This window comes from Schistocerca serialis, chromosome 6, assembly GCF_023864345.2.
Source record: "Schistocerca serialis cubense isolate TAMUIC-IGC-003099 chromosome 6, iqSchSeri2.2, whole genome shotgun sequence".
Lineage (NCBI taxonomy): Eukaryota > Metazoa > Arthropoda > Insecta > Orthoptera > Acrididae > Schistocerca > Schistocerca serialis.
The window spans coordinates 772,586,132-772,658,220 of NC_064643.1; positions in this window are offsets into that span (position 1 = coordinate 772,586,132).

Genomic DNA, 72,089 nt, shown 5'->3' on the forward strand with positions numbered 1-72,089 from the left:
AGAACACATAGTACTCGTATTTCATAGCGACGCAATTTCCGTGTAAGTTCGTCAATGTTTGGGAGTGAGGGATGCAGTAAGGAAGGATTAGTGGATCGGAAATGAGATTGTCGTATCCCAAAAAAAAGTCCTGTCGTTTCCATAGAAACGTTACTTGATTTAGAAGGAGAAGTCATAGAACCCATAGTAATTCATAGCGACGCAATTTCCGTGTGAATTCGTCAATGTGTGGGAGTGAAGGATGCAGTAAAGAAGGATTAGTGGATCGGAAATGTGATTGTCGTATCCCAAAAGAAAATCCTGTCGTTTCCATAGAAACGTTACTCGATTTAGAAGGAAATGTCTTAGAACACATAGTATTTCATAGCGACGCAATTTCCGTGTGAATTCGTCAATGTTTGGGAGTGAGGGATGCAGTAAAGAAGGATTAGTGGATCGGAAATGAGATTGTCGTATCCCAAAAAAAAGTCCAGTCGTTTCCATAGAAACGTTACTTGATTTAGAAGGAGAAGTCATAGAACCCATAGTAATTCATAGCGACGCAATTTCCGTGTGACTTCGTCAATGTGTGGGAGTGAGGGATGCAGTAAAGAAGGATTAGTGGATCGGAAATGTGATTGTAGTATCCCAAAAGAAAATCCTGTCGTTTCCATAGAAACGTTACTCGATTAACAAGGAAATGTCTTAGAACACATAGTACTCGTATTTCATAGCGACGCAATTTCCGTGTGAATTCGTCAATGTGTGGGAGTGAGGGATGCAGTAAAGGAGGATTAGTGGATCGGAAGTGAGATTGTCGTATCCCAAAAGAAAATCCTGTCGTTTCCATAGAAACGTTACTCGATTTAGAGAGAAATGTCTTAGAACACATAGTATTTCATAGCGACGCAATTTCCGTGTGAATTCGTCAATGTTTGGGAGTGAGGGATGCAGTAAAGAAGGATTAGTGGATCGGAAATGAGATTGTCGTATCCCAAAAAGAAGTCCTGTCGTTTCCATAGAAACGTTACTTGATTTAGAAGGAGAAGTCATAGAATCCATAGTAATTCATAGCGACGCAATTTCCGTGTGAATTCGTGAATGTGTGGGAGTGAGGGATGTAGTAAAAAAGGATTAGTGGATCGGAATTGTGATTGTCGAATCCCAAAAGAAAATCCTGTCGTTTCCATAGAAACGTTACTCGATTTAGAACGAAATGTCTTAGAACACATAGTACTCGTATTTCATAGCGACGCAATTTCCGTGTGAATTCGTCAATGTGTGGGAGTGAGGGATGCAGTAAAGAAGGGTTAGTGGATGGGAAATGTGATTGTCGTATCCCAAAAGAAAATCCTGTCGTTTCCATAGAAACGTTACTCGATTTAGAAGGAAATGTCTTCTAACACATAGTACTCGTATTTCATAGCGACGGAATTTCCGTGTGAATTCGTCAATGTTTGGGAGTGAGGGATGCAGTAAAGAAGGATTAGTGGATCGGAAATGTGATTGTCGTAACCCAAAAGAAAATCCTGTCGTTTCCATAGAAACGTTACTCGATTTAGAAGGAAATGTCTTAGAACACATAGTACTCGTATTTCATAGCGACGCAATTTCCGTGTGAATTCGTCAATGTTTGGGAGTGAGGGATGCAGTAAAGAAGGATTAGTGGATCGGAAATGTGATTGTCGTATCCCAAAAGAAAATCCTGTCGTTTCCATAGAAACGTTACTCGATTTAGAAGGAAATGTCTTAGAACACATAGTACTCGTATTTCATAGCGACGCAATTTCCGTGTGAATTCGTCAATGTGTGGGAGTGAGGGATGCAGTAAAGAAGGATTAGTGGATCGGAAATGTGATTGTCGTATCCCAAAAGAAAATCCTGTCGTTTCCATAGAAACGTTACTCGATTTACAAGGAAATGTCTTAGAACACATAGTACTCGTATTTCATAGCGACGCAATTTCCGTGTGAATTCGTCAATGTGTGGGAGTGAGGGATGCAGTAAAGAAGGGTTAGTGGATCGGAAATGTGATTGTCGTATCCCAAAAGAAAATCCTGTCGTTTCCCTAGAAACGTTACTCGATTTAGAAGGAAATGTCTTAGAACACATAGTACTCGTATTTCACAGCGACGCAATTTCCGTGTGAATTCGTCAATGTTTGGGAGTGAGGGATGCAGTAAAGAAGGTTTAGTGGATCGGAAATGTGATTGTCGTATCCCAAAAGAAAATCCTGTCGTTTCCATAGAAACGTTACTCGATTTAGAAGGAAATGTCTTAGAACACATAGTACTCGTATTTCATAGCGACGCAATTTCCGTGTGAATTCGTCAATGTTTGGGAGTGAGGGATGCAGTAAAGAAGGATTAGTGGATCGGAAATGTGATTGTCGTATCCCAAAAGAAAATCCTGTCGTTTCCATAGAAACGTTACTCGATTTGGAAGGAAATGTCTTAGAACACATAGTACTCGTATTTCATAGCGACGCAATTTCCGTGTGAATTCGTCAATGTGTGGGAGTGAGGGATGCAGTAAAGAAGGATTAGTGGATCGGAAATGAGATTGTCGTATCCCAAAAGAAAATCCTGTCGTTTCCATAGAAACGTTACTCGATTTAGAAGGAAATGTCTTAGAACACATAGTACTCGTATTTCATAGCGACGCAATTTCCGTGTGAATTCGTCAATGTGTGGGAGTGAGGGATGCAGTAAAGAAGGATTAGTGGATCGGAAATGAGATTGTCGTATCCCAAAAGAAAATCCTGTCGTTTCCATAGAAACGTTACTCGATTTAGAAGGAAATGTCTTAGAACACATAGTACTCGTATTTCATAGCGACGCTATTTCCGTGTGAATTCGTCAATGTGTGGGAGTGAGGGATGCAGTAAAGAAGGATTAGTGGATCAGAAATGAGATTGTCATATCCCAAAAGAAAATCCTGACGTTTCCATAGAAACGTTACTCGATTTAGAAGGAAATGTCTTAGAACACATAGTACTCGTATTTCATAGCGACGCAATTTCCGTGTGAGTTCGTCAATGTGTGGGAGTGAGGGATGCAGTAAAGAAGGATTAGTGGATCGGAAATGACATTGTCGAATCCGAAAAGAAAATCCTGTCGTTTCCATAGAAACGTTACTCGATTTAGAAGGAGAAGTCATAGAACCCATAGTAATTCATAGCGACGCAATTTCCGTGTGAATTCGTCAATGTTTGGGAGTGAGGGATGGAGTAAAGAAGGATTAGTGGATCGGAATTGTGATTGTTGTATCCCAAAAGAAAATCCTGTCGTTTCCATAGAAACGTTACTAGATTTAGAAGGAAATGTCTTAGAACACATAGTATTTCATAGCGACGCAATTTCTGTGTGAATTCGTCAATGTTTGGGAGTGAGGGATGCAGTAAAGAAGGATTAGTGGATCGGAAATGAGATTGTCGTATCCCAAAAGAAAATCCTGTCGTTTCCATAGAAACGTTACTCGATTTAGAAGGAAATGTCTTAGAACACATAGTACTCGTATTTCATAGCAACGGAATTTCCGTGTGAATTCGTCAATGTTTGGGAGTGAGGGATGCAGTAAAGAAGGATTAGTGGATCGGAAATGTGATTGTCGTAACCCAAAAGAAAATCCTGTCGTTTCCATAGAAACGTTACTCGATTTAGAAGGAAATGTCTTAGAACACATAGTACTCGTATTTCATAGCGACGCAATTTCCGTGTGAATTCGTCAATGTTTGGGAGTGAGGGATGAAGTAAAGAAGGATTAGTGGATCGGAAATGTGATTGTCGTATCCCAAAAGAAAATCCTGTCGTTTCCATAGAAACGTTACTCGATTTAGAAGGAAATGTCTTAGAACACATAGTACTCGTATTTCATAGCGACGCAATTTCCGTGTGAATTCGTCAATGTGTGGGAGTGAGGGATGCAGTAAAGAAGGATTAGTGGATCGGAAATGAGATTGTCGTATCCCAAAAGAAAATCCTGTCGTTTCCATAGAAACGTTACTCGATTTAGAAGGAAATGTCTTAGAACACATAGTACTCGTATTTCATAGCGACGCAATTTCCGTGTGAATTCGTCAATGTGTGGGAGTGAGGGATGCAGTAAAGAAGGGTTAGTGGATGGGAAATGTGATTGTCGTATCCCAAAAGAAAATCCTGTCGTTTCCATAGAAACGTTACTCGATTTAGAAGGAAATGTCTTCTAACACATAGTACTCGTATTTCATAGCGACGGAATTTCCGTGTGAATTCGTCAATGTTTGGGAGTGAGGGATGCAGTAAAGAAGGATTAGTGGATCGGAAATGTGATTGTCGTAACCCAAAAGAAAATCCTGTCGTTTCCATAGAAACGTTACTCGATTTAGAAGGAAATGTCTTAGAACACATAGTACTCGTATTTCATAGCGACGCAATTTCCGTGTGAATTCGTCAATGTTTGGGAGTGAGGGATGCAGTAAAGAAGGATTAGTGGATCGGAAATGTGATTGTCGTATCCCAAAAGAAAATCCTGTCGTTTCCATAGAAACGTTACTCGATTTAGAAGGAAATGTCTTAGAACACATAGTACTCGTATTTCATAGCGACGCAATTTCCGTGTGAATTCGTCAATGTGTGGGAGTGAGGGATGCAGTAAAGAAGGATTAGTGGATCGGAAATGTGATTGTCGTATCCCAAAAGAAAATCCTGTCGTTTCCATAGAAACGTTACTCGATTTACAAGGAAATGTCTTAGAACACATAGTACTCGTATTTCATAGCGACGCAATTTCCGTGTGAATTCGTCAATGTGTGGGAGTGAGGGATGCAGTAAAGAAGGGTTAGTGGATCGGAAATGTGATTGTCGTATCCCAAAAGAAAATCCTGTCGTTTCCCTAGAAACGTTACTCGATTTAGAAGGAAATGTCTTAGAACACATAGTACTCGTATTTCACAGCGACGCAATTTCCGTGTGAATTCGTCAATGTTTGGGAGTGAGGGATGCAGTAAAGAAGGTTTAGTGGATCGGAAATGTGATTGTCGTATCCCAAAAGAAAATCCTGTCGTTTCCATAGAAACGTTACTCGATTTAGAAGGAAATGTCTTAGAACACATAGTACTCGTATTTCATAGCGACGCAATTTCCGTGTGAATTCGTCAATGTTTGGGAGTGAGGGATGCAGTAAAGAAGGATTAGTGGATCGGAAATGTGATTGTCGTATCCCAAAAGAAAATCCTGTCGTTTCCATAGAAACGTTACTCGATTTGGAAGGAAATGTCTTAGAACACATAGTACTCGTATTTCATAGCGACGCAATTTCCGTGTGAATTCGTCAATGTGTGGGAGTGAGGGATGCAGTAAAGAAGGATTAGTGGATCGGAAATGAGATTGTCGTATCCCAAAAGAAAATCCTGTCGTTTCCATAGAAACGTTACTCGATTTAGAAGGAAATGTCTTAGAACACATAGTACTCGTATTTCATAGCGACGCAATTTCCGTGTGAATTCGTCAATGTGTGGGAGTGAGGGATGCAGTAAAGAAGGATTAGTGGATCGGAAATGAGATTGTCGTATCCCAAAAGAAAATCCTGTCGTTTCCATAGAAACGTTACTCGATTTAGAAGGAAATGTCTTAGAACACATAGTACTCGTATTTCATAGCGACGCTATTTCCGTGTGAATTCGTCAATGTGTGGGAGTGAGGGATGCAGTAAAGAAGGATTAGTGGATCAGAAATGAGATTGTCATATCCCAAAAGAAAATCCTGACGTTTCCATAGAAACGTTACTCGATTTAGAAGGAAATGTCTTAGAACACATAGTACTCGTATTTCATAGCGACGCAATTTCCGTGTGAGTTCGTCAATGTGTGGGAGTGAGGGATGCAGTAAAGAAGGATTAGTGGATCGGAAATGACATTGTCGAATCCGAAAAGAAAATCCTGTCGTTTCCATAGAAACGTTACTCGATTTAGAAGGAGAAGTCATAGAACCCATAGTAATTCATAGCGACGCAATTTCCGTGTGAATTCGTCAATGTTTGGGAGTGAGGGATGGAGTAAAGAAGGATTAGTGGATCGGAATTGTGATTGTTGTATCCCAAAAGAAAATCCTGTCGTTTCCATAGAAACGTTACTAGATTTAGAAGGAAATGTCTTAGAACACATAGTATTTCATAGCGACGCAATTTCTGTGTGAATTCGTCAATGTTTGGGAGTGAGGGATGCAGTAAAGAAGGATTAGTGGATCGGAAATGAGATTGTCGTATCCCAAAAGAAAATCCTGTCGTTTCCATAGAAACGTTACTCGATTTAGAAGGAAATGTCTTAGAACACATAGTACTCGTATTTCATAGCAACGGAATTTCCGTGTGAATTCGTCAATGTTTGGGAGTGAGGGATGCAGTAAAGAAGGATTAGTGGATCGGAAATGTGATTGTCGTAACCCAAAAGAAAATCCTGTCGTTTCCATAGAAACGTTACTCGATTTAGAAGGAAATGTCTTAGAACACATAGTACTCGTATTTCATAGCGACGCAATTTCCGTGTGAATTCGTCAATGTTTGGGAGTGAGGGATGAAGTAAAGAAGGATTAGTGGATCGGAAATGTGATTGTCGTATCCCAAAAGAAAATCCTGTCGTTTCCATAGAAACGTTACTCGATTTAGAAGGAAATGTCTTAGAACACATAGTACTCGTATTTCATAGCGACGCAATTTCCGTGTGAATTCGTCAATGTGTGGGAGTGAGGGATGCAGTAAAGAAGGATTAGTGGATCGGAAATGTGATTGTCGTATCCCAAAAGAAAATCCTGTCGTTTCCATAGAAACGTTACTCGATTTACAAGGAAATGTTTTAGAACACATAGTACTCGTATTTCATAGCGACGCAATTTCCGTGTGAATTCGTCAATGTGTGGGAGTGAGGGATGCAGTAAAGAAGGGTTAGTGGATCGGAAATGAGATTGTCGTATCCCAAAAGAAAATCCTGTCGTTTCCATAGAAACGTTACTCGATTTAGAAGGAAATGTCTTAGAACACATAGTACTCGTATTTCATAGCGACGGAATATCCGTGTGAATTCGTCAATGTTTGGGAGTGAGGGATGCAGTAAAGAAGGATTAGTGGATCGGAAATGTGACTGTCGTATCCCAAAAGAAAATCCTGTCGTTTCCATAGAAACGTTATTCGATTTAGAAGGAAATGTCTTAGAACACATAGTACTCGTATTTCATAGCGACACAATTTCCGTGTGAATTCGTCAATGTTTGGGAGTGAGGGATGCAGTAAAGAAGGATTAGTGGATCGGAAATGTGATTGTCGTATCCCAAAAGAAAATCCTGTCGTTTCCATAGAAACGTTACTCGATTTGGAAGGAAATGTCTTAGAACACATAGTACTCGTATTTCATAGCGACGCAATTTCCGTGTGAATTCGTCAATGTGTGGGAGTGAGGGATGCAGTAAAGAAGGATTAGTGGATCGGAAATGAGATTGTCGTATCCCAAAAGAAAATCCTGTCGTTTCCATAGAAACGTTACTCGATTTAGAAGGAAATGTCTTAGAACACATAGTACTCGTATTTCATAGCGACGCAATTTCCGTGTGAATTCGTCAATGTGTGGGAGTGAGGGATGCAGTAAAGAAGGATTAGTGGATCGGAAATGAGATTGTCGTATCCCAAAAGAAAATCCTGTCGTTTCCATAGAAACGTTACTCGATTTAGAAGGAAATGTCTTAGAACACATAGTACTCGTATTTCATAGCGACGCAATTTCCGTGTGAATTCGTCAATGTGTGGGAGTGAGGGATGCAGTAAAGAAGGATTAGTGGATCGGAAATGAGATTGTCGTATCCCAAAAGAAAATCCTGACGTTTCCATAGAAACGTTACTCGATTTAGAAGGAAATGTCTTAGAACACATTGTACTCGTATTTCATAGCGACGCAATTTCCGTGTGAGTTCGTCAATGTGTGGGAGTGAGGGATGCAGTAAAGAAGGATTAGTTGATGGGAAATGACATTGTCGAATCCGAAAAGAAAATCCTGTCGTTTCCATAGAAACGTTACTCGATTTAGAAGGAAATGTCTTAGAACACATAGTATTTCATAGCGACGCAATTTCTGTGTGAATTCGTCAATGTTTGGGAGTGAGGGATGCAGTAAAGAAGGATTAGTGGATCGGAAATGAGATTGTCGTATCCCAAAAGAAAATCCTGTCGTTTCCATAGAAACGTTACTCGATTTAGAAGGAAATGTCTTAGAACACATAGTACTCGTATTTCATAGCAACGGAATTTCCGTGTGAATTCGTCAATGTTTGGGAGTGAGGGATGCAGTAAAGAAGGATTAGTGGATCAGAAATGTGATTGTCGTATCCCAAAAGAAAATCCTGTCGTCTCCATAGAAACGTTACTCGATTTAGAAGGAAATGTCTTAGAACACATAGTACTCGTATTTCATAGCGACGCTATTTCCGTGTGCATTCGTCAATGTATGGGAGTGAGGGATGCAGTAAGGAAGGATTAGTGGATCGGAAATGAGATTGTCGTATCCCAAAGAAAAGTCCTGTCGTTTCCAAAGAAACGTTACTTGATTTAGAAGGAGAAGTCATAGAACCCATAGTAATTCATAGCGACGCAATTTCCGTGTGAATTCCTCAATGTGTGGGAGTGAAGGATGGAGTAAAGAAGGATTAGTGGATCGGAAATGTGATTGTCGTATCCCAAAAGAAAATCCTGTCGTTTCCATAGAAACGTTACTCGATTTAGAAGGAAATGTCTTAGAACACATAGTATTTCATAGCGACGCAATTTCCGTGTGAATTCGTCAATGTTTGGGAGTGAGGGATGCAGTAAAGAAGGATTAGTGGATCGGAAATGAGATTGTCGTATCCCAAAAAAAAGTCCAGTCGTTTCCATAGAAACGTTACTTGATTTAGAATGAAATGTCATAGAACCCATAGTAATTCATAGCGACGCAATTTCCGTGTGAATTCGTCAATGTGTGGGAGTGAGGGATGGAGTAAAGAAGGATTAGTGGATCGGAAATGTGATTGTCGTATCCCAAAAGAAAATCCTGTCGTTTCCATAGAAACGTTACTCGATTTAGAAGGAGAAGTCATAGAACCCGTAGTAAATCATGGCGACGCAATTTCCGTGTGAATTCGTCAATGATTTGGAGTGAGGGATGGAGTAAAGAAGGATTAGTGGATCGGAAAAGTGATTGTCGTATCCCAAAAGAAAATCCTGTCGTTTCCATAGAAACGTTACTCGATTTAGAAGGAAATTTCTTAGAACACATAGTATTTCATAGCGACGCAATTTCCGTGTGAATTCGTCAATGTTTGGGAGTGAGGGATGCAGTAAAGAAGGATTAGTGGATCGGAAATGAGATTGTCGTATCCCAACAGAAAATCCTGTCGTTTCCATAGGAACGTTACTCGATTTGGAAGGAAATGTCTTAGAACACATAGTACTCGTATTTCATAGCGACGGAATTTCCGTGTGAATTCGTCAATGTTTGGGAGTGAGGGATGGAGTAAAGAAGGATTAGTGGATCGGAAATGTGATTGTCGTATCCCAAAAGAAAATCCTGTCGTTTCCATAGAAACGTTACTCGATTTAGAAGGAAATGTCTTAGAACACATAGTACTCGTATTTCATAGCGACGCAATTTCCGTGTGAATTCGTCAATGTGTGGGAGTGAGGGATGCAGTAAAGAAGGAATAGTGGATCGGAAATGAAATTGTCGTATCCCAAAAGAAAATCCTGTCGTTTCCATAGAAACGTTACTCGATTTAGAAGGAAATGTCTTAGAACACATAGTACTCGTATTTCATAGCGACGGAATTTCCGTGTGAATTCGTCAATGTTTGGGAGTGAAGGATGCAGTAAGGAAGGATTAGTGGATCGGAAATGAGATTGTCGTATCCCAAAAAAAAGTCCTGTCGTTTCCATAGAAACGTTACTTGATTTAGAAGGAGAAGTCATAGAACCCATAGTAATTCATAGCGACGCAATTTCCGTGTGAATTCGTCAATGTGTGGGAGTGAAGGATGCAGTAAAGAAGGATTAGTGGATCGGAAATGTGATTGTCGTATCCCAAAAGAAAATCCTGTCGTTTCCATAGAAACGTTACTCGATTTAGAAGGAAATGTCTTAGAACACATAGTATTTCATAGCGACGCAATTTCCGTGTGAATTCGTCAATGTTTGGGACTGAGGGATGCAGTAAAGAAGGATTAGTGGATCGGAAATGAGATTGTCGTATCCCAAAAAAAAGTCCAGTCGTTTCCATAGAAACGTTACTTGATTTAGAAGGAGAAGTCATAGAACCCATAGTAATTAATAGCGACGCAATTTCCGTGTGACTTCGTCAATGTGTGGGAGTGAGGGATGCAGTAAAGAAGGATTAGTGGATCGGAAATGTGATTGTCGTATCCCAAAAGAAAATCCTGTCGTTTCCATAGAAACGTTACTCGATTTACAAGGAAATGTCTTAGAACACATAGTACTCGTATTTCATAGCGACGCAATTTCCGTGTGAATTCGTCAATGTGTGGGAGTGAGGGATGCAGTAAAGGAGGATTAGTGGATCGGAAATGAGATTGTCGTATCCCAAAAGAAAATCCTGTCGTTTCCATAGAAACGTTACTCGATTTAGAGAGAAATGTCTTAGAACACATAGTATTTCATAGCGACGCAATTTCCGTGTGAATTCGTCAATGTTTGGGAGTGAGGGATGCAGTAAAGAAGGATTAGTGGATCGGAAATGAGATTGTCGTATCCCAAAAAGAAGTCCTGTCGTTTCCATAGAAACGTTACTTGATTTAGAAGGAGAAGTCATAGAATCCATAGTAATTCATAGCGACGCAATTTCCGTGTGAATTCGTGAATGTGTGGGAGTGAGGGATGTAGTAAAGAAGGATTAGTGGATCGGAAATGTGATTGTCGAATCCCAGAAGAAAGTCCTGTCGTTTCCATAGAAACGTTACTGGATTTAGAACGAAATGTCTTAGAACACATAGTACTCGTATTTCATAGCGACGCAATTTCCGTGTGAATTCGTCAATGTGTGGGAGTGAGGGATGCAGTAAAGAAGGGTTAGTGGATCGGAAATGTGATTGTCGTATCCCAAAAGAAAATCCTGTCGTTTCCATAGAAACGTTACTCGATTTAGAAGGAAATGTCTTCTAACACATAGTACTCGTATTTCATAGCGACGGAATTTCCGTGTGAATTCGTCAATGTTTGGGAGTGAGGGATGCAGTAAAGAAGGATTAGTGGATCGGAAATGTGATTGTCGTAACCCAAAAGAAAATCCTGTCGTTTCCATAGAAACGTTACTCGATTTAGAAGGAAATGTCTTAGAACACATAGTACTCGTATTTCATAGCGACGCAATTTCCGTGTGAATTCGTCAATGTTTGGGGGTGAGGGATGCAGTAAAGAAGGATTAGTGGATCGGAAATGTGATTGTCGTATCCCAAAAGAAAATCCTGTCGTTTCCATAGAAACGTTACTCGATTTAGAAGGAAATGTCTTAGAACACATAGTACTCGTATTTCATAGCGACGCAATTTCCGTGTGAATTCGTCAATGTTTGGGAGTGAGGGATGCAGTAAAGAAGGATTAGTGGATCGGAAATGTGATTGTCGTATCCCAAAAGAAAATCCTGTTGTTTCCATAGAAACGTTACTCGATTTACAAGGAAATGTCTTAGAACACATAGTACTCGTATTTCATAGCGTCGCAATTTCCGTGTGAATTCGTCAATGTGTGGGAGTGAGGGATGCAGTAAAGAAGGGTTAGTGGATCGGAAATGTGATTGTCGTATCCCAAAAGAAAATCCTGTCGTTTCCATAGAAACGTTACTCGATTTAGAAGGAAATGTCTTAGAACACATAGTACTCGTATTTCATAGCGACGGAATATCAGTGTGAATTCGTCAATGTTTGGGAGTGAGGGATGCAGTAAAGAAGGATTAGTGGATCGGAAATGTGATTGTCGTATCCCAAAAGAAAATCCTGTCGTTTCCATAGAAACGTTACTCGATTTAGAAGGAAATGTCTTAGAACACATAGTACTCGTATTTCATAGCGACGCAATTTCCGTGTGAATTCGTCAATGTGTGGCAGTGAGGGATGCAGTAAAGAAGGATTAGTGGATCGAAAATGAGATTGTCGTATCCCAAAAGAAAATCCTGTCGTTTCCATAGAAACGTTACTCGATTTAGAAGGAAATGTCTTAGAACACATAGTACTCGTATTTCATAGCGACGCAATTTCCGTGTGAATTCGTCAATGTGTGGGAGTGAGGGATGCAGTAAAGAAGGATTAGTGGATCGGAAATGTGATTGTCGTATCCCAAAAGAAAATCCTGTTGTTTCCATTGAAACGTTACTCGATTTACAAGGAAATGTCTTAGAACACATAGTACTCGTATTTCATAGCGTCGCAATTTCCGTGTGAATTCGTCAATGTGTGGGAGTGAGGGATGCAGTAAAGAAGGGTTAGTGGATCGGTAATGTGATTGTCGTATCCCAAAAGAAAATCCTGTCGTTTCCATAGAAACGTTACTCGATTTAGAAGGAAATGTCTTAGAACACATAGTACTCGTATTTCATAGCGACGGAATATCCGTGTGAATTCGTCAATGTTTGGGAGTGAGGGATGCAGTAAAGAAGGATTAGTGGATCGGAAATGTGATTGTCGTATCCCAAAAGAAAATCCTGTCGTTTCCATAGAAACGTTACTCGATTTAGAAGGAAATGTCTTAGAACACATAGTACTCGTATTTCATAGCGACGCAATTTCCGTGTGAATTCGTCAATGTGTGGGAGTGAGGAATGCAGTAAAGGAGGATTAGTGGATCGGAAATGAGATTGTCGTATCCCAAAAGAAAATCCTGTCGTTTCCATAGAAACGTTACTCGATTTAGAAAGAAATGTCTTAGAACACATAGTATTTCATAGCGACGCAATTTCCGTGTGAATTCGTCAATGTTTGGGAGTGAGGGATGCAGTAAAGAAGGATTAGTGGATCAGAAATGAGATTGTCGTATCCCAAAAAAAAGTCCAGACGTTTCCATAGAAACGTTACTTGATTTAGAAGGAGAAGTCATAGAATCCATAGTAATTCATAGCGACGCAATTTCCGTGTGAATTCGTGAATGTGTGGGAGTGAGGGATGTAGTAAAGAAGGATTAGTGGAACGGAAATGTGATTGTCGAATCCCAAAAGAAAATCATGTCGTTTCCATAGAAACGTTACTCGATTTAGAAGGAAATGTCTTAGAACACATAGTACTCGTATTTCATAGCGACGGAAATTCCGTGTGAATTCGTCAATGTTTGGGAGTGAGGGATGGAGTAAAGAAGGATTAGTGGATCGGAAATGTGATTGTCGTATCCCAAAAGAAAATCCTGTCGTTTCCATAGAAACGTTACTCGATTTTGAAGGAAATGTCTTAGAACACATAGTATTTCATAGCGACGCAATTTCTGTGTGAATTCGTCAATGTTTGGGAGTGGGGGATGCAGTAAAGAAGGATTAGTGAATCGGAAATGTGATTGTCGTATCCCAAAAGAAAATCCTGTCGATTCCACAGAAACGTTACTCGATTTGGAAGGAAATGTCTTAGAACACAAAGTACTCGTATTTCATAGCGACGCAATTTCCGTGTGAATTCGTCAATGTGTGGGAGTGAGGGATGCAGTAAAGAAGGATTAGTGGATCGGAAATGAGATTGTCGTATCCCAAAAGAAAATCCTGTCGTTTCCATAGAAACGTTACTCGATTTAGAAGGAAATGTCTTAGAACACATAGTACTCGTATTTCATAGCGACGCAATTTCCGTGTGAATTCGTCAATGTGTGGGAGTGAGGGATGCAGTAAAGAAGGATTAGTGGATCGGAAATGAGATTGTCGTATCCCAAAAGAAAATCCTGTCGTTTCCATAGAAACGTTACTCGATTTAGAAGGAAATGTCTTAGAACACATAGTACTCGTATTTCATAGCGACGCAATTTCCGTGTGAATTCGTCAATGTGTGGGAGTGAGGGATGCAGTAAAGAAGGATTAGTGGATCGGAAATGAGATTGTCGTATCCCAAAAGAAAATCGTGACGTTTCCATAGAAACGTTACTCGATTTAGAAGGAAATGTCTTAGAACACATAGTACTCGTATTTCATAGCGACGCAATTTCCGTGTGAGTTTGTCAATGTGTGGGAGTGAGGGATGCAGTAAAGAAGGATTAGTGGATCGGAAATGACATTGTCGTATCCGAAAGGAAAATCCTGTCGTTTCCATAGAAACGTTACTCGATTTAGAAGGAGAAGTCATAGAACCCATAGTAATTCATAGCGACGCAATTTCCGTGTGAATTCGTCAATGTTTGGGAGTGAGGGATGGGGTAAAGAAGGATTAGTGGATCGGAAATGTCATTGTCGTATCCCAAAAGAAAATCCTGTCGTTTCCATAGAAACGTCACTCGATTTAGAAGGAAATGTCTTAGAACACATAGTATTTCATAGCGACGCAATTTCCGTGTGAATTCGTCAATGTGTGGGAGTGAGGAATGCAGTAAAGGAGGATTAGTGGATCGGAAATGAGATTGTCGTATCCCAAAAGAAAATCCTGTCGTTTCCATAGAAACGTTACTCGTTTTAGAAAGAAATGTCTTAGAACACATAGTATTTCATAGCGACGCAATTTCCGTGTGAATTCGTCAATGTTTGGGAGTGAGGGATGCAGTAAAGAAGGATTAGTGGATCGGAAATGAGATTGTCGTATCCCAAAAAAAAGTCCTGTCGTTTCCATAGAAACGTTACTTGATTTAGAAGGAGAAGTCATAGAATCCATAGTAATTCATAGCGACGCAATTTCCGTGTGAATTCGTGAATGTGTGGGAGTGAGGGATGTAGTAAAGAAGGATTAGTGGATCGGAAATGTGATTGTCGAATCCCAAAAGAAAATCCTGTCGTTTCCATAGAAACGTTACTCGATTTAGAACGAAATGTCTTAGAACACATAGTACTCGTATTTCATAGCGACGCAATTTCCGTGTGAATTCGTCAATGTGTGGGAGTGAGGGATGCAGTAAAGAAGGGTTAGTGGATCGGAAATGTGATTGTCGTATCCCAAAAGAAAATCCTGTCGTTTCCATAGAAACGTTACTCGATTTAGAAGGAAATGTCTTCTGACACATAGTACTCGTATTTCATAGCGACGGAATTTCCGTGTGAATTCGTCAATGTTTGGGAGTGAGGGATGCAGTAAAGAAGGATTAGTGGATCGGAAATGTGATTGTCGTATCCCAAAAGAAAATCCTGTCGTTTCCATAGAAACGTTACTCGATTTAGAAGGAAATGTTTTAGAACACATAGTACTCGTATTTCATAGCGACGCAATTTCCGTGTGAATTTGTCAGTGTTTGGGAGTGAGATTTGCAGTAAAGAAGGATTAGTGGATCGGAAATGTGATTGTCGTATCCCAAAAGAAAATCCTGTCGTTTCCATAGAAACGTTACTCGATTTAGAAGGAAGTGTCTTAGAACACATAGTACTCGTATTTCATAGCGACGCAATTTCCGTGTGAATTCGTCAATGTGTGGGAGTGAGGGATGCAGTAAAGAAGGATTAGTGGATCGGAAATGAGATTGTCGTATCCCAAAAGAAAATCCTGTCGTTTCCATAGAAACGTTACTCGATTTAGAAGGAAATGTCTTAGAACACATAGTACTCGTATTTCAAAGCGACGGAAATTCCGTGTGAATTCGTCAATGTTTGGGAGTGAGGGATGGAGTAAAGAAGGATTAGTGGATCGGAAATGTGATTGTCGTATCTCAAAAGAAAATCCTGTCGTTTCCATAGAAACGTTACTCGATTTAGAAGGAAATGTCTTAGAACACATAGTATTTCATAGCGACGCAATTTCTGTGTGAATTCGTCAATGTTTGGGAGTGAAGGATGCAGTAAAGAAGGATTAGTGAATCGGAAATGTGATTGTCGTATCCCAAAAGAAAATCCTGTCGATTCCACAGAAACGTTACTCGATTTGGAAGGAAATGTCTTAGAACACAAAGTACTCGTATTTCATAGCGACGCAATTTCCGTGTGAATTCGTCAATGTGTGGGAGTGAGGGATGCAGTAAAGAAGGATTAGTGGATCGGAAATGAGATTGTCGTATCCCAAAAGAAAATCCTGTCGTTTCCATAGAAACGTTACTCGATTTAGAAGGAAATGTCTTAGAACACATAGTACTCGTATTTCATAGCGACGCAATTTCCGTGTGAATTCGTCAATGTGTGGGAGTGAGGGATGCAGTAAAGAAGGATTAGTGGATCGGAAATGAGATTGTCGTATCCCAAAAGAAAATCCTGTCGTTTCCATAGAAACGTTACTCGATTTAGAAGGAAATGTCTTAGAACACATAGTACTCGTATTTCATAGCGACGCAATTTCCGTGTGAATTCGTCAATGTGTGGGAGTGAGGGATGCAGTAAAGAAGGATTAGTGGATCGGAAATGAGATTGTCGTATCCCAAAAGAAAATCGTGACGTTTCCATAGAAACGTTACTCGATTTAGAAGGAAATGTCTTAGAACACATAGTACTCGTATTTCATAGCGACGCAATTTCCGTGTGAGTTTGTCAATGTGTGGGAGTGAGGGATGCAGTAAAGAAGGATTAGTGGATCGGAAATGAGATTGTCGTATCCCAAAAGAAAATCCTTTCGTTTCCATAGAAACGTTACTCGATTTAGAAAGAAATGTCTTAGAACACATAGTATTTCATAGCGACGCAATTTCCGTGTGAATTCGTCAATGTGTGGGAGTGAGGGATGGGGTAAAGAAGGATTAGTGGATCGGAAATGTCATTGTCGTATCCCAAAAGAAAATCCTGTCGTTTCCATAGAAACGTCACTCGATTTAGAAGGAAATGTCTTAGAACACATAGTATTTCATAGCGACGCAATTTCCGTGTGAATTCGTCAATGTGTGGGAGTGAGGAATGCAGTAAAGGAGGATTAGTGGATCGGAAATGAGATTGTCGTATCCCAAAAGAAAATCCTGTCGTTTCCATAGAAACGTTACTCGATTTAGAAAGAAATGTCTTAGAACACATAGTATTTCATAGCGACGCAATTTCCGTGTGAATTCGTCAATGTTTGGGAGTGAGGGATGCAGTAAAGAAGGATTAGTGGATCGGAAATGAGATTGTCGTATCCCAAAAAAAAGTCCTGTCGTTTCCATAGAAACGTTACTTGATTTAGAAGGAGAAGTCATAGAATCCATAGTAATTCATAGCGACGCAATTTCCGTGTGAATTCGTGAATGTGTGGGAGTGAGGGATGTAGTAAAGAAGGATTAGTGGATCGGAAATGTGATTGTCGAATCCCAAAAGAAAATCCTGTCGTTTCCATAGAAACGTTACTCGATTTAGAACGAAATGTCTTAGAACACATAGTACTCGTATTTCATAGCGACGCAATTTCCGTGTGAATTCGTCAATGTGTGGGAGTGAGGGATGCAGTAAAGAAGGGTTAGTGGATCGGAAATGTGATTGTCGTATCCCAAAAGAAAATCCTGTCGTTTCCATAGAAACGTTACTCGATTTAGAAGGAAATGTCTTCTGACACATAGTACTCGTATTTCATAGCGACGGAATTTCCGTGTGAATTCGTCAATGTTTGGGAGTGAGGGATGCAGTAAAGAAGGATTAGTGGATCGGAAATGTGATTGTCGTATCCCAAAAGAAAATCCTGTCGTTTCCATAGAAACGTTACTCGATTTAGAAGGAAATGTCTTAGAACACATAGTACTCGTATTTCATAGCGACGCAATTTCCGTGTGAATTTGTCAGTGTTTGGGAGTGAGATTTGCAGTAAAGAAGGATTAGTGGATCGGAAATGTGATTGTCGTATCCCAAAAGAAAATCCTGTCGTTTCCATAGAAACGTTACTCGATTTAGAAGGAAGTGTCTTAGAACACATAGTACTCGTATTTCATAGCGACGCAATTTCCGTGTGAATTCGTCAATGTGTGGGAGTGAGGGATGCAGTAAAGAAGGATTAGTGGATCGGAAATGAGATTGTCGTATCCCAAAAGAAAATCCTGTCGTTTCCATAGAAACGTTACTCGATTTAGAAGGAAATGTCTTAGAACACATAGTACTCGTATTTCATAGCGACGCAATTTCCGTGTGAATTCGTCAATGTGTGGGAGTGAGGGATGCAGTAAAGAAGGATTAGTGGATCGGAAATGAGATTGTCGTATCCCAAAAGAAAATCCTGTCGTTTCCATAGAAACGTTACTCGATTTAGAAGGAAATGTCTTAGAACACATAGTATTTCATAGCGACGCAATTTCCGTGTGAATTCGTCAATGTTTGGGAGTGAGGGATGCAGTAAAGAAGGATTAGTGGATCGGAAATGTGATTGTCGTATCCCAAAAGAAAATCCTGTCGTTTCCATAGAAACGTTACTCGATTTACAAGGAAATGTCTTAGAACACATAGTACTCGTATTTCCTAGCGACGCAATTTCCGTGTGAATTCGTCAATGTGTGGGAGTGAGGGATGCAGTAAAGAAGGGTTAGTGGATCGGAAATGTGATTGTCGTATCCCAAAAGAATATCCTGTCGTTTCCATAGAAACGTTACTCGATTTAGAAGGAAATGTCTTAGAACACATAGTACTCGTATTTCATAGCGACGGAATATCCGTGTGAATTCGTCAATGTTTGGGAGTGAGGGATGCAGTAAAGAAGGATTAGTGGATCGGAAATGTGATTGTCGTATCCCAAAAGAAAATCCTGTCGTTTCCATAGAAACGTTACTCGATTTAGAAGGAAATGTCTTAGAACACATAGTACTCGTATTTCATAGCGACGCAATTTCCGTGTGAATTCGTCAATGTTTGGGAGTGAGGGATGCAGTAAAGAAGGATTAGTGGATCGGAAATGTGATTGTCGTATCCCAAAAGAAAATCCTGTCGTTTCCATAGAAACGTTACTCGATTTGGAAGGAAATGTCTTAGAACACATAGTACTCGTATTTCATAGCGACGCAATTTCCGTGTGAATTCGTCAATGTGTGGGAGTGAGGGATGCAGTAAAGAAGGATTAGTGGATCGGAAATGAGATTGTCGTATCCCAAAAGAAAATCCTGTCGTTTCCATAGAAACGTTACTCGATTTAGAAGGAAATGTCTTAGAACACATAGTACTCGTATTTCATAGCGACGCAATTTCCATGTGAATTCGTCAATGTGTGGGAGTGAGGGATGCAGTAAAGAAGGATTAGTGGATCGGAAATGAGATTGTCGTATCCCAAAAGAAAATCCTGTCGTTTCCATAGAAACGTTACTCGATTTAGAAGGAAATGTCTTAGAACACATAGTACTCGTATTTCATAGCGACGCAATTTCCGTGTGAATTCGACAATGTGTGGGAGTGAGGGATGCAGTAAAGAAGGATTAGTGGATCGGAAATGAGATTGTCGTATCCCAAAAAAAAGTCCAGTCGTTTCCATAGAAACGTTACTTGATTTAGAAGGAGAAGTCATAGAACCCATAGTAATTCATAGCGACGCAATTTCCGTGTGACTTCGTCAATGTGTGGGAGTGAGGGATGCAGTAAAGAAGGATTAGTGGATCGGAAATGTGATTGTAGTATCCCAAAAGAAAATCCTGTCGTTTCCATAGAAACGTTACTCGATTAACAAGGAAATGTCTTAGAACACATAGTACTCGTATTTCATAGCGACGCAATTTCCGTGTGAATTCGTCAATGTGTGGGAGTGAGGGATGCAGTAAAGGAGGATTAGTGGATCGGAAATGAGATTGTCGTATCCCAAAAGAAAATCCTGTCGTTTCCATAGAAACGTTACTCGATTTAGAGAGAAATGTCTTAGAACACATAGTATTTCATAGCGACGCAATTTCCGTGTGAATTCGTCAATGTTTGGGAGTGAGGGATGCAGTAAAGAAGGATTAGTGGATCGGAAATGAGATTGTCGTATCCCAAAAAGAAGTCCTGTCGTTTCCATAGAAACGTTACTTGATTTAGAAGGAGAAGTCATAGAATCCATAGTAATTCATAGCGACGCAATTTCCGTGTGAATTCGTGAATGTGTGGGAGTGACGGATGTAGTAAAGAAGGATTAGTGGATCGGAATTGTGATTGTCGAATCCCAAAAGAAAATCCTGTCCTTTCCATAGAAACGTTACTCGATTTAGAACGAAATGTCTTAGAACACATAGTACTCGTATTTCATAGCGACGCAATTTCCGTGTGAATTCGTCAATGTGTGGGAGTGAGGGATGCAGTAAAGAAGGGTTAGTGGATGGGAAATGTGATTGTCGTATCCCAAAAGAAAATCCTGTCGTTTCCATAGAAACGTTACTCGATTTAGAAGGAAATGTCTTCTAACACATAGTACTCGTATTTCATAGCGATGGAATTTCCGTGTGAATTCGTCAATGTTTGGGAGTGAGGGATGCAGTAAAGAAGGATTAGTGGATCGGAAATGTGATTGTCGTAACCCAAAAGAAAATCCTGTCGTTTCCATAGAAACGTTACTCGATTTAGAAGGAAATGTCTTAGAACACATAGTACTCGTATTTCATAGCGACGCAATTTCCGTGTGAATTCGTCAATGTTTGGGAGTGAGGGATGCAGTAAAGAAGGATTAGTGGATCGGAAATGTGATTGTCGTATCCCAAAAGAAAATCCTGTCGTTTCCATAGAAACGTTACTCGATTTAGAAGGAAATGTCTTAGAACACATAGTACTCGTATTTCATAGCGACGCAATTTCCGTGTGAATTCGTCAATGTGTGGGAGTGAGGGATGCAGTAAAGAAGGATTAGTGGATCGGAAATGTGATTGTCGTATCCCAAAAGAAAATCCTGTCGTTTCCATAGAAACGTTACTCGATTTACAAGGAAATGTCTTAGAACACATAGTACTCGTATTTCATAGCGACGCAATTTCCGTGTGAATTCGTCAATGTGTGGGAGTGAGGGATGCAGTAAAGAAGGGTTAGTGGATCGGAAATGTGATTGTCGTATCCCAAAAGAAAATCCTGTCGTTTCCATAGAAACGTTACTCGATTTAGAAGGAAATGTCTTAGAACACATAGTACTCGTATTTCACAGCGACGCAATTTCCGTGTGAATTCGTCAATGTTTGGGAGTGAGGGATGCAGTAAAGAAGGTTTAGTGGATCGGAAATGTGATTGTCGTATCCCAAAAGAAAATCCTGTCGTTTCCATAGAAACGTTACTCGATTTAGAAGGAAATGTCTTAGAACACATAGTACTCGTATTTCATAGCGACGCAATTTCCGTGTGAATTCGTCAATGTTTGGGAGTGAGGGATGCAGTAAAGAAGGATTAGTGGATCGGAAATGTGATTGTCGTATCCCAAAAGAAAATCCTGTCGTTTCCATAGAAACGTTACTCGATTTGGAAGGAAATGTCTTAGAACACATAGTACTCGTATTTCATAGCGACGCAATTTCCGTGTGAATTAGTCAATGTGTGGGAGTGAGGGATGCAGTAAAGAAGGATTAGTGGATCGGAAATGAGATTGTCGTATCCCAAAAGAAAATCCTGTCGTTTCCATAGAAACGTTACTCGATTTAGAAGGAAATGTCTTAGAACACATAGTACTCGTATTTCATAGCGACGCAATTTCCGTGTGAATTCGTCAATGTGTGGGAGTGAGGGATGCAGTAAAGAAGGATTAGTGGATCGCAAATGAGATTGTCGTATCCCAAAAGAAAATCCTGTCGTTTCCATAGAAACGTTACTCGATTTAGAAGGAAGTGTCTTAGAACACATAGTACTCGTATTTCATAGCGACGCAATTTCCGTGTGAATTCGTCAATGTGTGGGAGTGAGGGATGCAGTAAAGAAGGATTAGTGGATCGGAAATGAGATTGTCGTATCCCAAAAGAAAATCCTGACGTTTCCATAGAAACGTTACTCGATTTAGAAGGAAATGTCTTAGAACACATAGTACTCGTATTTCATAGCGACGCAATTTCCGTGTGAGTTCGTCAATGTGTGGGAGTGAGGGATGCAGTAAAGAAGGATTAGTGGATCGGAAATGACATTGTCGAATCCGAAAAGAAAATCCTGTCGTTTCCATAGAAACGTTACTCGATTTAGAAGGAGAAGTCATAGAACCCATAGTAATTCATAGCGACGCAATTTCCGTGTGAATTCGTCAATGTTTGGGAGTGAGGGATGGAGTAAAGAAGGATTAGTGGATCGGAATTGTGATTGTTGTATCCCAAAAGAAAATCCTGTCGTTTCCATAGAAACGTTACTCGATTTAGAAGGAAATGTCTTAGAACACATAGTATTTCATAGCGACGCAATTTCTGTGTGAATTCGTCAATGTTTGGGAGTGAGGGATGCAGTAAAGAAGGATTAGTGGATCGGAAATGAGATTGTCGTATCCCAAAAGAAAATCCTGTCGTTTCCATAGAAACGTTACTCGATTTAGAAGGAAATGTCTTAGAACACATAGTACTCGTATTTCATAGCAACGGAATTTCCGTGTGAATTCGTCAATGTTTGGGAGTGAGGGATGCAGTAAAGAAGGATTAGTGGATCGGAAATGTGATTGTCGTAACCCAAAAGAAAATCCTGTCGTTTCCATAGAAACGTTACTCGATTTAGAAGGAAATGTCTTAGAACACATAGTACTCGTATTTCGTAGCGACGCAATTTCCGTGTGAATTCGTCAATGTTTGGGAGTGAGGGATGAAGTAAAGAAGGATTAGTGGATCGGAAATGTGATTGTCGTATCCCAAAAGAAAATCCTGTCGTTTCCATAGAAACGTTACTCGATTTAGAAGGAAATGTCTTAGAACACATAGTACTCGTATTTCATAGCGACGCAATTTCCGTGTGAATTCGTCAATGTGTGGGAGTGAGGGATGCAGTAAAGAAGGATTAGTGGATCGGAAATGTGATTGTCGTATCCCAAAAGAAAATCCTGTCGTTTCCATAGAAACGTTACTCGATTTACAAGGAAATGTCTTAGAACACATAGTACTCGTATTTCATAGCGACGCAATTTCCGTGTGAATTCGTCAATGTGTGGGAGTGAGGGATGCAGTAAAGAAGGGTTAGTGGATCGGAAATGAGATTGTCGTATCCCAAAAGAAAATCCTGTCGTTTCCATAGAAACGTTACTCGATTTAGAAGGAAATGTCTTAGAACACATAGTACTCGTATTTCATAGCGACGGAATATCCGTGTGAATTCGTCAATGTTTGGGAGTGAGGGATGCAGTAAAGAAGGATTAGTGGATCGGAAATGTGACTGTCGTATCCCATAAGAAAATCCTGTCGTTTCCATAGAAACGTTATTCGATTTAGAAGGAAATGTCTTAGAACACATAGTACTCGTATTTCATAGCGACGCAATTTCCGTGTGAATTCGTCAATGTTTGGGAGTGAGGGATGCAGTAAAGAAGGATTAGTGGATCGGAAATGTGATTGTCGTATCCCAAAAGAAAATCCTGTCGTTTCCATAGAAACGTTACTCGATTTGGAAGGAAATGTCTTAGAACACATAGTACTCGTATTTCATAGCGACGCAATTTCCGTGTGAATTCGTCAATGTGTGGGAGTGAGGGATGCAGTAAAGAAGGATTAGTGGATCGGAAATGAGATTGTCGTATCCCAAAAGAAAATCCTGTCGTTTCCATAGAAACGTTACTCGATTTAGAAGGAAATGTCTTAGAACACATAGTACTCGTATTTCATAGCGACGCAATTTCCGTGTGAATTCGTCAATGTGTGGGAGTGAGGGATGCAGTAAAGAAGGATTAGTGGATCGGAAATGAGATTGTCGTATCCCAAAAGAAAATCCTGACGTTTCCATAGAAACGTTACTCGATTTAGAAGGAAATGTCTTAGAACACATTGTACTCGTATTTCATAGCGACGCAATTTCCTTGTGAGTTCGTCAATGTGTGGGAGTGAGGGATGCAGTAAAGAAGGATTAGTGGATCGGAAATGACATTGTCGAATCCGAAAAGAAAATCCTGTCGTTTCCATAGAAACGTTACTCGATTTAGAAGGAGAAGTCATAGAACCCATAGTAATTCATAGCGACGCAATTTCCGTGTGAATTCGTCAATTTTTTGGGAGTGAGGGATGGAGTAAAGAAGGATTAGTGGATCGGAAATGTGATTGTTGTATCCCAAAAGAAAATCCTGTCGTTTCCATAGAAACGTTACTCGATTTAGAAGGAAATGTCTTAGAACACATAGTATTTCGTAGCGACGCAATTTCTGTGTGAATTCGTCAATGTTTGGGAGTGAGGGATGCAGTAAAGAAGGATTAGTGGATCGGAAATGAGATTGTCGTATCCCAAAAGAAAATCCTGTCGTTTCCATAGAAACGTTACTCGAATTAGAAGGAAATGTCTTAGAACACATAGTACTCGTATTTCATAGCGACGGAATTTCCGTGTGAATTCGTCAATGTTTGGGAGTGAGGGAAGGAGTAAAGAAGGATTAGTGGATCGGAAATGTGATTGTCGTATCCCAAAAGAAAATCCTGTCGTCTCCATAGAAACGTTACTCGATTTAGAAGGAAATGTCTTAGAACACATAGTACTCGTATTTCATAGCGACGCTATTTCCGTGTGCATTCGTCAATGTTTGGGAGTGAGGGATGCAGTAAGGAAGGATTAGTGGATCGGAAATGAGATTGTCGTATCCCAAAGAAAAGTCCTGTCGTTTCCAAAGAAACGTTACTTGATTTAGAAGGAGAAGTCATAGAACCCATAGTAATTCATAGCGACGCAATTTCCGTGTGAATTCCTCAATGTGTGGGAGTGAAGGATGGAGTAAAGAAGGATTAGTGGATCGGAAATGTGATTGTCGTATCCCAAAAGAAAATCCTGTCGTTTCCATAGAAACGTTACTCGATTTAGAAGGAAATGTCTTAGAACACATAGTATTTCATAGCGACGCTATTTCCGTGTGAATTCGTCAATGTTTGGGAGTGAGGGATGCAGTAAAGAAGGATTAGTGGATCGGAAATGAGATTGTCGTATCCCAAAAAAAAGTCCAGTCGTTTCCATAGAAACGTTACTTGATTTAGAAGGAAAAGTCATAGAACCCATAGTAATTCATAGCGACGCAATTTCCGTGTGAATTCGTCAATGTGTGGGAGTGAGGGATGGAGTAAAGAAGGATTAGTGGATCGGAAATGTGATTGTCGTATCCCAAAAGAAAATCCTGTCGTTTCCATAGAAACGTTACTCGATTTAGAAGAAGTCATAGAACCCGTAGTAATTCATGGCGACGCAATTTCCGTGTGAATTCGTCAATGATTTGGAGTGAGGGATGGAGTAAAGAAGGATTAGTGGATCGGAAAAGTGATTGTCGTATCCCAAAAGAAAATCCTGTCGTTTCCATAGAAACGTTACTCGATTTAGAAGGAAATGTCTTAGAACACATAGTATTTCATAGCGACGCAATTTCCGTGTGAATTCGTCAATGTTTGGGAGTGAGGGATGCAGTAAAGAAGGATTAGTGGATCGGAAATGAGATTGTCGTATCCCAACAGAAAATCCTGTCGTTTCCATAGAAACGTTACTCGATTTGGAAGGAAATGTCTTAGAACACATAGTACTCGTATTTCATAGCGACGGAATTTCCGTGTGAATTCGTCAATGTTTGGGAGTGAGGGATGGAGTAAAGAAGGATTAGTGGATCGGAAATGTGATTGTCGTATCCCAAAAGAAAATCCTGTCGTTTCCATAGAAACGTTACTCGATTTAGAAGGAAATGTCTTAGAACACATAGTACTCGTATTTCATAGCGACGCAATTTCCGTGTGAATTCGTCAATGTGTGGGAGTGAGGGATGCAGTAAAGAAGGGATAGTGGATCGGAAATGAAATTGTCGTATCCCAAAAGAAAATCCTGTCGTTTCCATAGAAACGTTACTCGATTTAGAAGGAAATGTCTTAGAACACATAGTACTCGTATTTCATAGCGACGGAATTTCCGTGTGAATTCGTCAATGTTTGGGAGTGAAGGATGCAGTAAGGAAGGATTAGTGGATCGGAAATGAGATTGTCGTATCCCAAAAAAAAGTCCTGTCGTTTCCATAGAAACGTTACTTGATTTAGAAGGAGAAGTCATAGAACCCATAGTAATTCATAGCGACGCAATTTCCGTGTGAATTCGTCAATGTGTGGGAGTGAAGGATGCAGTAAAGAAGGATTAGTGGATCGGAAATGTGATTGTCGTATCCCAAAAGAAAATCCTGTCGTTTCCATAGAAACGTTACTCGATTTAGAAGGAAATGTTTTAGAACACATAGTATTTCATAGCGACGCAATTTCCGTGTGAATTCGTCAATGTTTGGGACTGAGGGATGCAGTAAAGAAGGATTAGTGGATCGGAAATGAGATTGTCGTATCCCAAAAAAAAGTCCAGTCGTTTCCATAGAAACGTTACTTGATTTAGAAGGAGAAGTCATAGAACCCATAGTAATTAATAGCGACGCAATTTCCGTGTGACTTCGTCAATGTGTGGGAGTGAGGGATGCAGTAAAGAAGGATTAGTGGATCGGAAATGTGATTGTAGTATCCCAAAAGAAAATCCTGTCGTTTCCATAGAAACGTTACTCGATTTACAAGGAAATGTCTTAGAACACATAGTACTCGTATTTCATAGCGACGCAATTTCCGTGTGAATTCGTCAATGTGTGGGAGTGAGGGATGCAGTAAAGGAGGATTAGTGGATCGGAAATGAGATTGTCGTATCCCAAAAGAAAATCCTGTCGTTTCCATAGAAACGTTACTCGATTTAGAGAGAAATGTCTTAGAACACATAGTATTTCATAGCGACGCAATTTCCGTGTGAATTCGTCAATGTTTGGGAGTGAGGGATGCAGTAAAGAAGGATTAGTGGATCGGAAATGAGATTGTCGTATCCCAAAAAGAAGTCCTGTCGTTTCCATAGAAACGTTACTTGATTTAGAAGGAGAAGTCATAGAATCCATAGTAATTCATAGCGACGCAATTTCCGTGTGAATTCGTGAATGTGTGGGAGTGAGGGATGTAGTAAAGAAGGATTAGTGGGTCGGAAATGTGATTGTCGAATCCCAGAAGAAAGTCCTGTCGTTTCCATAGAAACGTTACTGGATTTAGAACGAAATGTCTTAGAACACATAGTACTCGTATTTCATAGCGACGCAATTTCCGTGTGAATTCGTCAATGTGTGGGAGTGAGGGATGCAGTAAAGAAGGGTTAGTGGATCGGAAATGTGATTGTCGTATCCCAAAAGAAAATCCTGTCGTTTCCATAGAAACGTTACTCGATTTAGAAGGAAATGTCTTCTAACACATAGTACTCGTATTTCATAGCGACGGAATTTCCGTGTGAATTCGTCAATGTTTGGGAGTGAGGGATGCAGTAAAGAAGGATTAGTGGATCGGAAATGTGATTGTCGTAACCCAAAAGAAAATCCTGTCGTTTCCATAGAAACGTTACTCGATTTAGAAGGAAATGTCTTAGAACACATAGTACTCGTATTTCATAGCGACGCAATTTCCGTGTGAATTCGTCAATGTTTGGGGGTGAGGGATGCAGTAAAGAAGGATTAGTGGATCGGAAATGTGATTGTCGTATCCCAAAAGAAAATCCTGTCGTTTCCATAGAAACGTTACTCGATTTAGAAGGAAATGTCTTAGAACACATAGTACTCGTATTTCATAGCGACGCAATTTCCGTGTGAATTCGTCAATGTTTGGGAGTGAGGGATGCTGTAAAGAAGGATTAGTGGATCGGAAATGTGATTGTCGTATCCCAAAAGAAAATCCTGTCGTTTCCATAGAAACGTTACTCGATTTAGAAGGAAATGTCTTAGAACACATAGTACTCGTATTTCATAGCGACGCAATTTCCGTGTGAATTCGTCAATGTTTGGGAGTGAGGGATGCAGTAAAGAAGGATTAGTGGATCGGAAATGTGATTGTCGTATCCCAAAAGAAAATCCTGTCGTTTCCATAGAAACGTTACTCGATTTGGAAGGAAATGTCTTAGAACACATAGTACTCGTATTTCATAGCGACGCAATTTCCGTGTGAATTCGTCAATGTGTGGCAGTGAGGGATGCAGTAAAGAAGGATTAGTGGATCGAAAATGAGATTGTCGTATCCCAAAAGAAAATCCTGTCGTTTCCATAGAAACGTTACTCGATTTAGAAGGAAATGTCTTAGAACACATAGTACTCGTATTTCATAGCGACGCAATTTCAGTGTGAATTCGTCAATGTGTGGGAGTGAGGGATGCAGTAAAGAAGGATTAGTGGATCGGAAATGTGATTGTCGTATCCCAAAAGAAAATCCTGTTGTTTCCATTGAAACGTTACTCGATTTACAAGGAAATGTCTTAGAACACATAGTACTCGTATTTCATAGCGTCGCAATTTCCGTGTGAATTCGTCAATGTGTGGGAGTGAGGGATGCAGTAAAGAAGGGTTAGTGGATCGGAAATGTGATTGTCGTATCCCAAAAGAAAATCCTGTCGTTTCCATAGAAACGTTACTCGATTTAGAAGGAAATGTCTTAGAACACATAGTACTCGTATTTCATAGCGACGGAATATCCGTGTGAATTCGTCAATGTTTGGGAGTGAGGGATGCAGTAAAGAAGGATTAGTGGATCGGAAATGTGATTGTCGTATCCCAAAAGAAAATCCTGTCGTTTCCATAGAAACGTTACTCGATTTAGAAGGAAATGTCTTAGAACACATAGTACTCGTATTTCATAGCGACCCAATTTCCGTGTGAATTCGTCAATGTGTGGGAGTGAGGAATGCAGTAAAGGAGGATTAGTGGATCGGAAATGAGATTGTCGTATCCCAAAAGAAAATCCTGTCGTTTCCATAGAAACGTTACTCGATTTAGAAAGAAATGTCTTAGAACACATAGTATTTCATAGCGACGCAATTTCCGTGTGAATTCGTCAATGTTTGGGAGTGAGGGATGCAGTAAAGAAGGATTAGTGGATCAGAAATGAGATTGTCGTATCCCAAAAAAAAGTCCTGACGTTTCCATAGAAACGTTACTTGATTTAGAAGGAGAAGTCATAGAATCCATAGTAATTCATAGCGACGCAATTTCCGTGTGAATTCGTGAATGTGTGGGAGTGAGGGATGTAGTAAAGAAGGATTAGTGGAACGGAAATGTGATTGTCGAATCCCAAAAGAAAATCATCTCGTTTCCATAGAAACGTTACTCGATTTAGAAGGAAATGTCTTAGAACACATAGTACTCGTATTTCATAGCGACGGAAATTCCGTGTGAATTCGTCAATGTTTGGGAGTGAGGGATGGAGTAAAGAAGGATTAGTGGATCGGAAATGTGATTGTCGTATCCCAAAAGAAAATCCTGTCGTCTCCATAGAAACGTTACTCGATTTAGAAGGAAATGTCTTAGAACACATAGTACTCGTATTTCATAGCGACGCTATTTCCGTGTGCATTCGTCAATGTTTGGGAGTGAGGGATGCAGTAAGGAAGGATTAGTGGATCGGAAATGAGATTGTCGTATCCCAAAGAAAAGTCCTGTCGTTTCCAAAGAAACGTTACTTGATTTAGAAGGAGAAGTCATAGAACCCATAGTAATTCATAGCGACGCAATTTCCGTGTGAATTCCTCAATGTGTGGGAGTGAAGGATGGAGTAAAGAAGGATTAGTGGATCGGAAATGTGATTGTCGTATCCCAAAAGAAAATCCTGTCGTTTCCATAGAAACGTTACTCGATTTAGAAGGAAATGTCTTAGAACACATAGTATTTCATAGCGACGCAATTTCCGTGTGAATTCGTCAATGTTTGGGAGTGAGGGATGCAGTAAAGAAGGATTAGTGGATCGGAAATGAGATTGTCGTATCCCAAAAAAAAGTCCAGTCGTTTCCATAGAAACGTTACTTGATTTAGAAGGAAAAGTCATAGAACCCATAGTAATTCATAGCGACGCAATTTCCGTGTGAATTCGTCAATGTGTGGGAGTGAGGGATGGAGTAAAGAAGGATTAGTGGATCGGAAATGTGATTGTCGTATCCCAAAAGAAAATCCTGTCGTTTCCATAGAAACGTTACTCGATTTAGAAGAAGTCATAGAACCCGTAGTAATTCATGGCGACGCAATTTCCGTGTGAATTCGTCAATGATTTGGAGTGAGGGATGGAGTAAAGAAGGATTAGTGGATCGGAAAAGTGATTGTCGTATCCCAAAAGAAAATCCTGTCGTTTCCATAGAAACGTTACTCGATTTAGAAGGAAATGTCTTAGAACACATAGTATTTCATAGCGACGCAATTTCCGTGTGAATTCGTCAATGTTTGGGAGTGAGGGATGCAGTAAAGAAGGATTAGTGGATCGGAAATGAGATTGTCGTATCCCAACAGAAAATCCTGTCGTTTCCATAGAAACGTTACTCGATTTGGAAGGAAATGTCTTAGAACACATAGTACTCGTATTTCATAGCGACGGAATTTCCGTGTGAATTCGTCAATGTTTGGGAGTGAGGGATGGAGTAAAGAAGGATTAGTGGATCGGAAATGTGATTGTCGTATCCCAAAAGAAAATCCTGTCGTTTCCATAGAAACGTTACTCGATTTAGAAGGAAATGTCTTAGAACACATAGTACTCGTATTTCATAGCGACGCAATTTCCGTGTGAATTCGTCAATGTGTGGGAGTGAGGGATGCAGTAAAGAAGGGATAGTGGATCGGAAATGAAATTGTCGTATCCCAAAAGAAAATCCTGTCGTTTCCATAGAAACGTTACTCGATTTAGAAGGAAATGTCTTAGAACACATAGTACTCGTATTTCATAGCGACGGAATTTCCGTGTGAATTCGTCAATGTTTGGGAGTGAAGGATGCAGTAAGGAAGGATTAGTGGATCGGAAATGAGATTGTCGTATCCCAAAAAAAAGTCCTGTCGTTTCCATAGAAACGTTACTTGATTTAGAAGGAGAAGTCATAGAACCCATAGTAATTCATAGCGACGCAATTTCCGTGTGAATTCGTCAATGTGTGGGAGTGAAGGATGCAGTAAAGAAGGATTAGTGGATCGGAAATGTGATTGTCGTATCCCAAAAGAAAATCCTGTCGTTTCCATAGAAACGTTACTCGATTTAGAAGGAAATGTTTTAGAACACATAGTATTTCATAGCGACGCAATTTCCGTGTGAATTCGTCAATGTTTGGGACTGAGGGATGCAGTAAAGAAGGATTAGTGGATCGGAAATGAGATTGTCGTATCCCAAAAAAAAGTCCAGTCGTTTCCATAGAAACGTTACTTGATTTAGAAGGAGAAGTCATAGAACCCATAGTAATTAATAGCGACGCAATTTCCGTGTGACTTCGTCAATGTGTGGGAGTGAGGGATGCAGTAAAGAAGGATTAGTGGATCGGAAATGTGATTGTAGTATCCCAAAAGAAAATCCTGTCGTTTCCATAGAAACGTTACTCGATTTACAAGGAAATGTCTTAGAACACATAGTACTCGTATTTCATAGCGACGCAATTTCCGTGTGAATTCGTCAATGTGTGGGAGTGAGGGATGCAGTAAAGGAGGATTAGTGGATCGGAAATGAGATTGTCGTATCCCAAAAGAAAATCCTGTCGTTTCCATAGAAACGTTACTCGATTTAGAGAGAAATGTCTTAGAACACATAGTATTTCATAGCGACGCAATTTCCGTGTGAATTCGTCAATGTTTGGGAGTGAGGGATGCAGTAAAGAAGGATTAGTGGATCGGAAATGAGATTGTCGTATCCCAAAAAGAAGTCCTGTCGTTTCCATAGAAACGTTACTTGATTTAGAAGGAGAAGTCATAGAATCCATAGTAATTCATAGCGACGCAATTTCCGTGTGAATTCGTGAATGTGTGGGAGTGAGGGATGTAGTAAAGAAGGATTAGTGGGTCGGAAATGTGATTGTCGAATCCCAGAAGAAAGTCCTGTCGTTTCCATAGAAACGTTACTGGATTTAGAACGAAATGTCTTAGAACACATAGTACTCGTATTTCATAGCGACGCAATTTCCGTGTGAATTCGTCAATGTGTGGGAGTGAGGGATGCAGTAAAGAAGGGTTAGTGGATCGGAAATGTGATTGTCGTATCCCAAAAGAAAATCCTGTCGTTTCCATAGAAACGTTACTCGATTTAGAAGGAAATGTCTTCTAACACATAGTACTCGTATTTCATAGCGACGGAATTTCCGTGTGAATTCGTCAATGTTTGGGAGTGAGGGATGCAGTAAAGAAGGATTAGTGGATCGGAAATGTGATTGTCGTAACCCAAAAGAAAATCCTGTCGTTTCCATAGAAACGTTACTCGATTTAGAAGGAAATGTCTTAGAACACATAGTACTCGTATTTCATAGCGACGCAATTTCCGTGTGAATTCGTCAATGTTTGGGGGTGAGGGATGCAGTAAAGAAGGATTAGTGGATCGGAAATGTGATTGTCGTATCCCAAAAGAAAATCCTGTCGTTTCCATAGAAACGTTACTCGATTTAGAAGGAAATGTCTTAGAACACATAGTACTCGTATTTCATAGCGACGCAATTTCCGTGTGAATTCGTCAATGTTTGGGAGTGAGGGATGCTGTAAAGAAGGATTAGTGGATCGGAAATGTGATTGTCGTATCCCAAAAGAAAATCCTGTCGTTTCCATAGAAACGTTACTCGATTTAGAAGGAAATGTCTTAGAACACATAGTACTCGTATTTCATAGCGACGCAATTTCCGTGTGAATTCGTCAATGTTTGGGAGTGAGGGATGCAGTAAAGAAGGATTAGTGGATCGGAAATGTGATTGTCGTATCCCAAAAGAAAATCCTGTCGTTTCCATAGAAACGTTACTCGATTTGGAAGGAAATGTCTTAGAACACATAGTACTCGTATTTCATAGCGACGCAATTTCCGTGTGAATTCGTCAATGTGTGGCAGTGAGGGATGCAGTAAAGAAGGATTAGTGGATCGAAAATGAGATTGTCGTATCCCAAAAGAAAATCCTGTCGTTTCCATAGAAACGTTACTCGATTTAGAAGGAAATGTCTTAGAACACATAGTACTCGTATTTCATAGCGACGCAATTTCAGTGTGAATTCGTCAATGTGTGGGAGTGAGGGATGCAGTAAAGAAGGATTAGTGGATCGGAAATGTGATTGTCGTATCCCAAAAGAAAATCCTGTTGTTTCCATTGAAACGTTACTCGATTTACAAGGAAATGTCTTAGAACACATAGTACTCGTATTTCATAGCGTCGCAATTTCCGTGTGAATTCGTCAATGTGTGGGAGTGAGGGATGCAGTAAAGAAGGGTTAGTGGATCGGAAATGTGATTGTCGTATCCCAAAAGAAAATCCTGTCGTTTCCATAGAAACGTTACTCGATTTAGAAGGAAATGTCTTAGAACACATAGTACTCGTATTTCATAGCGACGGAATATCCGTGTGAATTCGTCAATGTTTGGGAGTGAGGGATGCAGTAAAGAAGGATTAGTGGATCGGAAATGTGATTGTCGTATCCCAAAAGAAAATCCTGTCGTTTCCATAGAAACGTTACTCGATTTAGAAGGAAATGTCTTAGAACACATAGTACTCGTATTTCATAGCGACCCAATTTCCGTGTGAATTCGTCAATGTGTGGGAGTGAGGAATGCAGTAAAGGAGGATTAGTGGATCGGAAATGAGATTGTCGTATCCCAAAAGAAAATCCTGTCGTTTCCATAGAAACGTTACTCGATTTAGAAAGAAATGTCTTAGAACACATAGTATTTCATAGCGACGCAATTTCCGTGTGAATTCGTCAATGTTTGGGAGTGAGGGATGCAGTAAAGAAGGATTAGTGGATCAGAAATGAGATTGTCGTATCCCAAAAAAAAGTCCTGACGTTTCCATAGAAACGTTACTTGATTTAGAAGGAGAAGTCATAGAATCCATAGTAATTCATAGCGACGCAATTTCCGTGTGAATTCGTGAATGTGTGGGAGTGAGGGATGTAGTAAAGAAGGATTAGTGGAACGGAAATGTGATTGTCGAATCCCAAAAGAAAATCATCTCGTTTCCATAGAAACGTTACTCGATTTAGAAGGAAATGTCTTAGAACACATAGTACTCGTATTTCATAGCGACGGAAATTCCGTGTGAATTCGTCAATGTTTGGGAGTGAGGGATGGAGTAAAGAAGGATTAGTGGATCGGAAATGTGATTGTCGTATCCCAAAAGAAAATCCTGTCGTTTCCATAGAAACGTTACTCGATTTAGAAGGAAATGTCTTAGAACACATAGTATTTCATAGCGACGCAATTTCTGTGTGAATTCGTCAATGTTTGGGAGTGAGGGATACAGTAAAGAAGGATTAGTGAATCGGAAATGTGATTGTCGTATCCCAAAAGAAAATCCTGTCGATTCCACAGAAACGTTACTCGATTTGGAAGGAAATGTCTTAGAACACAAAGTACTCGTATTTCATAGCGACGCAATTTCCGTGTGAATTCGTCAATGTGTGGGAGTGAGGGATGCAGTAAAGAAGGATTAGTGGATCGGAAATGAGATTGTCGTATCCCAAAAGAAAATCCTGTCGTTTCCATAGAAACGTTACTCGATTTAGAAGGAAATGTCTTAGAACACATAGTACTCGTATTTCATAGCGACGCAATTTCCGTGTGAATTCGTCAATGTGTGGGAGTGAGGGATGCAGTAAAGAAGGATTAGTGGATCGGAAATGAGATTGTCGTATCCCAAAAGAAAATCCTGTCGTTTCCATAGAAACGTTACTCGATTTAGAAGGAAATGTCTTAGAACACATAGTACTCGTATTTCATAGCGACGCAATTTCCGTGTGAATTCGTCAATGTGTGGGAGTGAGGGATGCAGTAAAGAAGGATTAGTGGATCGGAAATGAGATTGTCGTATCCCAAAAGAAAATCGTGACGTTTCCATAGAAACGTTACTCGATTTAGAAGGAAATGTCTTAGAACACATAGTACTCGTATTTCATAGCGACGCAATTTCCGTGTGAGTTTGTCAATGTGTGGGAGTGAGGGATGCAGTAAAGAAGGATTAGTGGATCGGAAATGACATTGTCGTATCCGAAAAGAAAATCCTGTCGTTTCCATAGAAACGTTACTCGATTTAGAAGGAGAAGTCATAGAACCCATAGTAATTCATAGCGACGCAATTTCCGTGTGAATTCGTCAATGTTTGGGAGTGAGGGATGGGGTAAAGAAGGATTAGTGGATCGGAAATGTCATTGTCGTATCCCAAAAGAAAATCCTGTCGTTTCCATAGAAACGTCACTCGATTTAGAAGGAAATGTCTTAGAACACATAGTATTTCATAGCGACGCAATTTCCGTGTGAATTCGTCAATGTGTGGGAGTGAGGAATGCAGTAAAGGAGGATTAGTGGATCGGAAATGAGATTGTCGTATCCCAAAAGAAAATCCTGTCGTTTCCATAGAAACGTTACTCGATTTAGAAAGAAATGTCTTAGAACACATAGTATTTCATAGCGACGCAATTTCCGTGTGAATTCGTCAATGTTTGGGAGTGAGGGATGCAGTAAAGAAGGATTAGTGGATCGGAAATGAGATTGTCGTATCCCAAAAAAAAGTCCTGTCGTTTCCATAGAAACGTTACTTGATTTAGAAGGAGAAGTCATAGAATCCATAGTAATTCATAGCGACGCAATTTCCGTGTGAATTCGTGAATGTGTGGGAGTGAGGGATGTAGTAAAGAAGGATTAGTGGATCGGAAATGTGATTGTCGAATCCCAAAAGAAAATCCTGTCGTTTCCATAGAAACGTTACTCGATTTAGAACGAAATGTCTTAGAACACATAGTACTCGTATTTCATAGCGACGCAATTTCCGTGTGAATTCGTCAATGTGTGGGAGTGAGGGATGCAGTAAAGAAGGGTTAGTGGATCGGAAATGTGATTGTCGTATCCCAAAAGAAAATCCTGTCGTTTCCATAGAAACGTTACTCGATTTAGAAGGAAATGTCTTCTGACACATAGTACTCGTATTTCATAGCGACGGAATTTCCGTGTGAATTCGTCAATGTTTGGGAGTGAGGGATGCAGTAAAGAAGGATTAGTGGATCGGAAATGTGATTGTCGTATCCCAAAAGAAAATCCTGTCGTTTCCATAGAAACGTTACTCGATTTAGAAGGAAATGTCTTAGAACACATAGTACTCGTATTTCATAGCGACGCAATTTCCGTGTGAATTTGTCAGTGTTTGGGAGTGAGATTTGCAGTAAAGAAGGATTAGTGGATCGGAAATGTGATTGTCGTATCCCAAAAGAAAATCCTGTCGTTTCCATAGAAACGTTACTCGATTTAGAAGGAAGTGTCTTAGAACACATAGTACTCGTATTTCATAGCGACGCAATTTCCGTGTGAATTCGTCAATGTGTGGGAGTGAGGGATGCAGTAAAGAAGGATTAGTGGATCGGTAATGAGATTGTCGTATCCCAAAAGAAAATCCTGTCGTTTCCATAGAAACGTGACTCGATTTAGAAGGAAAAGTCTTAGAACACATAGTACTCGTATTTCTTAGGAACGCAATTTCCGTGTGAATTCTTCAATGTGTGGAAGTGAGGGATGCAGTAAAGAAGGATTAGTGGATCGGAAACGAGATTGTCGTATCCCAAAAGAAAATCCTGTCGTTTCCATAGAAACGTTACTCGAATTAGAAGGAAATGTCTTAGAACACATAGTACTCGTACTTCATAGCGACGCAATGTCCGTGTGAATTCGTCAATGTGTGGGAGTGAGGGATGCAGTAAAGAAGGATTAGTGGATCGGAAATGAGATTGTCGTATCCCAAAAGAAAATCCTGTCGTTTCCATAGAAACGTTACTCGATTTAGAAGGAAATGTCTTAGAACACATAGTACTCGTATTTCATAGCGACGCAATTTCCGTGTGAATTCGTCAATGTGTGGGAGTGAGGGATGCAGTAAAGAAGGATTAGTGGATCGGAAATGAGATTGTCGTATCCCAAAAGAAAATCCTGTCGTTTAAATAGAAACGTTACTCGATTTAGAAGGAGAAGTCATAGAACCCATAGTAATTCATAGCGACGCAATTTCCGTGTGAATTCGTCAATGTTTGGGAGTGAGGGATGGAGTAAAGAAGGATTAGTGGATCGGAAATGTGATTGTCGTATCCCAAAAGAAAATCCTGTCATTTCCATAGAAACGTTACTCGATTTAAAAGGAAATGTCTTAGAAAACATAGTATTTCATAGCGACGCAATTTCCGTGTGAATTCGTCAATGTTTGGGAGTGAGGGATGCAGTAAAGAAGGATTAGTGGATCGGAAATGAGATTGTCGTATCCCAAAAGAAAATCCTGTCGTTTCCATAGAAACGTTACTCGATTTAGAAGGAAATGTCTTAGAACACATAGTACTCGTATTTCATAGCGACGCAATTTCCGTGTGAATTCGTCAATGTGTGGGAGTGAGGGATGCAGTAAAGAAGGATTAGTGGATCGGAAATGAGATTGTCGTATCCCAAAAGAAAATCCTGTCGTTTCCATAGAAACGTTACTCGATTTAGAAGGAAATGTCTTAGAACACATAGTATTTCATAGCGACGCAATTTCCGTGTGAATTCGTCAATGTTTGGGAGTGAGGGATGCAGTAAAGAAGGATTAGTGGATCGGAAATGTGATTGTCGTATCCCAAAAGAAAATCCTGTCGTTTCCATAGAAACGTGTCTCGATTTAGAAGGAAAAGTCATAGAACCCATAGTAATTTATAGCGACGCCATTTCCGTGTGAATTCGACAATGTTTGGGAGTGAGGGATGCAGTAAAGAAGGATTAGTGGATCGGAAATGTGATTGTCGTATCCCAAAAGAAAATCCTGTCGTTTCCATAGAAACGTTACTCGATTTAGAAGGAAATGTCTTAGAACACATAGTACTCGTATTTCATAGCGACGCAATTTCCGTGTGAATTCGTCAATGTGTGGGAGTGAGGGATGCAGTAAAGAAGGATTAGTGGATCGGAAATGAGATTGTCGTATCCCAAAAGAAAATCCTGTCGTTTCCATAGAAACGTTACTCGATTTAGAAGGAAATGTGTTAGAACACATAGTATTTCATAGCGACGCAATTTCCGTGTGAATTCGTCAATGATTGGGAGTGAGGGATGCAGTAAAGAAGGATTAGTGGATCGGAAATGAGATTGTCGTATCCCAAAAAAAAGTCCTGTCGTTTATATAGGAACGTTACTTGATTTAGAAGGAGAAGTCATAGAACCCACAGTAATTCGTAGCGACGCAATTTCCGTGTGAAATCGTCAATGTGTGGGAGTGAGGGATGCAGTAAAGAAGGATTAGTGGATCGGAAATGTGATTGTCGTATCCCAAAAGTAAATCCTGTCGTTTCCATAGAAACTTTACTCGATTTAGAAGGAAATGTCTTAGAACACATAGTACTCGTATTTCATAGCGACGGAATTTCCGTGCGAATTCGTCAATGTGTGGGAGTGAGGGATGCAGTAAAGAAGGATTAGTGGATCGGAAATGAGATTGTCGTATCCTAAAAGAAAATCCTGTCGTTTCCATAGAAACGTCACTCGATTTAGAAGGAAATGTCTTAGAACACATAGTATTTCATAGCGACGCAATTTCCGTGTGAATTCGTCAATGTTTGGGAGTGAGGGTTGCAGTAAGAAGGTTTAGTGGATGGGAAATGTGATTGTCGTATCCCAAAAGAAAATCCTGTCGTTTCCATAGAAACGTTACTCGATTTAGAAGGAATTGTCTTAGAACACATAGTACTCGTATTTCATAGCGACGCAATTTCCGTGTGAATTCGTCAATGTGTGGGAGTGAGGGATGCAGTAAAGAAGGATTAGTGGATCGGAAATGAGATTGTCGTATCCCAAAAGAAAATCCTGTCGTCTCCATAGAAACGTTACTCGATTTAGGAGGAAATGTCTTAGACGACATAGTACTCGTATTTCATAGCGACGCAATTTCCGTGTGAATTCGTCAATGTTTGGGAGTGAGGGATGCAGTAAAGAAGGATTAGTTGATCGGAAATGTGATTGTCGTATCCCAAAAGTAAATCCTGTCGTTTCCATAGAAACGTTACTCGATTTAGAAGGAAATGTCGTAGAACACATAGTACTCGTATTTCATAGCGACGGAATTTCCGTGTGAATTCGTCAATGTGTGGGAGTGAGGGATGCAGTAAAGAAGGATTAGTGGATCGGAAATGAGATTGTCGTATCCAAAAAGAAAATCCTGTCGTTTCCATAGAAACGTTACTCGATTTAGATGGAAATGTCTTAGAACACATAATATTTCATAGCGACGCAATTTCCGTGTAAATTCGTGAATGTTTGGGAGTGAGGGATGCAGGAAAGAAGGATTAGTGGATCGGAAATGAGATTGTCGTATCCCAAAAAAGTCCTGTCGTTTCCATAGAAACGTTACTCGATTTAGAAGGAAATGTCTTAGAACACATAGTACTCGTATTTCATAGCGACGGAATTTCCGTGTGAATTCGTCAATGTGTGGGAGTTAGGGATGCAGTAAAGAAGGATTAGTGGATCGGAAATGAGATTGTCGTATCCCAAAAGAAAATCCTGTCGTTTCCATAGAAACGTTACTTGATTTAGAAAGAAATGTCTTAGAACACATAGTATTTCATAGCGACGCAATTTCCGTGAAAATTCGGCAATGGAGTGAGGGATGCAGTAAAGAAGGATTAATGGATCGGAAATGTGATTGTCGTATCCCAAAAGAAAATCCTATCGTTTCCATAGAAACGTTACTCCATTTAGAAGGAAATGTCTTAGAACACATAGTACTCGTATTTCATAGCGACGGAATTTCAGTGTGAATTCGTCAATGTTTGGGAGTGGGGGATGCAGTAAAGAAGGATTAGTGGATCGGAAATGAAATTGTCGTATCCCAAAAGAAAATCCAGTCGTTTCCATAGAAACGTTACTCGATTTAGAAGGAAATGTCTTAGAACACATAGTATTTCATAGCGACGCAATTTCCGTGTAAATTCGTGAATGTTTGGGAGTGAGGGATGCAGTAAAGAAGGTTTTGTGGATCGGAAATGAGATTGTCGTATCCCAAAAAAAAGTCCTGTCGTTTCCATAGAAACGTTACTTGATTTAGAAGAAGTCATAGAACCCATAGTAATTCATAGCGACGCAATTTCCGTGTGAATTCGTCAATGTGTGGGAGTGAAGGATGCAGTAAAGAAGGATTAGTGGATCGGAAATGTGATTGTCGTATCCCAAAAGAAAATCCTGTCGTTTCCATAGAAACGTTACACGATTTAGAAGGAAATGTCTTAGAACACATAGTACTCGTATTTCATAGCGACGCAATGTCCGTGTGAATTCGTCAATGTGTGGGAGTGAAGTATGCAGTAAAGAAGGATTAGTGGATTGGAAATGTGATTGTCGTATCCCAAAAGAAAATCCTGTCGTTTTCATAGAAACGTTACTCGATTTAGAAGGAAATGTCTTAGAACACATAGTACTCGTAATTCATAGCGACGCAATTTCCGTGTGAATTCGTCAATGTGTGGGAGTGAGGGATGCAGTAAAGAAGGATTAGTGGATCGGAAATGAGATTGTCGTATCCCAAAAGATAATTCTGTCGTTTCCATAGAAACGTTACTCGATTTAAAAGGAAATGTCTTAGAACACATAGTACTCGTAATTCATAGCGACGCAATTTCCGTGTGAATTCGTCAATCTGAGGGAGTGAGGGATGCAGTAAAGAAGGATTAGTGGATCGGAAATGAGATTGTCGTATCCCAAAAGAAAATCCTGTCGTTTGCATAGAAACGTTACTCGATTTAGAAGGAAATGTCTTAGAACACATAGTATTTCATAGCGACGCAATTTCCGTGTGAATTCGTCAATGTTTGGGAGTGAGGGATGCAGTAAAGAAGGATTAGTGGATCGGAAATGAGATTGTCGTATCCCAAAAAAAAGTCCTGTCGTTTCCATAGAAACGTTACTTGATTTAGAAGGAGAAGTCATAGAACCCACAGTAATTCATAGCGACGCAATTTCCGTGTGAAATCGTCAATGTGTGGGAGTGAGGGATGCAGTAAAGAAGGATTAGTGGATCGGAAATGTGATTGTCGTATCCCAAAAGTAAATCCTGTCGTTTCCATAGAAACGTTACTCGATTTAGAAGGAAATGTCTTAGAACACATAGTACTCGTATTTCATAGCGACGGAATTTCCGTGTGAATTCGTCAATGTGTGGGAGTGAGGGATGCAGTAAAGAAGGATTAGTGGATCGGAAATGAGATTGTCGTATCCTAAAAGAAAATCCTGTCGTTTCCATAGAAACGTTACTCGATTTAGAAGGAAATGTCTTAGAACACATAGCATTTCATAGCGACGCAATTTCCGTGTGAATTCGTCAATGTTTGGGAGTGAGGGTTGCAGTAAGAAGGTTTAGTGGATGGGAAATGTGATTGTCGTATCCCAAAAGAAAATCCTGTCGTTTCCATAGAAACGTTACTCGATTTAGAAGGAATTGTCTTAGAACACATAGTACTCGTATTTCATAGCGACGCAATTTCCGTGTGAATTCGTCAATGTGTGGGAGTGAGGGATGCAGTAAAGAAGGATTAGTGGATCGGAAATGAGATTGTCGTATCCCAAAAGAAAATCCTGTCGTTTCCATAGAAACGTGTCTCGATTTAGAAGGAAAAGTCATAGAACCCATAGTAATTTATAGCGACGCCATTTCCGTGTGAATTCGACAATGTTTGGGAGTGAGGGATGCAGTAAAGAAGGATTAGTGGATCGGAAATGTGATTGTCGTATCCCAAAAGAAAATCCTGTCGTTTCCATAGAAACGTTACTCGATTTAGAAGGAAATGTCTTAGAACACATAGTACTCGTATTTCATAGCGACGCAATTTCCGTGTGAATTCGTCAATGTGTGGGAGTGAGGGATGCAGTAAAGAAGGATTAGTGGATCGGAAATGAGATTGTCGTATCCCAAAAGAAAATCCTGTCGTTTCCATAGAAACGTTACTCGATTTAGAAGGAAATGTGTTAGAACACATAGTATTTCATAGCGACGCAATTTCCGTGTGAATTCGTCAATGATTGGGAGTGAGGGATGCAGTAAAGAAGGATTAGTGGATCGGAAATGAGATTGTCGTATCCCAAAAAAAAGTCCTGTCGTTTATATAGGAACGTTACTTGATTTAGAAGGAGAAGTCATAGAACCCACAGTAATTCGTAGCGACGCAATTTCCGTGTGAAATCGTCAATGTGTGGGAGTGAGGGATGCAGTAAAGAAGGATTAGTGGATCGGAAATGTGATTGTCGTATCCCAAAAGTAAATCCTGTCGTTTCCATAGAAACTTTACTCGATTTAGAAGGAAATGTCTTAGAACACATAGTACTCGTATTTCATAGCGACGGAATTTCCGTGCGAATTCGTCAATGTGTGGGAGTGAGGGATGCAGTAAAGAAGGATTAGTGGATCGGAAATGAGATTGTCGTATCCTAAAAGAAAATCCTGTCGTTTCCATAGAAACGTCACTAGATTTAGAAGGAAATGTCTTAGAACACATAGTATTTCATAGCGACGCAATTTCCGTGTGAATTCGTCAATGTTTGGGAGTGAGGGTTGCAGTAAGAAGGTTTAGTGGATGGGAAATGTGATTGTCGTATCCCAAAAGAAAATCCTGTCGTTTCCATAGAAACGTTACTCGATTTAGAAGGAATTGTCTTAGAACACATAGTACTCGTATTTCATAGCGACGCAATTTCCGTGTGAATTCGTCAATGTGTGGGAGTGAGGGATGCAGTAAAGAAGGATTAGTGGATCGGAAATGAGATTGTCGTATCCCAAAAGAAAATCCTGTCGTTTCCATAGAAACGTTACTCGATTTAGGAGGAAATGTCTTAGACGACATAGTACTCGTATTTCATAGCGACGCAATTTCCGTGTGAATTCGTCAATGTTTGGGAGTGAGGGATGCAGTAAAGAAGGATTAGTTGATCGGAAATGTGATTGTCGTATCCCAAAAGTAAATCCTGTCGTTTCCATAGAAACGTTACTCGATTTAGAAGGAAATGTCGTAGAACACATAGTACTCGTATTTCATAGCGACGGAATTTCCGTGTGAATTCGTCAATGTGTGGGAGTGAGGGATGCAGTAAAGAAGGATTAGTGGATCGGAAATGAGATTGTCGTATCCAAAAAGAAAATCCTGTCGTTTCCATAGAAACGTTACTCGATTTAGATGGAAATGTCTTAGAACACATAATATTTCATAGCGACGCAATTTCCGTGTAAATTCGTGAATGTTTGGGAGTGAGGGATGCAGGAAAGAAGGATTAGTGGATCGGAAATGAGATTGTCGTATCCCAAAAAAGTCCTGTCGTTTCCATAGAAACGTTACTCGATTTAGAAGGAAATGTCTTAGAACACATAGTACTCGTATTTCATAGCGACGGAATTTCCGTGTGAATTCGTCAATGTGTGGGAGTTAGGGATGCAGTAAAGAAGGATTAGTGGATCGGAAATGAGATTGTCGTATCCCAAAAGAAAATCCTGTCGTTTCCATAGAAACGTTACTTGATTTAGAAAGAAATGTCTTAGAACACATAGTATTTCATAGCGACGCAATTTCCGTGTGAATTCGGCAATGGAGTGAGGGATGCAGTAAAGAAGGATTAATGGATCGGAAATGTGATTGTCGTATCCCAAAAGAAAATCCTATCGTTTCCATAGAAACGTTACTCCATTTAGAAGGAAATGTCTTAGAACACATAGTACTCGTATTTCATAGCGACGGAATTTCAGTGTGAATTCGTCAATGTTTGGGAGTGGGGGATGCAGTAAAGAAGGATTAGTGGATCGGAAATGAAATTGTCGTATCCCAAAAGAAAATCCAGTCGTTTCCATAGAAACGTTACTCGATTTAGAAGGAAATGTCTTAGAACACATAGTATTTCATAGCGACGCAATTTCCGTGTAAATTCGTGAATGTTTGGGAGTGAGGGATGCAGTAAAGAAGGTTTTGTGGATCGGAAATGAGATTGTCGTATCCCAAAAAAAAGTCCTGTCGTTTCCATAGAAACGTTACTTGATTTAGAAGAAGTCATAGAACCCATAGTAATTCATAGCGACGCAATTTCCGTGTGAATTCGTCAATGTGTGGGAGTGAAGGATGCAGTAAAGAAGGATTAGTGGATCGGAAATGTGATTGTCGTATCCCAAAAGAAAATCCTGTCGTTTCCATAGAAACGTTACACGATTTAGAAGGAAATGTCTTAGAACACATAGTACTCGTATTTCATAGCGACGCAATGTCCGTGTGAATTCGTCAATGTGTGGGAGTGAAGTATGCAGTAAAGAAGGATTAGTGGATTGGAAATGTGATTGTCGTATCCCAAAAGAAAATCCTGTCGTTTTCATAGAAACGTTACTCGATTTAGAAGGAAATGTCTTAGAACACATAGTACTCGTAATTCATAGCGACGCAATTTCCGTGTGAATTCGTCAATGTGTGGGAGTGAGGGATGCAGTAAAGAAGGATTAGTGGATCGGAAATGAGATTGTCGTATCCCAAAAGATAATTCTGTCGTTTCCATAGAAACGTTACTCGATTTAAAAGGAAATGTCTTAGAACACATAGTACTCGTAATTCATAGCGACGCAATTTCCGTGTGAATTCGTCAATCTGAGGGAGTGAGGGATGCAGTAAAGAAGGATTAGTGGATCGGAAATGAGATTGTCGTATCCCAAAAGAAAATCCTGTCGTTTGCATAGAAACGTTACTCGATTTAGAAGGAAATGTCTTAGAACACATAGTATTTCATAGCGACGCAATTTCCGTGTGAATTCGTCAATGTTTGGGAGTGAGGGATGCAGTAAAGAAGGATTAGTGGATCGGAAATGAGATTGTCGTATCCCAAAAAAAAGTCCTGTCGTTTCCATAGAAACGTTACTTGATTTAGAAGGAGAAGTCATAGAACCCACAGTAATTCATAGCGACGCAATTTCCGTGTGAAATCGTCAATGTGTGGGAGTGAGGGATGCAGTAAAGAAGGATTAGTGGATCGGAAATGTGATTGTCGTATCCCAAAAGTAAATCCTGTCGTTTCCATAGAAACGTTACTCGATTTAGAAGGAAATGTCTTAGAACACATAGTACTCGTATTTCATAGCGACGGAATTTCCGTGTGAATTCGTCAATGTGTGGGAGTGAGGAATGCAGTAAAGAAGGATTAGTGGATCGGAAATGAGATTGTCGTATCCTAAAAGAAAATCCTGTCGTTTCCATAGAAACGTTACTCGATTTAGAAGGAAATGTCTTAGAACACATAGTATTTCATAGCGACGCAATTTCCGTGTGAATTCGTCAATGTTTGGGAGTGAGGGTTGCAGTAAGAAGGTTTAGTGGATGGGAAATGTGATTGTCGTATCCCAAAAGAAAATCCTGTCGTTTCCATAGAAACGTTACTCGATTTAGAAGGAATTGTCTTAGAACACATAGTACTCGTATTTCATAGCGACGCAATTTCCGTGTGAATTCGTCAATGTGTGGGAGTGAGGGATGCAGTAAAGAAGGATTAGTGGATCGGAAATGAGATTGTCGTATCCCAAAAGAAAATCCTGTCGTTTCCATAGAAACGTTACTCGATTTAGGAGGAAATGTCTTAGACGACATAGTACTCGTATTTCATAGCGACGCAATTTCCGTGTGAATTCGTCAATGTTTGGGAGTGAGGGATGCAGTAAAGAAGGATTAGTTGATCGGAAATGTGATTGTCGTATCCCAAAAGTAAATCCTGTCGTTTCCATAGAAACGTTACTCGATTTAGAAGGAAATGTCGTAGAACACATAGTACTCGTATTTCATAGCGACGGAATTTCCGTGTGAATTCGTCAATGTGTGGGAGTGAGGGATGCAGTAAAGAAGGATTAGTGGATCGGAAATGAGATTGTCGTATCCTAAATGAAAATCCTGTCGTTTCCATAGAAACGTTACTCGATTTAGATGGAAATGTCTTAGAACACATAATATTTCATAGCGACGCAATTTCCGTGTAAATTCGCGAATGTTTGGGACTGAGGGATGCAGTAAAGAAGGATTAGTGGATCGGAAATGAGATTGTCGTATCCCAAAAAAGTCCTGTCGTTTCCATAGAAACGTTACTCGATTTAGAAGGAAATGTCTTAGAACACATAGTACTCGTATTTCATAGCGACGGAATTTCCGTGTGAATTCGTCAATGTGTGGGAGTTAGGGATGCAGTAAAGAAGGATTAGTGGATCGGAAATGAGATTGTCGTATCCCAAAAGAAAATCCTGTCGTTTCCATAGAAACGTTACTTGATTTAGAAAGAAATGTCTTAGAACACATAGTATTTCATAGCGACGCAATTTCCGTGTGAATTCGGCAATGGAGTGAGGGATGCAGTAAAGAAGGATTAATGGATCGGAAATGTGATTGTCGTATCCCAAAAGAAAATCCTATCGTTTCCATAGAAACGTTACTCGATTTAGAAGGAAATGTCTTAGAACACATACTACTCGTATTTCATAGCGACGGAATTTCAGTGTGAATTCGTCAATGTTTGGGAGTGGGGGATGCAGTAAAGAAGGATTAGTGGATCGGAAATGAAATTGTCGTATCCCAAAAGAAAATCCAGTCGTTTCCATAGAAACGTTACTCGATTTAGAAGGAAATGTCTTAGAACACATAGTATTTCATAGCGACGCAATTTCCGTGTAAATTCGTGAATGTTTGGGAGTGAGGGATGCAGTAAAGAAGGTTTTGTGGATCGGAAATGAGATTGTCGTATCCCAAAAAAAAGTCCTGTCGTTTCCATAGAAACGTTACTTGATTTAGAAGAAGTCATAGAACCCATAGTAATTCATAGCGACGCAATTTCCGTGTGAATTCGTCAATGTGTGGGAGTGAAGGATGCAGTAAAGAAGGATTAGTGGATCGGAAATGTGATTGTCGTATCCCAAAAGAAAATCCTGTCGTTTCCATAGAAACGTTACACGATTTAGAAGGAAATGTCTTAGAACACATAGTACTCGTATTTCATAGCGACGCAATGTCCGTGTGAATTCGTCAATGTGTGGGAGTGAAGGATGCAGTAAAGAAGGATTAGTGGATTGGAAATGTGATTGTCGTATCCCAAAAGAAAATCCTGTCGTTTTCATTAAACGTTACTCGATTTAGAAGGAAATGTCTTAGAACACATAGTACTCGTATTTCATAGCGACGCAATTTCCGTGTGAATTCGTCAATGTGTGGGAGTGAGGGATGCAGTAAAGAAGGATTAGTGGATCGGAAATGAGATTGTCGTATCCCAAAAGATAATCCTGTCGTTTCCATAGAAACGTTACTCGATTTAGAAGGAAATGTCTTAGAACACATAGTACTCGTAATTCATAGCGACGCAATTTCCGTGTGAATTCGTCAATCTAAGGGAGTGAGGGATGCAGTAAAGAAGGATTAGTGGATCGGAAATGAGATTGTCGTATCCCAAAAGAAAATCCTGTCGTTTGCATAGAAACGTTACTCGATTTAGAAGGAAATGTCTTAGAACACATAGTATTTCATAGCGACGCAATTTCCGTGTGAATTCGTCAATGTTTGGGAGTGAGGGATGCAGTAAAGAAGGATTAGTGGATCGGAAATGAGATTGTCGTATCCCAAAAAAAAGTCCTGTCGTTTCCATAGAAACGTTACTTGATTTAGAAGGAGAAGTCATAGAACCCACAGTTATTCATAGCGACGCAATTTCCGTGTGAAATCGTCAATGTGTGGGAGTGAGGGATGCAGTAAAGAAGGATTAGTGGATCGGAAATGTGATTGTCGTATCCCAAAAGTAAATCCTGTCGTTTCCATAGAAACGTTACTCGATTTAGAAGGAAATGTCTTAGAACACATAGTACTCGTATTTCATAGCGACGGAATTTCCGTGTGAATTCGTCAATGTGTGGGAGTGAGGGATGCAGTAAAGAAGGATTAGTGGATCGGAAATGAGATTGTCGTATCCTAAAAGAAAATCCTGTCGTTTCCATAGAAACGTTACTCGATTTAGAAGGAAATGTCTTAGAACACATAGTATTTCATAGCGACGCAATTTCCGTGTGAATTCGTCAATGTTTGGGAGTGAGTGTTGCAGTAAGAAGGTTTAGTGGATGGGAAATGTGATTGTCGTATCCCAAAAGAAAATCCTGTCGTTTCCATAGAAACGTTACTCGATTTAGAAGGAATTGTCTTAGAACACATAGTACTCGTATTTCATAGCGACGCAATTTCCGTGTGAATTCGTCAATGTGTGGGAGTGAGGGATGCAGTAAAGAAGGATTAGTGGATCGGAAATGAGATTGTCGTATCCCAAAAGAAAATCCTGTCGCTTCCATGGAAACGTTACTCGATTTAGGAGGAAATGTCTTAGACGACATAGTACTCGTATTTCATAGCGACGCAATTTCCGTGTGAATTCGTCAATGTTTGGGAGTGAGGGATGCAGTAAAGAAGGATTAGTTGATCGGAAATATGATTGTCGTATCCCAAAAGTAAATCCTGTCGTTTCCATAGAAACGTTACTCGATTTAGAAGGAAATGTCTTAGAACACATAGTACTCGTATTTCATAGCGACGGAATTTCCGTGTGAATTCGTCAATGTGTGGGAGTGAGGGATGCAGTAAAGAAGGATTAGTGGATCGGAAATGAGATTGTCGTATCCTAATAGAAAATCCTGTCGTTTCCATAGAAACGTTACTCGATTTAGATGGAAATGTCTTAGAACACATAATATTTCATAGCGACGCAATTTCCGTGTAAATTCGTGAATGTTTGGGAGTGAGGGATGCAGTAAAGAAGGATTAGTGGATCGGAAATGAGATTGTCGTATCCCAAAAAAGTCCTGTCGTTTCCATAGAAACGTTACTCGATTTAGAAGGAAATGTCTTAGAACACATAGTACTCGTAATTCATAGCGACGCAATTTCCGTGTGAATTCGTCAATCTGAGGGAGTGAGGGATGCAGTAAAGAAGGATTAGTGGATCGGAAATGAGATTGTCGTATCCCAAAAGAAAATCCTGTCGTTTCCATAGAAACGTTACTCGATTTAGAAGGAAATGTCTTAGAACACATAGTATTTCATAGCGTCGCAATTTCCGTGTGAATTCGTCATTATTTGGGAGTGAGGGATGCAGTAAAGAAGGATTAGTGGATCGGAAATGAGATTGTCGTATCCCAAAAAAAAGTCCTGTCGTTTCCATAGAAACGTTACTTGATTTAGAAGGAGAAGTCATAGAACCCGCAGTAATTCATAGCGACGCAATTTCCGTGTGAATTCGTCAATGTGTGGGAGTGAGGGATGCAGTAAAGAAGGATTAGTGGATCGGAAATGTGATTGTCGTATCCCAAAAGTAAATCCTGTCGTTTCCATAGAAACGTTACTCGATTTAGAAGGAAATGTCTTAGAACACATAGTATTTCATAACGACGCAATTTCCGTGTGAATTCGTCAATGTTTGGGAGTGAGGGTTGCAGTAAGAAGGTTTAGTGGATGGGAAATGTGATTGTCGTATCCCAAAAGAAAATCCTGTCGTTTCCATAGAAACGTTACTCGATTTAGAAGGAAATGTCTTAGAACACATAGTACTCGTAATTCATAGCGACGCAATTTCCGTGTGAATTCGTCAATCTGTGGGAGTGAGGGATGCAGTACAGAAGGATTAGTGGATCGGAAATGAGATTGTCGTATCCCAAAAGAAAATCCTGTCGTTTCCATAGAAACGTTACTCGATTTAGAAGGAAATGTCTTAGAACACATAGTATTTCATAGCGACGCAATTTCCGTGTGAATTCGTCAATATTTGGGAGTGAGGGATGTAGTAAAGGAGGATTAGTGGATCGGAAATGAGATTGTCGTATCCCAACAAAAAGTCCTGTCGTTTCCATAGAAACGTTACTTTATTTAGAAGGAGAAGTCATAGAACCCGCAGTAATTCATAGCGACGCAATTTCCGTGTGAATTCGTCAATGTGTGGGAGTGAGGGATGCAGTAAAGAAGGATTAGTGGATCGGAAATGTGATTGTCGTATCCCAAAAGTAAATCCTGTCGTTTCCATAGAAACGTTACTTGATTTAGAAGGAAATGTCTTAGAACACATAGTACTCGTATTTCATAGCGACGGAATTTCCGTGTGAATTCGTCAATGTGTGGGAGTGAGGGATGCAGTAAAGAAGGATTAGTGGATCGGAAATGAGATTGTCGTATCCTAAAAGAAAATCCTGTCGTTTCCATAGAAACGTTACTCGATTTAGAAGGAAATGTCTTAGAACACATAGTATTTTAATAGCGACGCAATTTCCGTGTGAATTCGTCAATGTTTGGGGGTGAGGGTTGCAGTAATGAAGGATTAGTGGATGGGAAATGTAATTGTCGTATCCCAAAAGGAAATCCTGTCGTTTCCATAGAAACGTTACTTCATTTAGAAGGAAATGTCTTAGAACACATAGTACTCGTATTTCATAGCGACGCAATTTCCGTGTGAATTCGCCAATGAGTGGGATTGAGGGATGCAGTAAAGAAGGATTAGTGGATCGGAAATGTGATTGTCGTATCCCAAAAGAAAATCCTGTCGTTTCCATAGAAACGTTACTCGATTTAGAAGGAAATGTTTTAGAACACATAGTATTTCATAGCGACGCAATTTCCGTGTGAATTCGTCAATGTTTGGGAGTGAGGGATGCAGTAAAGAAGGATTAGTGGATCGGAAATGAGATTGTCGTATCCCAACAAAAAGTCCTGTCGTTTTCATAGAAACGTTACTTGATTTAGAAGGAGATGTCATAGAACCCGCAGTAATTCATAGCGACGCAATTTCCGTGTGAATTCGTCAATGTGTGGGAGTGAGGGATGCAGTAAAGAAGGATTAGTGGATCGGAAATGTGATTGTCGTATCCCAAAAGTAAATCCTGTCGTTTCCATAGAAACGTTACTCGATTTAGAAGGAAATGTCTTAGAACACATAGTACTCGTAATTCATAGCGACGCAATTTCCGTGTGAATTCGTCAATCTGAGGGAGTGAGGGATGCAGTAAAGAAGGATTAGTGGATCGGAAATGAGATTGTCGTATCCCAAAAGAAAATCCTGTCGTTTGCATAGAAACGTTACTCGATTTAGAAGGAAATGTCTTAGAACACATAGTATTTCATAGCGACGCAATTTCCGTGTGAATTCGTCAATGTTTGGGAGTGAGGGATGCAGTAAAGAAGGATTAGTGGATCGGAAATGAGATTGTCGTATCCCAAAAAAAAGTCCTGTCGTTTCCATAGAAACGTTACTTGATTTAGAAGGAGAAGTCATAGAACCCACAGTAATTCATAGCGACGCAATTTCCGTGTGAAATCGTCAATGTGTGGGAGTGAGGGATGCAGTAAAGAAGGATTAGTGGATCGGAAATGTGATTGTCGTATCCCAAAAGTAAATCCTGTCGTTTCCATAGAAACGTTACTCGATTTAGAAGGAAATGTCTTAGAACACATAGTACTCGTATTTCATAGCGACGGAATTTCCGTGTGAATTCGTCAATGTGTGGGAGTGAGGGATGCAGTAAAGAAGGATTAGTGGATCGGAAATGAGATTGTCGTATCCTAAAAGAAAATCCTGTCGTTTCCATAGAAACGTTACTCGATTTAGACGGAAATGTCTTTAAACACATAGTATTTCATAGCGACGCAATTTCCGTGTGAATTCGTCAATGTTTGGGAGTGAGGGTTGCAGTAAGAAGGTTTAGTGGATGGGAAATGTGATTGTCGTATCCCAAAAGAAAATCCTGTCGTTTCCATAGAAACGTTACTCGATTTAGAAGGAATTGTCTTAGAACACATAGTACTCGTATTTCATAGCGACGCAATTTCCGTGTCAATTCGTCAATGTGTGGGAGTGAGGGATGCAGTAAAGTAGGATTAGTGGATCGGAAATGAGATTGTCGTATCCCAAAAGAAAATCCTGTCGTTTCCATAGAAACGTTACTCGATTTAGGAGGAAATGTCTTAGACGACATAGTACTCGTATTTCATAGCGACGCAATTTCCGTGTGAATTCGTCAATGTTTGGGAGTGAGGGATGCAGTAAAGAAGGATTAGTTGATCGGAAATATGATTGTCGTATCCCAAAAGTAAATCCTGTCGTTTCCATAGAAACGTTACTCGATTTAGAAGGAAATGTCGTAGAACACATAGTACTCGTATTTCATAGCGACGGAATTTCCGTGTGAATTCGTCAATGTGTGGGAGTGAGGGATGCAGTAAAGAAGGATTAGTGGATCGGAAATGAGATTGTCGTATCCTAATAGAAAATCCTGTCGTTTCCATAGAAACGTTACTCGATTTAGATGGAAATGTCTTAGAACACATAATATTTCATAGCGACGCAATTTCCGTGTAAATTCGTGAATGTTTGGGAGTGAGGGATGCAGTAAAGAAGGATTAGTGGATCGGAAATGAGATTGTCGTATCCCAAAAAAGTCGTGTCGTTTCCATAGAAACGTTACTCGATTTAGAAGGAAATGTCTTAGACACATAGTACTCGTATTTCATAGCGACGGAATTTCCGTGTGAATTCGTCAATGTGCGGGAGTTAGGGATGCAGTAAAGAAGGATTAGTGGATCGGAAATGAGATTGTCGTATCCCAAAAGATAATCCTGTTGTTTCCATAGAAACGTTACTCGATTTAGAAGGAAATGTCTTAGAACACATAGTACTCGTAATTCATAGCGACGCAATTTCCGTGTGAATTCGTCAATCTGAGGGAGTGAGGGATGCAGTAAAGAAGGATTAGTGGATCGGAAATGAGATTGTCGTATCCCAAAAGAAAATCCTGTCGTTTCCATAGAAACGTTACTCGATTTAGAAGGAAATGTCTTAGAACACATAGTATTTCATAGCGACGCAATTTCCGTATGAATTCGTCATTATTTGGGAGTGAGGGATGCAGTAAAGAAGGATTAGTGGATCGGAAATGAGATTGTCGTATCCCAAAAAAAAGTCCTGTCGTTTCCATAGAAACGTTACTTGATTTAGAAGGAGAAGTCATAGAACCCGCAGTAATTCATAGCGACGCAATTTCCGTGTGAATTCGTCAATGTGTGGGAGTGAGGGATGCAGTAAAGAAGGATTAGTGGATCGGAAATGTGATTGTCGTATCCCAAAAGTAAATCCTGTCGTTTCCATAGAAACGTTACTCGATTTAGAAGGAAATGTCTTAGAACACATAGTACTCGTATTTCATAGCGACGCAATTTCCGTGTGAATTCGTCAATCTGAGGGAGTGAGGGATGCAGTAAAGAAGGATTAGTGGATCGGAAATGAGATTGTCGTATCCCAAAAGAAAATCCTGTCGTTTCCATAGAAACGTTACTCGATTTAGAAGGAAATGTCTTAGAACACATAGTATTTCATAGCGACGCAATTTCCGTGTGAATTCGTCATTATTTGGGAGTGAGGGATGCAGTAAAGAAGGATTAGTGGATCGGAAATGAGATTGTCGTATGCCAAAAAAAAGTCCTGTCGTTTCCATAGAAACGTTACTTGATTTAGAAGGAGAAGTCATAGAACCCGCAGTAATTCATAGCGACGCAATTTCCGTGTGAATTCGTCAATGTGTGGGAGTGAGGGATGCAGTAAAGAAGGATTAGTGGATCGGAAATGTGATTGTCGTATCCCAAAAGTAAATCCTGTCGTTTCCATAGAAACGTTACTCGATTTAGAAGGAAATGTCTTAGAACACATAGTACTCGTAATTCATAGCGACGCAATTTCCGTGTGAATTCGTCAATCTGAGGGAGTGAGGGATGCAGTAAAGAAGGATTAGTGGATCGGAAATGAGATTGTCGTATCCCAAAAGAAAATCCTGTCGTTTGCATAGAAACGTTACTCGATTTAGAAGGAAATGTCTTAGAACACATAGTATTTCATAGCGACGCAATTTCCGTGTGAATTCGTCAATGTTTGGGAGTGAGGGATGCAGTAAAGAAGGATTAGTGGATCGGAAATGAGATTGTCGTATCCCAAAAAAAAGTCCTGTCGTTTCCATAGAAACGTTACTTGATTTAGAAGGAGAAGTCATAGAACCCACAGTAATTCATAGCGACGCAATTTCCGTGTGAAATCGTCAATGTGTGGGAGTGAGGGATGCAGTAAAGAAGGATTAGTGGATCGGAAATGTGATTGTCGTATCCCAAAAGTAAATCCTGTCGTTTCCATAGAAACGTTACTCGATTTAGAAGGAAATGTCTTAGAACACATAGTACTCGTATTTCATAGCGACGGAATTTCCGTGTGAATTCGTCAATGTGTGGGAGTGAGGGATGCAGTAAAGAAGGATTAGTGGATCGGAAATGAGATTGTCGTATCCTAAAAGAAAATCCTGTCGTTTCCATAGAAACGTTACTCGATTTAGAAGGAAATGTCTTAGAACACATAGTATTTCATAGCGACGCAATTTCCGTGTGAATTCGTCAATGTTTGGGAGTGAGGGTTGCAGTAAGAAGGTTTAGTGGATGGGAAATGTGATTGTCGTATCCCAAAAGAAAATCCTGTCGTTTCCATAGGAACGTTACTCGATTTAGAAGGAATTGTCTTAGAACACATAGTACTCGTATTTCATAGCGACGCAATTTCCGTGTGAATTCGTCAATGTGTGGGAGTGAGGGATGCAGTAAAGTAGGATTAGTGGATCGGAAATGAGATTGTCGTATCCCAAAAGGAAATCCTGTCGTTTCCATAGAAACGTTACTCGATTTAGGAGGAAATGTCTTAGACGACATAGTACTCGTATTTCATAGCGACGCAATTTCCGTGTGAATTCGTCAATGTTTGGGAGTGAGGGATGCAGTAAAGAAGGATTAGTTGATCGGAAATATGATTGTCGTATCCCAAAAGTAAATCCTGTCGTTTCCATAGAAACGTTACTCGATTTAGAAGGAAATGTCGTAGAACACATAGTACTCGTATTTCATAGCGACGGAATTTCCGTGTGAATTCGTCAATGTGTGGGAGTGAGGGATGCAGTAAAGAAGGATTAGTGGATCGGAAATGAGATTGTCGTATCCTAATAGAAAATCCTGTCGTTTCCATAGAAACGTTACTCGATTTAGATGGAAATGTCTTAGAACACATAATATTTCATAGCGACGCAATTTCCGTGTAAATTCGTGAATGTTTGGGAGTGAGGGATGCAGTAAAGAAGGATTAGTGGATCGGAAATGAGATTGTCGTATCCCAAAAAAGTCGTGTCGTTTCCATAGAAACGTTACTCGATTTAGAAGGAAATGTCTTAGAACACATAGTACTCGTATTTCATAGCGACGGAATTTCCGTGTGAATTCGTCAATGTGTGGGAGTTAGGGATGCAGTAAAGAAGGATTAGTGGATCGGAAATGAGATTGTCGTATCCCAAAAGATAATCCTGTTGTTTCCATAGAAACGTTACTCGATTTAGAAGGAAATGTCTTAGAACACATAGTACTCGTAATTCATAGCGACGCAATTTCCGTGTGAATTCGTCAATCTGAGGGAGTGAGGGATGCAGTAAAGAAGGATTAGTGGATCGGAAATGAGATTGTCGTATCCCAAAAGAAAATCCTGTCGTTTCCATAGAAACGTTACTCGATTTAGAAGGAAATGTCTTAGAACACATAGTATTTCATAGCGACGCAATTTCCGTGTGAATTCGTCATTATTTGGGAGTGAGGGATGCAGTAAAGAAGGATTTGTGGATCGGAAATGAGATTGTCGTATCCCAAAAAAAAGTCCTGTCGTTTCCATAGAAACGTTACTTGATTTAGAAGGAGAAGTCATAGAACCCGCAGTAATTCATAGCGACGCAATTTCCGTGTGAATTCGTCAATGTGTGGGAGTGAGGGATGCAGTAAAGAAGGATTAGTGGATCGGAAATGTGATTGTCGTATCCCAAAAGTAAATCCTGTCGTTTCCATAGAAACGTTACTCGATTTAGAAGGAAATGTCTTAGAACACATAGTACTCGTATTTCATAGCGACGCAATTTCCGTGTGAATTCGTCAATGTGTGGGAGTGAGGGATGCAGTAAAGAAGGATTAGTGGATCGGAAATGAGATTGTCGTATCCCAAAAGAAAATCCTGTCGTTTCCATAGAAACGTTACTCGATTTAGAAGGAAATGTCTTAGAACACATAGTACTCGTAATTCATAGCGACGCAATTTCCGTGTGAATTCGTAAATCTGTGGGAGTGAGGGATGCAGTACAGAAGGATTAGTGGATCGGAAATGAGATTGTCGTATCCCAAAAGAAAATCCTGTCGTTTCCATAGAAACGTTACTCGATTTAGAAGGAAATGTCTTAGAACACATAGTATTTCATAGCGACGCAATTTCCGTGTGAATTCGTCAATATTTGGGAGTGAGGGATGTAGTAAAGGAGGATTAGTGGATCGGAAATGAGATTGTCGTATCCCAACAAAAAGTCCTGTCGTTTCCATAGAAACGTTACTTGATTTAGAAGGAGAAGTCATAGAACCCGCAGTAATTCATAGCGACGCAATTTCCGTGTGAATTCGTCAATGTGTGGGAGTGAGGGATGCAGTAAAGAAGGATTAGTGGATCGGAAATGTGATTGTCGTATCCCAAAAGTAAATCCTGTCGTTTCCATAGAAACGTTACTTGATTTAGAAGGAAATGTCTTAGAACACATAGTACTCGTATTTCATAGCGACGGAATTTCCGTGTGAATTCGTCAATGTGTGGGAGTGAGGGATGCAGTAAAGAAGGATTAGTGGATCGGAAATGAGATTGTCGTATCCTAAAAGAAAATCCTGTCGTTTCCATAGAAACGTTACTCGATTTAGAAGGAAATGTCTTAGAACACATAGTATTTTAATAGCGACGCAATTTCCGTGTGAATTCGTCAATGTTTGGGAGTGAGGGTTGCAGTAATGAAGGATTAGTGGATGGGAAATGTGATTGTCGTATCCCAAAAGCAAATCCTGTCGTTTCCATAGAAACGTTACTTCATTTAGAAGGAAATGTCTTAGAACACATAGTACTCGTATTTCATAGCGACGCAATTTCCGTGTGAATTCGTCAATGAGTGGGATTGAGGGATGCAGTAAAGAAGGATTAGTGGATCGGAAATGTGATTGTCGTATCCCAAAAGAAAATCCTGTCGTTTCCATAGAAACGTTACTCGATTTAGAAGGAAATGTTTTAGAACACATAGTATTTCATAGCGGCGCAATTTCCGTGTGAATTCGTCAATGTTTGGGAGTGAGGGATGCAGTAAAGAAGGATTAGTGGATCGGAAATGAGATTGTCGTATCCCAACAAAAAGTCCTGTCGTTTTCATAGAAACGTTACTTGATTTAGAAGGAGATGTCATAGAACCCGCAGTAATTCATAGCGACGCAATTTCCGTGTGAATTCGTCAATGTGTGGGAGTGAGGGATGCAGTAAAGAAGGATTAGTGGATCGGAAATGTGATTGTCGTATCCCAAAAGTAAATCCTGTCGTTTCCATAGAAACGTTACTCGATTTAGAAGGAAATGTCTTAGAACACATAGTACTCGTATTTCATAGCGACGGAATTTCCGTGTGAATTCGTCAATGTGAGGGAGTGAGGGATGCAGTAAAGAAGGATTAGTGGATCGGAAATGAGATTGTCGTATCCCAAAAGAAATCCTGTCGTTTCCATAGAAACGTTACTCGATTTAGAAGGAAATCTCTTAGAACACATAGTACTCGTATTTCATAGCGACGGAATTTCCGTGTGAATTCGTCAATGTTTGGGAGTGAGGGTTGCAGTAAGAAGGTTTAGTGGATGGGAAATGTGATTGTCGTATCCCAAAAGAAAATCCTGTCGTTTCCATAGGAACGTTACTCGATTTAGAAGGAATTGTCTTAGAACACATAGTACTCGTATTTCATAGCGACGCAATTTCCGTGTGAATTCGTCAATGTGTGGGAGTGAGGGATGCAGTAAAGTAGGATTAGTGGATCGGAAATGAGATTGTCGTATCCCAAAAGAAAATCCTGTCGTTTCCATAGAAACGTTACTCGATTTAGGAGGAAATGTCTTAGACGACATAGTACTCGTATTTCATAGCGACGCAATTTCCGTGTGAATTCGTCAATGTTTGGGAGTGAGGGATGCAGTAAAGAAGGATTAGTTGATCGGAAATATGATTGTCGTATCCCAAAAGTAAATCCTGTCGTTTCCATAGAAACGTTACTCGATTTAGAAGGAAATGTCGTAGAACACATAGTACTCGTATTTCATAGCGACGGAATTTCCGTGTGAATTCGTCAATGTGTGGGAGTGAGGGATGCAGTAAAGAAGGATTAGTGGATCGGAAATGAGATTGTCGTATCCTAATAGAAAATCCTGTCGTTTCCATAGAAACGTTACTCGATTTAGATGGAAATGTCTTAGAACACATAATATTTCATAGCGACGCAATTTCCGTGTAAATTCGTGAATGTTTGGGAGTGAGGGATGCAGTAAAGAAGGATTAGTGGATCGGAAATGAGATTGTCGTATCCCAAAAAAGTCGTGTCGTTTCCATAGAAACGTTACTCGATTTAGAAGGAAATGTCTTAGAACACATAGTACTCGTATTTCATAGCGACGGAATTTCCGTGTGAATTCGTCAATGTGTGGGAGTTAGGGATGCAGTAAAGAAGGATTAGTGGATCGGAAATGAGATTGTCGTATCCCAAAAGATAATCCTGTTGTTTCCATAGAAACGTTACTCGATTTAGAAGGAAATGTCTTAGAACACATAGTACACGTAATTCATAGCGACGCAATTTCCGTGTGAATTCGTCAATCTGAGGGAGTGAGGGATGCAGTAAAGAAGGAGTAGTGGATCGGAAATGAGATTGTCGTATCCCAAAAGAAAATCCTGTCGTTTCCATAGAAACGTTACTCGATTTAGAAGGAAATGTCTTAGAACACATAGTATTTCATAGCGACGCAATTTCCGTGTGAATTCGTCATTATTTGGGAGTGAGGGATGCAGTAAAGAAGGATTTGTGGATCGGAAATGAGATTGTCGTATCCCAAAAAAAAGTCCTGTCGTTTCCATAGAAACGTTACTTGATTTAGAAGGAGAAGTCATAGAACCCGCAGTAATTCATAGCGACGCAATTTCCGTGTGAATTCGTCAATGTGTGGGAGTGAGGGATGCAGTAAAGAAGGATTAGTGGATCGGAAATGTGATTGTCGTATCCCAAAAGTAAATCCTGTCGTTTCCATAGAAACGTTACTCGATTTAGAAGGAAATGTCTTAGAACACATAGTACTCGTATTTCATAGCGACGCAATTTCCGTGTGAATTCGTCAATGTGTGGGAGTGAGGGATGCAGTAAAGAAGGATTAGTGGATCGGAAATGAGATTGTCGTATCCCAAAAGAAAATCCTGTCGTTTCCATAGAAACGTTACTCGATTTAGAAGGAAATGTCTTAGAACACATAGTACTCGTAATTCATAGCGACGCAATTTCCGTGTGAATTCGTCAATCTGTGGGAGTGAGGGATGCAGTACAGAAGGATTAGTGGATCGGAAATGAGATTGTCGTATCCCAAAAGAAAATCCTGTCGTTTCCATAGAAACGTTACTCGATTTAGAAGGAAATGTCTTAGAACACATAGTATTTCATAGCGACGCAATTTCCGTGTGAATTCGTCAATATTTGGGAGTGAGGGATGTAGTAAAGGAGGATTAGTGGATCGGAAATGAGATTGTCGTATCCCAACAAAAAGTCCTGTCGTTTCCATAGAAACGTTACTTGATTTAGAAGGAGAAGTCATAGAACCCGCAGTAATTCATAGCGACGCAATTTCCGTGTGAATTCGTCAATGTGTGGGAGTGAGGGATGCAGTAAAGAAGGATTAGTGGATCGGAAATGTGATTGTCGTATCCCAAAAGTAAATCCTGTCGTTTCCATAGAAACGTTACTTGATTTAGAAGGAAATGTCTTAGAACACATAGTACTCGTATTTCATAGCGACGGAATTTCCGTGTGAATTCGTCAATGTGTGGGAGTGAGGGATGCAGTAAAGAAGGATTAGTGGATCGGAAATGAGATTGTCGTATCCTAAAAGAAAATCCTGTCGTTTCCATAGAAACGTTACTCGATTTAGAAGGAAATGTCTTAGAACACATAGTATTTTAATAGCGACGCAATTTCCGTGTGAATTCGTCAATGTTTGGGAGTGAGGGTTGCAGTAATGAAGGATTAGTGGATGGGAAATGTGATTGTCGTATCCCAAAAGCAAATCCTGTCGTTTCCATAGAAACGTTACTTCATTTAGAAGGAAATGTCTTAGAACACATAGTACTCGTATTTCATAGCGACGCAATTTCCGTGTGAATTCGTCAATGAGTGGGATTGAGGGATGCAGTAAAGAAGGATTAGTGGATCGGAAATGTGATTGTCGTATCCCAAAAGAAAATCCTGTCGTTTCCATAGAAACGTTACTCGATTTAGAAGGAAATGTTTTAGAACACATAGTATTTCATAGCGGCGCAATTTCCGTGTGAATTCGTCAATGTTTGGGAGTGAGGGATGCAGTAAAGAAGGATTAGTGGATCGGAAATGAGATTGTCGTATCCCAACAAAAAGTCCTGTCGTTTTCATAGAAACGTTACTTGATTTAGAAGGAGATGTCATAGAACCCGCAGTAATTCATAGCGACGCAATTTCCGTGTGAATTCGTCAATGTGTGGGAGTGAGGGATGCAGTAAAGAAGGATTAGTGGATCGGAAATATGATTGTCGTATCCCAAAAGTAAATCCTGTCGTTTCCATAGAAACGTTACTCGATTTAGAAGGAAATGTCTTAGAACACATAGTACTCGTATTTCATAGCGACGGAATTTCCGTGTGAATTCGTCAATGTGTGGGAGTGAGGGATGCAGTAAAGAAGGATTAGTGGATCGGAAATGAGATTGTCGTATCCCAAATGAAAATCCTGTCGTTTCCATAGAAACGTTACTCGATTTAGAAAGAAATGTCTTAGAACACATAGTATTTCATAGCGACGCAATTTCCGTGTGAATTCGTCAAATGGAGTGAGAGATGCAGTAAAGAAGGATTAATGGATCGGAAATGTGATTGTCGTAACCCAAAAGAAAATCCTCTTGTTTCCATAGAAACGTTACTCGATTTAGAAGGAAATGTCTTAGAACACATAATATTCGTATTTCATAGCGACGGAATTTCCGTGTGAATTCGTCAATGTGTGGGAGTGAGGGATGCAGTAAAGAAGGATTAGTGGATCGGAAATGTGATTGTCGTATACCAAAGGAGAATCCTGTCGTTTCCATAGAAATGTTACTCGATTTAGAAGGAAATGTCTTAGAACACATAGTACTCGTATTTCATAGCGACGCAATTTCCGTGTGAATTCGTCAATGTGTGGGAGTGAGGGATGCAGTAAAGAAGGATTAGTGGATCGGAAATGAGATTGTCGTATCCCAAAAGAAAATCCTTTCGTTTCCATAGAAACGTTACTCGATTTAGAAAGAAATGTCTTAGAACACATAGTATTTCATAGCGACGCAATTTCCGTGTGAATTCGTCAATGTGTGGGAGTGAGGGATGCAGTAAAGAAGGATTAGTGGATCGGAAATGAGATTGTCGTATCCCAAATGAAAATCCTGTCGTTTCCATAGAAACGTTACTCGATTTAGAAAGAAATGTCTTAGAACACATAGTATTTCATAGCGACGCAATTTCCGTGTGAATTCGTCAATATTTGGGAGTGAGGGATGCAGTAAAGAAGGATTAGTGGATCGGAAATGAGATTGTCGTATCCCAAAAAAAAGTCCTGTCGTTTCCATAGAAACGTTACTTGATTTAGAAGGAGAAGTCATAGAACCCGCAGTAATTCATAGCCACGCAATTTCCGTGTGAATTCGTCAATGTGTGGGAGTGAGGGATGCAGTAAAGAAGGATTAGTGGATCGGAAATGTGATTGTCGTATCCCAAAAGTAAATCCTGTCGTTTCCATAGAAACGTTACTCGATTTAGAAGGAAATGTCTTAGAACACATAGTACTCGTATTTCATAGCGACGCAATTTCCGTGTGAATTCGTCAATGTGTGGGAGTGAGGGATGCAGTAAAGAAGGATTAGTGGATCGGAAATGAGATTGTCGTATCCCAAAAGAAAATCCTGTCGTTTCCATAGAAACGTTACTCGATTTAGAAGGAAATGTCTTAGAACACATAGTACTCGTAATTCATAGCGACGCAATTTCCGTGTGAATTCGTCAATCTGTGGGAGTGAGGGATGCACTAAAGAAGGATTAGTGGATCGGAAATGAGATTGTCGTATCCCAAAAGAAAATCCTGTCGTTTCCATAGAAACGTTACTCGATTTAGACGGAAATGTCTTAGAACACATAGTATTTCATAGCGACGCAATTTCCGTGTGAATTCGTCAATATTTGGGAGTGAGGGATGCAGTAAAGAAGGATTAGTGGATCGGAAATGAGATTTTCGTATCCCAACAAAAAGTCCTGTCGTTTCCATAGAAACGTTACTCGATTTAGAAAGAAATGTCTTAGAACACATAGTATTTCATAGCGACGCAATTTCCGTGTGAATTCGTCAATGTGTGGGAGTGAGGGATGCAGTAAAGAAGGATTAGTGGATCGGAAATGAGATTGTCGTATCCCAAATGAAAATCCTGTCGTTTCCATAGAAACGTTACTCGATTTAGAAAGAAATGTCTTAGAACACATAGTATTTCATAGCGACGCAATTTCCGTGTGAATTCGTCAAATGGAGTGAGGGATGCAGTAAAGAAGGATTAATGGATCGGAAATGTGATTGTCGTAACCCAAAAGAAAATCCTGTTGTTTCCATAGAAACGTTACTCGATTTAGAAGGAAATGTCTTAGAACACATAATATTCGTATTTCATAGCGACGGAATTTCCGTGTGAATTCGTCAATGTTTGGGAGTGAGGGATGCAGTAAAGAAGGATTAGTGGATCGGAAATGAGATTGTCGTATCCCAAAAGAAAATCCAGTCGTTTCCATAGAAACGTTACTCGATTTATAAGGAAATGACTTAGATCACATACTATTTCATAGCGACGGAATTTCCGTGTGAATTCGTCAATGTGTGGGAGTGAGGGATGCAGTAAAGAAGGATTAGTGGATTGGAAATGAGATTGTCGTATCCTAAAAGAAAATCCTGTCGTTTCCATAGAAACGTTACTCGATTTAGAAGGAATTGTCTTAGAACACATAGTACTCGTATTTCATAGCGACGCAATTTCCGTGTGAATTCGTCAATGTGTGGGAGTGAGGGATGCAGTAAAGAAGGATTAGTGGATCGGAAATGAGATTTTCGTATCCCAAAAGAAAATCCTGTCGTTTCCATAGAAACGTTACTTGATTTAGAAGGAGAAGTCATAGAACCCATAGTAATTCATAGCGACGCAATTTCCGTGTGAATTCGTCAATGTGTGGGAGTGAGGGATGCAGTAAAGAAGGATTAGTGGATCGGAAATGTGATTGTCGTATACCAAAGGAGAATCCTGTCGTTTCCATAGAAACGTTACTCGATTTAGAAGGAAATGTCTTAGAACACATAGTACTCGTATTTCATAGCGACGCAATTTCCGTGTGAATTCGTCAATGTGTGGGAGTGAGGGATGCAGTAAAGAAGGATTAGTGGATCGGAAATGAGATTGTCGTATCCCAAAAGAAAATCCTGTCGTTTCCATAGAAACGTTACTCGATTTAGAAGGAAATGTCTTAGAACACATAGTACTCGTGATTCATAGCGACGCAATTTCCGTGTGAATTCGTCAATCTGAGGGAGTGAGGGATGCAGTAAAGAAGGATTAGTGGATCGGAAATGAGATTGTCGTATCCCAAAAGAAAATCCTGTCGTTTCCATAGAAACGTTACTCGATTTAGAAGGAAATGTCTTAGAACACATAGTATTTCATAGCGACGCAATTTCCGTGTGAATTCGTCAATATTTGGGAGTGAGGGATGCAGTAAGGAAGGATTAGTGGATCGGAAATGAGATTGTCGTATCCCAAAAAAAAGTCCTGTCGTTTCCATAGAAACGTTACTTGATTTAGAAGGAGAAGTCATAGAACCCGCAGTAATTCATAGCCACGCAATTTCCGTGTGAATTCGTCAATGTGTGGGAGTGAGGGATGCAGTAAAGAAGGATTAGTGGATCGGAAATGTGATTGTCGTATCCCAAAAGTAAAACCTGTCGTTTCCATAGAAACGTTACTCGATTTAGAAGGAAATGTCTTAGAACACATAGTACTCGTATTTCATAGCGACGCAATTTCCGTGTGAATTCGTCAATGTGTGGGAGTGAGGGATGCAGTAAAGAAGGATTAGTGGATCGGAAATGAGATTGTCGTATCCCAAAAGAAAATCCTGTCGTTTCCATAGAAACGTTACTCGATTTAGAAGGAAATGTCTTAGAACACATAGTACTCGTAATTCATAGCGACGCAATTTCCGTGTGAATTCGTCAATCTGTGGGAGTGAGGGATGCACTAAAGAAGGATTAGTGGATCGGAAATGAGATTGTCGTATCCCAAAAGAAAATCCTGTCGTTTCCATAGAAACGTTACTCGATTTAGACGGAAATGTCTTAGAACACATAGTATTTCATAGCGACGCAATTTCCGTGTGAATTCGTCAATATTTGGGAGTGAGGGATGCAGTAAAGAAGGATTAGTGGATCGGAAATGAGATTTTCGTATCCCAACAAAAAGTCCTGTCGTTTCCATAGAAACGTTACTTGATTTAGAACCAGAAGTCATAGAACCCGCAGTAATTCATAGCGACGCAATTTCCGTGTGAATTCGTGAATGTGTGGGAGTGAGGGATGCAGTAAAGAAGGATTAGTGGATCGGAAATGTGATTGTCGTATCCCAAAAGTAAATTCTGTCGTTTCCATAGAAACGTTACTCGATTTAGAAGGAAATGTCTTAGAACACATAGTACTCGTATTTCATAGCGACGGAATCACCGTGTGAATTCGTCAATGTGTGGGAGTGAGAGATGCAGTAAAGAAGGATTAGTGGATCGGAAATGAGATTGTCGTATCCTAAAAGGAAATCCTGTCGTTTCCATAGAAACGTTTCTCGATTTAGAAGGAAATGTCTTAGAACACATAGTATTTCATAGCGACGCAATTTCCGTGTGAATTCGTCAATGTTTGGGAGTGAGGGTTGCAGTAAAGAAGGATTAGTGGATGGGAAATGTGATTGTCGTATCCCAAAAGAAAATCCTGTCGTTTCCATAGAAACGTTACTGGATTTAGAAGGAATAGTCTTAGAACACACAGTACTCGTATTTCATAGCGACGCAATTTCCGTGTGAATTCGTCAATGTGTGGGAGTGAGGGATGCAGTAAAGAAGGATTAGTGGATCGGAAATGAGATTGTCGTATCCTAAAAGAAAATCCTGTCGTTTCCATAGAAACGTTACTCGATTTAGAAGGAAATGTCTTAGAACACATAGTATTTCATAGCGACGCAATTTCCGTGTGAATTCGTCAATGTTTGGGAGTGAGGGTTGCAGTAAAGAAGGATTAGTGGATGGGAAATGTGATTGTCGTTTCCCAAAAGAAAATCCTGTCGTTTCCATAGAAACGTTACTCGATTTAGAAGGAATTGTCTTAGAACACATAGTACTCGTATTTCATAGCGACGCAATTTCCGTGTGAATTCGTCAATGTGTGGGAGTGAGGGATGCAGTAAAGAAGGATTAGTGGATCGGAAATGAGATTTTCGTATCCCAAAAGAAAATCCTGTCGTTTCCATAGAAACGTTACTTGATTTAGAAGGAGAAGTCATAGAACCCATAGTAATTCATAGCGACGCAATTTCCGTGTGAATTCGTCAATGTGTGTGAGTGAGGGATGCAGTAAAGAAGGATTAGTGGATCGGAAATGTGATTGTCGTATACCAAATAAAAATCCTGTCGTTTCCATAGAAACGTTACTCGATTTAGAATTAAATGTCTTAGAACACATAGTACTCGTATTTCATAGCGACGCAATTTCCGTGTGAATTCGTCAATGTGTGGGAGTGAGGGATGCAGTACAGAAGGATTAGTGGATCGGAAATGAGATTGTCGTATCCCAAAAGAAAATCCTGTCGTTTCCATAGAAACGTTACTCGATTGAGAAGGAAATGTCTTAGAACACATAGTACTCGTAATTCATAGCGACGCAATTTCCGTGTGAATTCGTCAATCTGAGGGAGTGAGGGATGCATTAAAGAGGGATTAGTGGATCGGAAATGAGATTGTCGTATCCCAAAAGAAAATCCTGTCGTTTCCATAGAAACGTTACTCGATTTAGAAGGAAATGTCTTAGAACACATAGTATTTCATAGCGACGCAATTTCCGTGTGAATTCGTCAATATTTGGGAGTGAGGGATGCAGTAAAGAAGGATTAGTGGATCGGAAATGAGATTGTCGTATCCCAAAAAAAAGTCCTGTCGTTTCCATAGAAACGTTACTTGATTTAGAAGGAGAAGTCATAGAACCCATAGTAATTCATAGCGACGCAATTTCCGTGTGAATTCGTCAATGTGTGGGAGTGAGGGATGCAGTAAAGAAGGATTAGTGGATCGGAAATGTGATTGTCGTATACCAAATAAAAATCCTGTCGTTTCCATAGAAACGTTACTCGATTTAGAAGGAAATGTCTTAGAACACATAGTACTCGTATTTCATAGCGACGCAATTTCCGTGTGAATTCGTCAATGTGTGGGAGTGAGGGATGCAGTAAAGAAGGATTAGTGGATCGGAAATGAGATTGTCGTATCCCAATAGAAAATCCTGTCGTTTCCATAGAAACGTTACTCGATTTAGAAGGAAATGTCTTAGAACACATAGTACTCGTAATTCATAGCGACGCAATTTCCGTGTGAATTCGTCAATCTGTGGGAGTGAGGGATGCAGTAAAGAAGGATTAGTGGATCGGAAATGAGATTGTCGTATCCCAAAAGAAAATCCTGTCGTTTCCATAGAAACGTTACTCGATTTAGAAGGAAATGTCTTAGAACACATAGTATTTCATAGCGGCGCAATTTCCGTGTGAATTCGTCAATATTTGGGAGTGAGGGATGCAGTAAAGAAGGATTAGTGGATCGGAAATGAGATTGTCGTATCCCAACAAAAAGTCCTGTCGTTTCCATAGAAACGTTACTTGATTTAGAAGGAGAAGTCATAGAACCCGCAGTAATTCATAGCGACGCAATTTCCGTGTGAATTCGTCAATGTGTGGGAGTGAGGGATGCAGTAAAGAAGGATTAGTGGATCGGAAATGTGATTGTCGTATCCCAAAAGTAAATCCTGTCGTTTCCATAGAAACGTTACTCGATTTAGAAGGAAATGTCTTAGAACACATAGTACTCGTATTTTATAGCGACGGAATTTCCGTGTGAATTCGTCAATGTGTGGGAGTGAGGGATGCAGTAAAGAAGGATTAGTGGATCGGAAATGAGATTGTCGTATCCTAAAAGAAAATTCTGTCGTTTCCATAGAAACGTTACTCGATTTAGAAGGAAATGTCTTAGAACACATAGTATTTCATAGCGACGCAATTTCCGTGTGAATTCGTCAATGTTTGGGAGTGAGGGTTGCAGTAAAGAAGGATTAGTGGATGGGAAATGTGATTGTCGTATCCCAAAAGAAAATCCTGTCGTTTCCATAGAAACGTTACTGGATTTAGAAGGAATTGTCTTAGAACACACAGTACTCGTATTTCATAGCGACGCAATTTCCGTGTGAATTCGTCAATGTGTGGGAGTGAGGGATGCAGTAAAGAAGGATTAGTGGATCGGAAATGAGATTGTTGTATCCCAAAAGAAAATCCTGTCGTTTCCATAGAAACGTTACTTGATTTAGAAGGAAATGTCTTAGAACACATAGTACTCGTATTTCATAGCGACGCAATTTCCGTGTGAATTCGTCAATGTGTGGGATTGAGGGATGCAGTAAAGAAGGATTAGTGGATCGGAAATGTGATTGTCGTATCCCAAAAGAAAATCCTGTCGTTTCCATAGAAACGTTACTCGATTTAGAAGGAAATGTTTTAGAACACATAGTATTTCTTAGCGACGCAATTTCCGTGTGAATTCGTCAATGTTTGGGAGTGAGGGATGCAGTAAAGAAGGATTAGTGGATCGGAAATGAGATTGTCGTATCCCAAAAAAAAAGTCCTGTCGTTTCCATAGAAACGTTACTTGATTTAGAAGGAGAAGTCATAGAACCCATAGTAATTCATAGCGACGCAATTTCCGTGTGAATTCGTCAATGTGTGGGAGTGAGGGATGCAGTAAAGAAGGATTAGTGGATCGGAAATGTGATTGTCGTATACCAAACGAAAATCCTGTCGTTTCCATAAAAACGTTACTCGATTTTGAAAAAAATGTCTTAGAACACATAGTACTCGTATTTCATAGCGACGCAATTTCCGTGTGAATTCGTCAATGTGTTGGAGTGAGGGATGCAGTAAAGAAGGATTAGTGGATCGGAAATGAGATTGTCGTATCCCAAAAGAAAATCCTGTCGTTTCCATAGAAACGTTACTCGATTTAGAAAGAAATGTCTTAGAACACATAGTACTTCATAGCGACGCAATTTCCGTGTGAATTGGTCAAATGGAGTGAGGGATGCAGTAAAGAAGGATTAATGGATCGGAAATGTGATTGTCGTAACCCAAAAGAAAATCCTGTCGTTTCCATAGAAACGTTACTCGATTTAGAAGGAAATGTCTTAGAACACATAATATTCGTATTTCATAGCGACTGAATTTCCGTGTGAATTCGTCAATGTTTGGGAGTGAGGGATGCAGTAAAGAAGGATTAGTGGATCGGAAATGAGATTGTCGTATCCCAAAAGAAAATCCAGTCGTTTCCATAGAAACGTTACTCGATTTAGAAGGAAATGTCTTAGATCACATACTATTTCATAGCGACGGAATTTCCCTTTGAATTCGTCAATGTGTGGGAGTGAGGGATGCAGTAAAGAAGGATTAGTGGATCGGAAATGAGATTGTCGTATCCTAAAAGAAAATCCTGTCGTTTCCATAGAAACGTTACTCGATTTAGAAGGAAATGTCTTAGAACACATAGTATTTCATAGCGACGCAATTTCCGTGTGAATTCGTCAATGTTTGGGAGTGATAGTTGCAGTAAAGAAGGATTAGTGGATGGGAAATGTGATTGTCATATCCCAAAAGAAAATCCTGTCGTTTCCATAGAAACGTTACTCGATTTAGAAGGAATTGTCTTAGAACACATAGTACTCGTATTTCATAGCGACGCAATTTCCGTGTGAATTCGTCAATGTGTGGGAGTGAGGGATGCAGTAAAGAAGGATTAGTGGATCGGAAATGAGATTTTCGTATCCCAAAAGAAAATCCTGTCGTTTCCATAGAAACGTTACTTGATTTAGAAGGAGAAGTCATAGAACCCATAGTAATTCATAGCGACGCAATTTCCGTGTGAATTCGTCAATGTGTGGGAGTGAGGGATGCAGTAAAGAAGGATTAGTGGATCGGAAATGTGATTGTCGTAAACCAAAGGAAATTCCTGTCGTTTCCATAGAAACGTTACTCGATTTAGAAGGAAATGTCTTAGAACACATAGTACTCGTATTTCATAGCGACGCAATTTCCGTGTGAATTCGTCAATGTGTGGGAGTGAGGGATGCAGTAAAGAAGGATTAGTGGATCGGAAATGAGATTGTCGTATCCCAAAAGAAAATCCTGTCGTTTCCATAGAAACGTTACTCGATTTAGAAGGAAATGTCTTAGAACACATAGTATTTCATAGCGACGCAATTTCCGTGTGAATTCGTCAATGTTTGGGAGTGAGGGATGCAGTAAAGAAGGATCAGTGGATCGGAAATGAGATTGTCGTATCCCAAAAAAAAGTCCTGTCGTTTCCATAGAAACGTTACTTGATTTAGAAGGAGAAGTCATAGAACCCATAGTAATTCATAGCGACGCAATTTCCGTGTGAATTCGTCAATGTGTGGGAGTGAGAGATGCAGTAAAGAAGGATTAGTGGATCGGAAATGTGATTGCCGTATACCAAAGGAAAATCCTGTGTTTCCATAGAAACGTTACTCGATTTAGAAGGAAATGTCTTAGAACACATAGTACTCGTATTTCATAGCGACGCAATTTCCGTGTGAATTCGTCAATGTGTGGGAGTGAGAGATGCAGTAAAGAAGGATAAGTGGATCGGAAATGTGATTGTCGTATCCCAAAAGAAAATCCTGTCGTTTCCATAGAAACGTTACTCGATTTAGAAGGAAATGTCTTAGAACACATAGTACTCGTATTTCATAGCGACGCAATTTCCGTGTGAATTCGTCAATGGGTGGGAGTGAGGGATGCAGTAAAGAAGGATTAGTGGATCGGAAATGAGATTGTCGTATCCCAAAAGAAAATCCTGTCGTTTCCATAGAAACGTTACTCGATTTAGAAGGAAATGTCTTAGAACACATAGTATTTCCTAGCGACGCAATTTCCGTGTGAATTCGTCAATGTTTGGGAGTGAGGGATGCAGTAAAGAAGGATTAGTGGATCGGAAATGTGATTGTCGTATCCCAAAAGAAAATCCTGTCGTTTCCGTAGAAACGTTACTCGATTTAGAAGGAGAAGTCATAGAACCCATAGTAATTTATAGCGACACAATTTCCGTGTGAATTCGTCAATGTTTGGGAGTGAGGGATGCAGTAGAGAAGGATTGGTGGATCGGAAATGAGATTGTCGTATCCCAAAAGAAAATCCTGTCGTTTCCATAGAAACGTTACTCGATTTAGAAGGAAATGTCTTAGAACACATAGTACTCGTATTTCATAGCGATGCAACTTCCGTGTGAATTCGTCAATGTGTGGGAGTGAGGGATGCAGTAAAGAAGGATTAGTGGATCGGAAATGAGATTGTCGTATCCCAAAAGAAAATCCTGTCGTTTCCGTAGAAACGATACTCGATTTAGAAGGAGAACTCGTAGAACCCATAGTAATTCATAGCGACGCAATTTCCGTGTGAATTCGTCAATGTTTGGGAGTGAGGGATGCAGTAAAGAAGGATTAGTGGATCGGAAATGTGATTGTCGTATTCCAAAAGAAAATCCTGTCGTTTCCATAGAAACGTTACTCGATTTAGAAGGAAATGTCTTAGAACACATAGTACTCGTATTTCATAGCGACGCAATTTCCGTGTGAATTCGTCAATGTTTGGGAGTGAGGGATGTAGTAAAGAAGGATTAGTGGATCGGAAATGAGATTGTCGTATCCCAAAAGAAAATCCTGTCGTTTCCATTGAAACGTTACTCGATTTAGAAGGAAATGTCTTAGAACACATAGTATTTCATAGCGACGCAATTTCCGTGTGAATTCGTCAATGTTTGGGAGTGAGGGATGCAGTAAAGAAGGGTTAGTGGATCGAAAATAGGATTGTCGTATCCCAAAAAAAAGTCCTGTCGTTTCCATAGAAACGTTACTTGATTTAGAAGGAGAAGTCATAGAACCCACAGTAATTCATAGCGACGCAATTTCCGTGTGAACTCGTCAATGTGTGGGAGTGAGGGATGCAGTAAAGAAGGATTAGTGGATCGGACATGTGATTGTCGTATCCCAAAAGTAAATCCTGTCATTTCGATAGAAACGTTACTCGATTTAGAAGGAAATGTCTTAGAACACATAGTACTCGTATTTCATAGCGACGGAATTTCCGTGTGAATTCGTCAAGGTGAGGGAGTGAGGGATGCAGTAAAGAAGGATCAGTGGATCGGAAATGAGATTGTCGTATCCCAAAAAAAAGTCCTGTCGTTTCCATAGAAACGTTACTTGATTTAGAAGGAGAAGTCATAGAACCCATAGTAATTCATAGCGACGCAATTTCCGTGTGAATTCGTCAATGTGTGGGAGTGAGAGATGCAGTAAAGAAGGATTAGTGGATCGGAAATGTGATTGCCGTATACCAAAGGAAAATCCTGTGTTTCCATAGA